The 72,089-nt window shown below is 46.3% G+C and overlaps 1 protein-coding gene across 1 annotated transcript; it reads right to left on the reverse strand.

The window, feature by feature from the left end:
• Positions 1–13,901: 13,901 nt before the first annotated feature.
• Positions 13,902–44,140, reverse strand: LOC138303665 (epidermal differentiation-specific protein-like). Its single transcript, XM_069242974.1, has 5 exons — positions 44,120–44,140; positions 40,084–40,185; positions 26,338–26,389; positions 24,509–24,603; positions 13,902–17,842 (listed from the first exon to the last, which is right to left on the reverse strand). The coding sequence occupies exon 5, from the start codon at positions 17,796–17,798 to the stop codon at positions 16,785–16,787; it is 1,014 nt and encodes a 337-aa protein (XP_069099075.1). The 5' UTR covers positions 17,799–17,842; positions 24,509–24,603; positions 26,338–26,389; positions 40,084–40,185; positions 44,120–44,140; the 3' UTR covers positions 13,902–16,784.
• Positions 44,141–72,089: the final 27,949 nt, after the last annotated feature.

Below are 72,089 nucleotides of genomic sequence, written 5' to 3' on the forward strand. Positions count from 1 at the left end.
ACGGTCTATTATATATATTTATTAAATGTATAGTTTCTTTCCCTCTTGTATCAATTTTAAGGCCTAGTAGGTCCGGAGAGGGAATGGATAACTGGGTGACATCTATTTCTAGAGTCACTTTAACCCAGATAACCAGTCCCCCTGAGGCTCTGCCTCTAGTTGATGGAATAGCACAAGAACAGTATGTTTTATACCCCAACCTATGGGGGGTTTCTACCATCCAAGTTTCCTGTAGGTATATGATATCGTAATTCTCAATATAGGAACACCATACCACATCCTCAAGGTTCCTGGCTAAGCCAGCTATATTCCAAGATATCAGTCTAATATTTGTTTTCCCTTTTACACAGGGTAAATCTAATACTATAGGTAAGTTGTCTTTTTCTGTAACATCCTCTAGTTCAACTAAAGGATTTGATTCTTTTTTCTAGATTATAGTCTTTACTAACGTCATTACCCTCCATAGTCACTGTGAGGCACTTGTCAGGTACGCCCAAACTAATTGCCTCACTAAAAATAGAGTAAGGGGATTTAACGCTGCTTACCAATTTTACTGTCCATGGATTCCTGGGGCTCAAAGGTACTATAAGTTTTGGTTCTAAATATTCTATACTCTGTTTTTGTTCTCACGTCTGGGTATATACCAACATTTCTGTGATAGAATCCCCTGCTCGTGGGAGTCAATCATTTTCATCCAAAGTACTCAGTACCGAAAATCTATTTTCAACTGGAGTATAAAAATGTGTGTTTCTTCTATTAGTCAAGAGTCTGTGTTTTTTTAAAAGTTCTGATGTACTGGCTAAATGTCTATAAAAATAACCCAGAGGGTGCACACCCACGTCAGACTCCTCTATATCCAAAGAAGCTGCTCTAAGAAGAACAGTCGCAACATGTTGAGGGTGCCTAAAATTAACAATTACACAATCCCCCTTACATTTTTTCCTCGCATTTCCGATCCATGGTATCCGTCTAGTAGACAGTATATGATCGGATAGATGTGGGGGGAAACCACAATTTTTATTTAACCAAGCAACTGATTTCCGTTTGAGAGAATCATGTGATTCCTCACGGAAATTCATTGCTATTGGGTCTAAGGGAGGAACGTTCGAAAGGACTATGACATATGGTTCACAATCAGGTGGAAGATTAATATGATTTGGTCTGTTCACTGGAGTAGTGTACCTCACGATATTAGATGCAGCTGCTTTCATATGAGAGGTACTATCCACCATACGTGGTGGCTCTCTAGATTCTGGTGAACATGACCTCTGTGCTACAACCAATTGTGCAGAGTTACTGGATTGGACGGGTAGCTCAGACTGTAGCTCAGACTGTTTCATAGTCTGTTCCTTACACATTTTATCTAAAAGACCACCCAACCTAGATACCTCCATAGATAATAATTCAATCTTTTCCATAAGAGGTTTAGTCATATGGTCTAATTTTTCCTCCAATAGCTTAGCGATGTGAACCAAGAGATCACAATTCACACCATCCTTATTAATTGTAATCTCGTTATTAGCTACCTTACTTCTATGACCATATTCTATCGTTGGTTCTATCGTTGGTTTAAAATGTATGTTCCCCCGCTTAGTTTGCGTTTTTCTGCATTTTCTAACAGCTCTCTTAGGAGGAGAGTTAGACAATGCAGACTCACTCGGGGGCTCCAATGGGACTTGAATTGGTGGTTCTAAAACTAAGGGTAAAGTGGCTGAGTTTTCCAAAGGGAAAGCTTCAATATTAAAGGGATCCACCATAATAGAACCACTACCATCGTCTACAGAAGAAAAGATTTCTGAGGTGGACTCCTTCCCTAAGGATTTCCTTCTATCAATGTTTATCTTGTTCACCATTTTAACCAAGTAATTATCCAGGGTGGAAATATTTTTAGCCATTCTACACCACCCTCACAAATATAACAACCACTACTACTATTAATAAGATACTTGATGGACTGTCTAATTTTATAGCCCTGCCCTACACAGAGCTTTTATATCGTAACAAAGTATAGGGCACTTACATATATCAGTAATAACACAAAACAGCAAGTGTATATGACCCAGAAGACACAATGACTCAGTTAAGTGGAGCCCAAGTATACAGCTTACTAGAACGTTATCGGACCCTTCCAGGAGAAGTGACAGGGTCAGCACAAGGCTTTTTAAAAACCAATAGCAGCAGAAAAAGAGACACGAAAATATATATCCAATATTTGAAATGAATTTGGGCAGTCACTCCTTACTGTACACGAAAGAGGGGTGGCCCAGCCCAGCCTCTTTCGGACGATGGACGGGCGCAGGACGGGCCCGCCCTTGGCCCGGGCTTCGCCCGGGCGCCGCCCGCGCGCGTCCCGCGATGCGGGAGGGCTGCCAAATATTTAAAGGGCACCTGCCCTGAATAGAGTTGTTTCCGCCTCCTGCCGCCGCAACCAGTGCTTCCCGCGATGCGGGAGTGCTGCCAAATATTTAAAGGGCACCTGCCCTGAATAGAGTTGTTTCCGCCTCCTGCCGCCGCAACCAGTGCTTCCCGCGATGCGGGAGGGCTGCCAAATATTTAAAGGGCACCTGCCCTGAATAGAGTTGTTTCCGCCTCCTGCCGCCGCAACCAGTGCTTCCCCAATGCACATCACTTTATCACCATGTGCCTAAATGTTTGTAAAATGTATTTGTGTAATCCCCATTTGATGTACATTACCTTGTAGATCATCTCCCAAATCCATCATGTGATGTACATTGCTCTGTTGCTTTACAGTGAGGTTTGCACTACATAAATATCAATACACCTCATAACATGTTTGCATACCATGGTACCATATTACATAGGGAACTAACTCATTACAGAAGAAGGAAGGGTGATGCTGAGTCTGCAAGAAGATTATATATACACCAGAGATATTGGTTCCAATGGTTAGTTACTTTTTCTTCAGATGGATACATTTTACCATAAATTACTTACCTGCCTTTGTGTAGTATAATGTAAAAAACTCCACAGATATCTTCACATTTCTGTAGCTGATTGTTTAGCTTGTATTTCACCCATTCATGAAAAGCTATGCCTGCCATGATTGTAGACCTCTCCTCCAGCTTTGGAGGCAATGGCTGCTTCCAGTGTCAAAGTATACATAGTGTGGCCACTGCTAGGGATGTTTCTAGCCATCGCTTTTGGTGGCCGGTGATATCTTCTACATCGTATGTATCATGGAGCAGTGCAAGCTCAATGGAGAGTTGTAAATGAAGATCTGTGGCGTCTTGCGGTAGTTGCCATGCTGACTCCTAGAATGGCTGGATTTGATACTACGATCATAGTATATGGGCTTTGTCTCCTATAGTGTGACCACAACCCCAGCATTGGGTATTAGGGGTTAGCCTTGCTCTATGTAGTTTATATGGTGACTAATGCCAGTCATGTAGGATTTTGAAGAACCTTAATTTCAGCCTTGGTTTCCGAGACATCTGTCATATGTCACACAGACAGGGCCATCTTGAGGCAAGTGCAACCACTGCGGCCGCACTGGGTGCTGACCTTGACTTGAGGGGAGCAGTGACCTCGGGGGGGGGCACTGTATTTAGCATCAACTTACGATTTAAAAGCACTTGCTGCAGAGTTCCTTGTGTGTCCAGCATTCAGGCAGCAATGAAAACGTTAAGCTAACTCTTGTGATTAATGTTCCTGCTCTAGAGAGAGATCGAAGTTTTGTCTAGAGGCACTTTTGACTCACCAGAAAGTAGAGCAGAGGGCTAATATGCCTACTGCAAAGAACAGGTCTGCATTTTAAGTGGATAGCTGAGTGAATTAATAAAGCTCTCCTTTGCAGCTCTTTAAACAAATGAAATTAATGTGAAAGATGGGCTATGGAGAGATGGGGGTCACGTTTGCTGGGCGGTAGTAAGGGAATCCGAGGATATAAACATGGGGGTGGGAGGGCACCGAAAAAGATTTTGCACCAGGCACCACCAGCGCTAAAGCTGGCTCTGCACCCAGATATGGTTTCCAATTTCGAAAAAGGTAAGTCTGAGTGGGTTTAAAAAGAAACAGAGCTCAATAGCTGGATCTGGTGCTTTTGTGGGTTAATGCATCCACTGCAAAGTTCTGTGTTTGACCTCATTGTCACAGGTTAAAATCTTGGTGGGTCCACGCAGTCTTCCATCCTTCCGAGGTCAATAAAACCAGTACCAATGAGTTAGATAACACGCATCTGTTATTTCAGTGATAAAAAGATCAGGGTGAATAAGTGCTTTTTAAATACACCTTTTCATCCTGCCTCAGAAAGTGATGACACAGAGCTGTATATTGGCACCATCTCTTCATGTCGACATCAAGTTGTTTAAAAATAACTTCTGCAACATCAGATGTGGAGCAACAGATGAATTGGTAATCAGATAGTGTGCAGAAACTAAAGTTGAACCATACAACCCATCAGAAATCCGCTCCATTGAATGGGAAGGATGTGGGTGATTGGGTATCTCCAAGAAATAGTGTTACCAAACATAAGTAACTTGTTCTTCTGGTGGATACTTCTAACTTCAGATTCCTCATCTTTAAAAAAATAAAAGTCAAATAGTACCCACCAAAAGGAGGGTGGGTGACGGGAGTGGACTTTGTACAAAGAAATCCTGCAGGAGCGAACATGTAAAATACTCCTCCTGAAGTAAGTAAGAATTGGTACAATAATGCCTGGTAAAGCTGCAGATAGATGGTCATGATGCAGCCTGAAAGATGTCCAGCAGCAGAACCCTCATGGAAAGCCATAGTTTGGGGCCACTGGCTCTGACAGAATGCGCCAGAAGGCCCATAGGTGACTGATTCTTGGCCAAGGTGCAGCACATGCTCTGATAATCCATACCACTAAGGTTAATTTCTAAACTGCCCTTCTCTTTTATGCAGTGGTGAATCCAATAAAGAGCTTGCCATCCACTCCGTGCTCCTTAGTGAGATCTTTAAAGAAACTAAGGGCACCCTCTTTGGATTCAACCAATTAAGTTTTTCCTCCTACTTAGAGGGAAGTGTCTGAGAGAATAAGGCAGGAAGCAGAAGGGACTATTCCACATGAAATTGCAACAGCACTTTTGAAACAAAGAATAACAAGTCCCGATCACCAGTTTGTCCAGGGAAAAGGCAGTTTATGTAGGCTGCAATGACAGTGCCTGCATCTCACTGATGCAGGCAGCGTAGCATTGTGATTGCTATGAGAAATACAGGGGCAGATGTAAGAGCCCCTTGCACCACTTTAGCGCTGCCTTAGCATCATGTTTTTTATGCTAAGGCGGCGTTAAGGTGGCCTTTTCACCGCGCCATATTTACAGAGAAGAGCAATGCATGCATTGTGCCACTTTGTAACCCTTGAGGCACATTATACGTGCACCAGGTATAATGTACGCAAGGGGGTCATTCCTCCATTAGAAGGCCATGAAAAAATGGTGCAGAGAAATTTTAAAAGATTGCCCTGAGCCATTTTTTCTGTCATTTTTAACGCCTGTTCAGAGCAGGCGTTAAAATGACGCACCCACTTAAATCAATGGGCCTCCTTTCACTTTGCTACACTAGCATCAACATTTTTGATGCTAGTGTAGCAAAGCACCACAATAGCATAAAAAATGTTGACGCTATTGTTTTAACTACTGCCATGGTGCGCAGTATCATAAATACAGTGCACACGTGGTGGCATTAGTGGGGTGCAGGGGAGCAAAAGAAAAGTGGCGCTGCATTGGATGCAGCGCCACTTTCTTAAATTCGGCTCACGTGTTAGGGTCAAATTTGGCCTACAGTCTTTAGGGTCATCAGCCTCAAAGAACAACTGTGCTTGGATTCTAAAGGCCTGCCAATTAGAAATTAAAGGGCCAAATTATGGCAGCATAAGAAAAGGCACAAGTGGAAATACATATGTAGGCCCTTTGAGAAAACATGTCAAAACTGATGAGCTAAACAAGGAGCGCTCACCAGACTCTAAGCCAAATTAATAACTTGTAATTGTGCCCATGGCAAGGCTTTGTGAGGCCAATGACAGAATATATAGAAATACATAAGCAGTGGCGTAACAAAACTGGAGGGGGCCCCTTGCAAACAACATGGAGGGGGGCTCCCTAAGGACTCACTCAGGCCAGGTGATGTGCTGAGAGGCCCCCTAGAGCTAGCTCCCCCCCTCCCACCCTGGCATGGCGGGGGCTGCGGGGTCATTTGTTACACCAGTGTACATAAGAAATATTCATCTGAAGCAGCGCCCAAAATAGAATCATTGACAGGCGATACGTAGCTCAAATCATATCCATCTCTTTCACAGGCAGGTCAAAACCTCTCAGTTGGTTCTGCTCAGTCTCTATGATGGATTTGTGGGTTGTGGAGTTACAGGAGTTGTGGGTTCTGGAGTTACAGGAGTTGTGGAGTTTCGAATGAAGCACCCTGCCCTGTTGCTGGGACAGCAGATCTTAACAAAGAGACAAAAGTTGCAAAAGCACAGGTGCACAGATTAAGCAGTTAGGAGCACCAGCCCAATTCAAGGCTGTCAAGATAAGCTGAGCCCGGTCCGTCCTGACCTTCTTCAGATCTCAGGGAAGCAGGAGCAGAGGGGGAAACATATAAAGAAAACCGGAGTACAATGGAAGGCAGAATATATTATTTTGCAAAAATGTGCTGATTACAGTTGGGGAAGCTACCTTTTGAAGATGACTTGATGTTTACATTAATCCCAGGCTGCCTCAGACACCCCTACCTCACTTAAGTCATTGGTTAGCTATCAACTTGGCACCAGTGCTTAATTCGAGCCAGTAGGCTCCGGTGCGGGGCACCAGCAATTATTTTTGAGGGCCAGCACTTATCTTTCTGCCTCAAGCATTTATTGCAAGCAAAAGCCTCATATGGGAAAGACGAGGACGAGAAAAACGAAAAAACTTCACAAAGGGAGAAAGCACAAAGCTGCAAGAGTGAGCTGAAGGGGCAGGGAGTGGCTGTAAATGGATGAAAGAGGACCCAGATGGCTTCAGGATTACGCTGCCTCGGTATTCAGTGCTCGCACATTTAATTGCAACAGCTGCGTGTTTCAGATGAGGGCTTTGGGCATCAACACGTTTTTATTTCCAAATTAAGCACTGCTTGAGACAAAGAAACATTTTCACACAGTAAGCTAATTTCTGCCTGGAATCTGTCTCCTCCCTCTTCGTACCTGCCCCATTTGACACATCATATTTAGCACTGGCTCTTAAATAAGTACTTCCTATAAAATATTACTTCTCCGACCTGGCTGGTAGGTGGTGCTCTATAGAACCACTGATGTTAAGCACTGAAACCTAAAAGCTGAAAAGCAAAGCTTCTTTACAAGTGTACACAGGGCATTAATTAAGGCAATACACAGAGGCACTCAGAAGCATATTTAAGAGCCCCTAGCGCCTCCTGGTGCCACAATTGCATAATTTTTTTACGCAAATATGGCCCAACGAGGCCTAAAATGCTGTTCCATATTATCAAAGTAGCGAAATGCATGCATTGCGCCACTTTATAACCCATTGCACTACATTATTCCTGCGCCAGGCATAATGTATGCAAAGGGGGCGTTCACCCATTATAGGGAGGGGGGAATAGATTTCCTTGCACCATTTTTTCGGTACTTTTAACACCTGCTCGAAGCAGGTGTTAAAAGGAGGCTTCCATTGCTTACAATGGGACTCTGGGTGCTTTGAGAATTAGCGCCAGAATCTTTGACGCTAATCCTGCAAAGCGGCAGACTAGCGTAAAAAAGTCTAATGCTAATCCCTTAACTACCGCCATGGTGCGCCGTATTTTAAATACGGCACACACATTGTGACGTTAGGGGGCGCTAAGAGATGCAAGAAAAGTGGCGCTGCACTGTGTGCATCGCCATTTTTGTTAAATATGCCCCTCAGTATTATTTTGATCTGGTCTTAGATGCAGAGATCTGTGGTGGCTCTAGTGCCATACTCTCACCTTCAGTGCAGACAGAAACAACTAGAATATAATAGGAATTAATCTTTTCATTAAGAAAGAAATATTACAGAGGCAGAGCTAACTGAATAGTTGACAAACACTGCAGAAAAGCTATGCAACATTTAAATTGCTATTAAGGAGGGCCCTGTTTTCTCAAGAAAAAACATACTGCCCATCAAAGTGTTCCACTTTATCTGCTGATAGTTGAAGAATAGTTTAACTTTGTTTTGTGCTGCTCCCATCATAAGTCCCAAGTGCCAAGGTGGTCGTCAGGTTGTTGGATGATGAAGGTGGCTCAGGCTCTTTGCCTCTCTTGTGCATGCTCTTCCTGTGGTGGCGTCAATGCCCTGGGGTTCAATAACCAATCGGATGAAAAGGCTGTAATAGCATTGAGATGCTGGACATGTTGAAAAGACATGTAACAAAGAGCGGAGCAGCTCCAGCAACTGCTGCAGCTTGACACCAACACTTGTAGGTATTTTTTTATAGGTCATTACCTCCATTATGCTATGCTATGTTCTGTGTATATGTAGAGGTTCAGACATCCAGGGAGGTATCCTGGGGCTTGAGCAGGACAAGCATAGTCAGGTGAAATCTAGGTCCCTCTATCTTTGGGAACCAAGCTTTAGCCTAGGGCGAGTGTCTATGACTCTGTCTCAAGATCATTGCAAAAGGGCCAGAGTATTCCTATTTTGGTTTGGTTTGGTTTGAGCAAAGTCTTGTTGTCGCTGACTTTGTGCAGAATGTTTCAGAACTGAGGTTCTTGTGTTGAGGGGCTAAATTATATATTGAGGGGAGTTAGAGTTGTGAGATCAAGTAGTCAATGGGCTGCTAGTCCCTACAGCTAATCCATCCCTGAGATGATCACATCTGAGGGTGTGGGTCAACTTTCCACCCAGAACCCTCTATTCTACCACTTAAAAATGGCAGAATCCTTATTTGAGTGTGCAGTCCAGGTTGCCCATGCGGTGTGGCTAGCCTTTGGGGGGGAGGGGGGTGTACCTCCTTGACTTTCTAATTTTCCCATCTGCCCAGGTGCAAATGTGCATGGAGTAGGGGGATGGCAGTTTCTTCTGCTGGGAGTGAGCCTTGATGAATATAAGAAGCAGTGTAGCCTTTGAAGTTCATCGCCTTGATGTGCCACTTCACTAGCATTCCTGGGAGGGAGGAGGTGTAACCTCCTTCCTGCCCAGGCCTTTGTTCCTGAACCCTGACAGTGATCACACTGCCTGACAGGAGGTCAAAATTCCATTTTGGCTACAGCAAGTGTGGGCTTGCCAGCCAGAGCACAGAGAAGCTGGGATAACCAGGTGGGCAACCTCTACGGTAACCACGTGGGTGTATGCCACTTAGCCTTAGCCACAAGATTCATGTCAGGGGTGAGAAGGCATGTTGTTTGATACTAAACTCAACATATTTAGGTGATACCATAATAGAGCTAGCGACCCCATGTGTGTCCGGGTGCAAGCCCATGTTATCCTATGGACCACCTATCACTTATAGTGTGCTTCCATTGTAAAGGGCACTATGGGGATATATAACCTTGCACTTACATGCCCACATCCCTAGGGATGACTGACATATATTAAAAGTAGTGCATTTACTTTGCCACATATGGTGAGGGCAAAGTTGAAATGGAGCAGTTTACTCTGCTCCTGCAGTCTTCAATGGCAGGTCTGATATCAGTAGTTTACTTTGGTCACTCAGGGTGGCACAAACAGTGCTCAAAGCCCTGGGGACCCCTTTACCACCGATGCACTGCAATGGGTACCACAGGTACCATATACTAGGAACTTACAAGGGGGGTAAAGTCCTTGTCAGTTGAGTTTACCAATTTACACCTTACAGTTTGAAGGAGAGAGCACAGGCACTGGGGTCTGAGCAGCAGACTTGAGTGCACGACCAGAGTCATAACCATTAACTTTGGAGCAAAAAGTGGGGGAGATGACCATACAAACAAGCATTTGCAATGCTATGAGTCTCGCATTTGCTTGAATCAGAGCTATTGGCGTTGTAAATTCATAACTTGACATTTCAGGCCACATACGTTGGTCAGCCCTGCCTCATAATTTGGTCTTTTCCTGCCACATAATTCCAGTGCCCCGCCCTGCATATAACTAAAACACTTTGGGGGTGATTCCAAGCTTGGCGGGTGGCCGGAGCCGCCCGCCAAGCGGGAACCGCCACAAGACCGTACCAGGGGCCCCACGACACCCCATACCGCCATCCTGTTCCTGGCGGCCGAAACCGCCAGGAACAGGATGGCGGTATGGGGGTCGGAATCCCCATACCAAGCTGCGCCGCCATGGAGGATTCCCCTGGGCAGCAGAAAGCCGGCGGTACACCGCCGACTTTCCGTTTCTGGCCGCGGCTGTTCCGCCGCGGTCAGAATGCCCAAAGGAGCCCCGCCAGCCTGTTGGCGGTGCTCCCGCGGTCCCCGGCCCTGGCGGTCAATGACCGCCAGGGTCAGAATGACCACCTTAATTCCAATAGAATACCACTTTCACCACCCCACCATCAGAGTTACTGGCTGGGTAACAAAATTCCCCAAAAAAGACACAAGACAGCCACGGAGGAGTAATGAGAGAAATAAACTAGAAAGGTCACCCAAAGATATCAAGAATGTTCAGACAGTCATAGTGTAACAAAGATGTTAAGTTGGCCTGAATCATGGTCATAATTGCAATATGGAGAGATTATAAAACATTCAAATATCACATAAACCCAATAAAAACTTTTATCACAAACAAACCTTTGGCATTAGACTGTAATGTTCAAAACAGCAACTAAAGAACACCACAACAAAAATATCATTTGTAAGAAACAGTCATGTAACCACATAGTCAGCCCCTAGAGACCATATGAAGACAGAATGGCAGAAAGTAACACAGTGCAACCATATATTTAGCCCCTAGGGAGCATAGTGACTTTCTCATTTTCAGACCAAGCAGGTCTAGTACAATACTAAAGCCCTTAAAACATAAGCTACTCCAACAAACAAAAGCTCCCACCATATAAGAGCAGAAAAAGGTACTGAATGGTGGAAGGGGTAATTATTTTGGTGTCCCTACTAACCTAGTGGGGGGACCCAGAGATGACCTAAACAGAAAGAATGTGTTGTGCTGAATGTTTTGATGGTGGTCCCATTGTCCTAGGACCACCACAGGCTGGATTATGGGCAAAAATGTTTTGAAAATCAATGCTTGCAAAGCATTATGGGGCGCGTTTTCCCCAGCGCAGTGAATATTGTAGTATCAGCACTCCCGCTGTGCCAGAAGAGGTGCTTTGCGGATTTCTGTGCTTTTTTAGTGAAGCATTTATCAATTACAAGTGTTTTTAGGAAAGCTATGGAGCGCAAAAAGGAGAGCCAAAAGAAATTGCTCTGATTAAGTAACAGTGTGAACAATGTGACCAGCGCTCCAATACTGCCGATGGAGTTCCCGCTGTGAGCCCCATGGCTGCCATGGAGCACGATGGGGAGAGACAAAGAAAAAAGTAGTTTGTCCGCGCTGAAGTATATCGGAAATCATGCAATTATCCATGTTACATGGTCACTCTGCAAGGGGGTAACAAAACCGCCCCAAGTCAGGACAAATGTAAAGCATTTACTAATTACTTCAAGGGATTTTTGAAAGGCAGGCCCACGAACAAGTGAAAGTGATGGGCAGGAGATGGGCATGGTTAAACCCCCACAGATAACAACAGGCCGGAAAGCTTTTGCACGCTCAACCTAAAAAGGGCACTTTCCTACATGACACATTAAACCCCCCCCACCACCGGTGTGCCATGTATTTCACATTTGCTTGGCAACTTGTTATGCTGATTAGGACTAATTTACCAGACTTTTGTTTGCTAATTTTATGCAGACGGTTTCATAAAATGCTTTGAACCACTTGTCTTTGTTTTAGGTTGATTCCCACTTGCAGGGTTTGACTGCCCAGCTACACTCGATGTAAGTTTATCTCTTTGCCCTGATTACCATGTTTCTGATCTGCAAACACTGGTCCTCTTTTTTCTCTCTTTATTGATTTCTTTAGATATTTTGGATTCCTCTGAATCTTTCTGTGACTTGGTCTTGGTGGTTATCCCGTATTCCTTGAGGGATTGAAGTGTTGCATCATTTGGGCAAATGGCAAAATAAATGAAGTAATACTCCCTCAATGTGATTCCTTAATGAACAGGACTGCTGTTTGTGTGTGCCCACCTTCCCTTACTTTCTATAAGGATGAATGTATTCACTCCATTACCCCACCGTGGGATCACAGGAGCACTGAGCACTTATACCTTATTATTATAATACCCTATTCCAGTTTTTAATGTCACGAATCCCTTGATATCTTAATAACGAATTGTAATATTTTTATTTTGCAATATTTCTGTCACAGGGTTATCTTTTTTCGTTTGTTTCATTTTGATGTATGATGGCAAATTTTTGTCACTTAATTCATTGCATTTGTTTGTTGTTGATATCTAAACTACATAATGTGCCGCATTGCACTGTATGTCATGATATTTTCGCTGCTCAATGTTTCTGACTCAGTGTTTTGACATGCACCATCGAATGAATTCATGCATGGTAGAGACTTCTTGAGGGGAAGCTTAGCATTTCAATCACTAAGCACAACTTTGATTAAAGAAAATCCAAAGGAGGCAACTCAGTTTGTGGGGTGCACTTTATAATGTTCAAATGTATTTCATGTATGTGTAACACTAAATCACTATAAACATCTAGATGCTTTGCTGTGACTCGATTCTAAACTATCCAGTCATCAAACTAAGCCTGATGTCACTAAAATAGACACTGGGGTTTCCTGTCACACACTCATGTTACATGTAGATGCACAGGATGTGCCACCTAGTGTGGGCTGGACAGTTTCACCTCTTGGCAGACACATTTTCCCCAGGGGCTGCACCTATGCAGTCTGTGAGCAAACTGGTTCAGAGACAGGCAAGACCCTGCTCATGTGACCTTATGAGGTTATGACTGTTCAGGTGAAGCAATGTCTGGGAACATGCTGACTGTACTTTAGAGGATGGCTGTACTGCTGGCCAAGGATGCCCTTGTTCTTGGTCTACCATCCAGAGGTGGCTAGCTTGTATTTACAGTGGGAGGGGGGAGGGGTTACAATAATAATAATTTAAAAAAATAATAGCACTTACCTGACAGCATCTTTCTCTCCTCTCGTCGTCCGTCTCTCCTGGAAGCTCCAATGCGGGATCTAAGAAACTGCACTAACCAATCATGGTGCTGCTCTCATGCTGTTAAACACCATGAGAGAAGTATCAGGATTGGAGGGAGTGGCCTCTTTTAGTGTTCACAAGAGCGCTGGAGGCCTGGTCTTTCTCTGGGTTAGAGAAATTTAAAATGCGCATGTCTGGGTGGATGTCGCAGGACGGCTGGCCAAAGGGACATGCGCACTTTAAACTAAAGTGGAGGGAACTCCACTTGCCAATCAGCAGCAATTACTCCTCCCCGCCCTGATACTCAGTTTAGGACGGGGTGCTGAAAAATAAAATGACAAAAAATAAACTTTATTACCATTTTATTTTTCAGTTCAGGGGGCATTTTTTCCTAACGGGGCGACGCTCCTCTACTCTCGTGGTGGGGCCGCCCTGTTATCATCTTTCCACCTCTGACTTACCATGGCAGGACCCTAGTTGATATATGGATGGTATCTTCATTAGAGTTTTATCTGCTGCAGTATCATTAGTCTTTGTTATGCTTGTTTTTATCGCAGCTGTGTTTAATGTTAAGTGGTGTGTCTCCCTCTAATAACATCAGGCTCAAAGGTATAACTTCCGGTGAGGCCACAGGGTCAAACCTCATGTGCGGTCATTACATGTGACGTCATGATGAGGAAGGAAAAAGTATCTGCTGTCACACCTGCTTCCCAGTCACATTGGATCACTGCGATGATACTGAGAATGAAATCTTCCAACGCAAAAAAAAAACAATGACACCAGTGCACGCTTGAACTGCTAAGAAATTGGATTTATTTATTATTGACTAGACAAAAACAAATTCATAGATAAAATGTAAAAACTGATCATTGACTTTTTCGCCTTATTGGAGAAAAGCACACAGCCAAAAGTCACCCTTAATTTATACACAGATATAAAAATTAACTTTGTTAATTTTATCCACTTGGTAGTTGGATTAGAAATAAGTGATTAGGGTATTTTGTTGATATTTGAAAGAAACACACATATATTCTACTTAAACCAGCTTAGATGTAATATAACGAGAAAAAAATGGAAAGGAATTTAAAGTTCAGCACAGACAGTCGAGAAGGTGAAGCTATCAACTGTACAGCAAGTGCAGTGGCACCTGAGGCGAGGGCCATGAGGGGGTCTCTTCATCACAATTATGTCTGTATTTTATCCCTCAAAAGGGGTAAAGGTGGTCCATTGTCAATGCTTGCACTAGGGCCCGAGGTCCCTTGCTATGCCACTGAATCATTAAATGGATGAATATTGAAACATGTCAATGAAGGCAAAAGACACTTGTACAAGCAGTTCGCTCAGTGGACCACAGTTCATGTGTTTTCCTTTAGTGAAAACAAGATGTGTAGCGAGTAAATCTGAGTTTTTTTAGTTTTAAACGCACATGCGCACCGTGTCCGATCACAAAATATAGACAGTTCTGCTGCCTTGCCCCGAATTGATCAGTTATTTTTTTTAAACGTTTGCAATGCAGTGGGTCATATTTTGCACAAAAATGGTTTATGCCCTACAGTTGTGTCAAAGACATCACAAAAACATGCTTGACCTCGTTCAGTCTGAACTGCTTTGGTTCACAGCTCTGCAACAATTATTTCTACCTATTTGGCCATATTCGCAAGTGTGAAATCGGCCATGAATACAGAATTACACCGAAATTTAAATCTGTTACACATCCCAGGAATTCACAAAGTGATGTCTGGCATAAGCCGTTGCAGGGATCTGAGATCTCTGAAGAGGTAAATTCCATTTCCAAAATCCTCTTCCTTCCCCTTTTAGCCTGCAAAGAGAAGGATAACTACTGCTGCCAAGTGGGAAGGGCTATGGATCACCAGCAATTTGAAAGGAAAAATGTATCCGAATATCCACAAGGGGTTCTGTTCCTCAATGTTTATTTCTCCGCAAAGGAGAACTCCGCAGAGAAGGAACGTGATCTTTCTGGGAATGTCACATGACCCTCCAAAGAATACATATTAACACTTTCCCATGCTCCAAGCATATCCCTAGAAATGTTTGAGAATTCCAGAAGGTTGTAAGTCTACAGCTGCATGTGGGTGTAGATCAGCCAGTGGAGCTTTAGAATTTTCTTTGCAGATTGGGTCCAAAGTCTGCAAGACTGAAATTTGAAAATGTATAATGTGACCCCTCTTCTTAGAATGAAAACCAAAGAGAGGGTCATACTCACAGAGTCACATTCTTGGTTTCAATATGTGGCTGAAACTAAAATATTTAGGCCCTGATGTATACAAAAGTGCCACGGGCTGCTGCGCCAAAAATAGCAGCGCTGCTCCACTTTTGAAATGCAAGGATGCACTGTATTTACACGAATACGGCGCACCCTGCGTTTCCCCCTGCGCCAGCTCTGAATTAAGCTGCCTGCGCCAACACAGGCATCCTTGCACCATAGTGCAAGGGTGTCTGCGACGAGGAGATAGATTGTTTATATGCAGGAAGGTGTCTCTTCCTGCACATAAACAATCTATAATGGCGACTTGGCACTTCTATGTGTGCTGCAAAATGCAGCACACACAGAAGTACGGAAGCGTCACTTTGGAATGATAGTTCATGTGCAGGAAGGGACACCTTCCTCCACATAAACAAACATCCATGACATTTTGCTCTTTCTATGTGTGCTGCAGAATGCAGCACACATGGAAAAAGGAAAAAACTAGGAGGAGTAGCACCACAAAAGGTGGCATTGCACCTCCTTGTAAACATGGAGCAGCAGTTAGCGCCACCGGAGCGTCACGAAAAGTGATGGTCCAGTGGCGCTAGGGTCTCTTAAATCTGCCCCTTAGTGAGGCACCTAGTGACCCATCACATTGTGAGATCAACTAAGGCCCTTGGGAGAGAAGTTAGATGTCAGAGCAGCAGTAAGACCCATTCAGCATATGTGACACTGATTTGTACACGTTTTCAGAGAGCGCTCTTTTCATGAGAGGTGCTTTAGGTATATTTAAAGTGTGGAATTATCTTATGTTGTGTATGAGACAGACATTGCAGCTGCAGGGTCACAAAGTGGCCAGAGTAAGGTCTTTGCAGCGTTTGTGCTTGGAGCAGACATAAACTGATGCCGCAGTGATCCTCAATAGCCAGGGAGGGCACAGCAATGGCTGAGGCAAGGCCACATGCAGATGCCAGTGATTCATTGCTGCTCAGCACCTACAGAGAGGAGTCAGCTGGAGGTGCAGTGTACATGAACTCTGGCCAGTCACAGGATGGCACTAGGTCAGGTTATGGAACAACCTGTCCTACATTGGCTCCTCAGTGACACCCATTAAGTGTTCAGAGCACGGCCTTGGCTCGCTGACTCCTGCAAACAGTATTACTGCTATGGAGCAGTACCAGTCAGTACCGCAGGCCAAATGAGGCATTAGTTGAAATTCTGGTAAGGAGTCATAGTTCCTTGCTACCATGCTGGAAACCCAATTTTTGGCATGGATTATTCATTGTGTCACAAGAAGAATACGTTCTAGTTAAATATGTTTTTTGAGTTATAACGTAGGAACAATGGAAACCATAGAATTATTCTGCTCAAATTTCTCAATTTTAGGAAAAAAACATTAACCTAAAGAATAGAAAAACAATGTTGAGGCTTGGCCCCTAAGAAGAATAAAGTGTGGCTCAAATTAACATGTACCAATTGCCTGGGACTGCATATCAATGTAGGTATCTGTGCCAGACTCACAACAGTATGTTCCCCTTTCAGTCACCGTCTCATTGCCTTGGACGATTGTCAGCTCTACTGGTACTGAGACCGTGACCTCTTTGCACATGAAATTCACAGTCAGTTTTGTACGTGGCGGGGCCTTCACAGGTATGCTCAACTCTGCCTTTTTCTTTGTGGTGACTGACTCAGACTCTCCCTTCTTCACTGTGAAGGTGTTGGACACCTCTACCCCAATATTGACCACTCCAAACAACGTAAAGGAGACACCAGCCTTGACTGATGTCTCATTGCTAAATTCAAAGCTATGGGAGACATATTTCTCAAACTCTTTGGTAGAAGTAGCAGTGAATCCCTGCTCGACGTCTGTGTTATTAGTGTAAAAATATTGATCTATCTGAATGTTTCTTTCACTGTCAGTCTGTTTCTTGTCCCACAGTATCTTAGCTGTCACAGAGCATTTACCAGGACGCAGAGGATATACATGCGAGACTTTATCATTGAAACCATTATTCCAGTAATTAGGCAAATTTTCACCAGCCTTGGCAAGAATGGACCATCCACCTCTGTTTGGATGCTCATACAGAAGCCATGCCCCACTCTGGACCTTGTGTGAGGATATTTTATCATTCATGGTTCCAAATGTTAGATTACTCTCTTCAGTCAGAACCATTGCTTGCCCACAGTAATCAGGATGTTCATACACTGTGATCTTTGGATTGCTCAGATCTTCGGTGATCAGCATGAGAGAAGAACCCATATCATTCATATGAGTCTGTGAATGTTCTCCCTCCTCTAGGGGAGTACACCATCCCCTATAGTCTGGATGCTCGTACATTAGCCATGGCTGCCCCACCACTTTTGCAGATGAGATGCAGTCTTCGAAGCTCTCATTTCCCAGAGATGGCACATCTGCAGAAAATGTCTTATGGAGTCCTTGGAAGTTGGGATGTTCATAGAGAGTGATTGTGTTCATGGTTGTCAGGTATGTTCTTTCCAATGTGTTTCCTGTAATTGACCCTGTGATACAAAACAACAGGAACTCACTCAATTGAGGAACATCATGCAGGGTTGTTTAAAAGTTGACAGCACTGATTCCTCTCTTTTAATAGAAAATAAGATTACATTCCTTGTCATTGTTTAGAAAATTATTTGACAAAAGAAGGCCAGTAATTATTGGTAATTGACATAGGGCAGTGCTGCAAGTCTTCTTCTGTGCACTGCCCTATGCCAGTATGAAAGGGCAGGAATGCACCGTATTTATGAAATATGGTGCAATCATGTCCTTCTCCCTGTGCTAGTGCACAATTGGCTGCCTAGTACCAACATTAGCACCCTTGCATAATGGTGCAACAGGGCCTCCGTTGCATGCCCGATTGTTTTTGTGCAGGAAGGCGCACCTTCCTGCACAAAAAAACAATCCCAATCCCAAGAGGCATTTTTCTCTTCCTATGTGTGCTGCAGAATGCAAAACACATAGAAAGAGGAAATAATTAGGAGAAATGAAGAATTTCTCTTGTTACGCCTGCTCTGGCAGGAACGTAAGGTTTTGGTGCTGCCCCAGGTTTACATGATTAAGTAAATCCACCACAATGCCCATGGAACACCTTCCTAGTGCAGAGTAAGGTAACACAGTTACTTGCACTTCATTGTCTTACTCCATATATATGAGGCCATGCAAAGTGGCTTTGTGGGGCCTCATAGATATGGCTGAGAGGTTTGTGCCACCGGAGCGTCAAAAAAAGTGGTGCTCCAGCGGTGCATGTCTCTCATAAATATGCCCCTGAGATTTCAATCTCCTATTAATATGAAGCATAGATACACAAAGCACTTAGCTCCTGCAGGCGAACCAGTTGGCTCTGAGTTTGGCATAAGTGTAGGTTGCAGGGAACCCCTAAGGTTCACTCTATGGAACTCACAGGATTGGCCAGAGTACTTAGGTGGAATAACATAAAAGTAGTCCAAAATAATCAGGGAAACCTTTTATTAGTGGTGAATTCCCAGGTAGTAACTGTATCTTTACTAACTCCAAAAGAATAAAACTTTTTTAATTACAAATGCAATATAAACGTTTTCTACTTTCTCACTTACCAAACAACCACATACAAACTGAGTTTAGAGCATCATCAAAGTGAAGTGCATTTTACTAAAAAAACTGAGTGAAATGGAAAGATAACACGTATGACTTTGAAAGGTACATACAGCAAAGCAGACTCAGGATGGCAAAGACAAAGACATATATTGGGAAAGAAATAGCTGGAAGACCATCAGCAGATCAAGGACACTTGTTGGTTAGAACACAGTCAAACCCAAGAGCAAAGACATAACTTGTTTCCAACGTGTTAATGAAATGCTACCTAGCATTTAGCCTTAACTATAATTATGTTTTTAAAGCTGAGGAAATAGCCACAAATCTCTCGAAGAATGTGCAAGGCCGAACTCACTAGGCCTGTACCATTGTGCTAACCTACTCCTGATTTCATCAGGTTTTTCCAACTCTTTATTGACTTTTAATTAATTATTTATTATTGATTTGAGTATATTGCTCCTCTGCAGGGTACTTGAGTCTACTGGAGATGGAGGTTCTCTCAAAGTGGAATAATTTAGTCAAGAGAGACTACCATCCCCTGTGCCAGACCATGATACCACTGTGGTTTGTGGCAGCTGACTGCAGTGGGAGTGCTCAGTCCTTCTCTCCCAGTGACTTTTCCTACTGAAAGCTTGTGCAATATTTAAGGTGACATATGAGTATATCTCCTGGGTCGTCCTCTCCCTTTGTCTCATCTCTCCAGTGTGTGTCTGCCCTGCCCCAGACCATGATCCTCACTAACTCTCATTGGCCTTTTCTATTGAATCAACTACTCTAAGTGTAAGGAGGCAATTTTCCACCCATATCTCTCATTATCTCTGCTTCAAATATCTACAGGCCATTCCTGCCTCTTGCACTATCTAATGAACAACACCCCAGAAAATGAAGATGCTTCTCCACTCCACCCCTCTCTTCCACGCTGACATCTCTATGAACCTCGTGCCTTGTAGCACCAAGTATTGTCAATTTATAAAGCATAAGATTACCAAGAAAGCACAGTAGTGATGAAGAATTTGAGGAGGAGCAAATATGATCCTACAGACTGAATAGCTGGGTCTGGAGAGCTTTACGCGGTTGTAGGTAATTGACAATTGCTCAAATGTGACTTGAGAAAGAGTTCCAAGGTTTGCAGGTTCGATATGTTCGATATATGAAGGCTCCACCTCCATGCCTTGTTTTTTTTCTTTTACTAACCGTTAATGCCAGTGGTGGCTGCCGCGAATCTCAAGGGGAGGGGCGGGCAGGGGGAAAGAGGGGACGAGGGAAATAAAATATTAATAATAAAAAATTACCTTTACTGCTTCCGCTGCCACTGTCACTAGCCACCTCGCTCCTCTTCCGGTGATAGTGTTGGTGTCCCAGCAGTCCCTGGGACACCAGCATAGGCTACCCATGCAATCCGGGCACTGCTGTCATGCTATACCTAGTATGACAGCAACACTAGGATCGGTCTGAATGGCTTGGTCTTTCACTCAGACACTGTATGAGAGTCTGTGCAGTTTCTCCAACCCGACTGTCAACACAGCTGGGTTGGAGAAACCTAAGTGCGCATGTCAGTTTGGCCAGCCTAAGTAGGCCAGCCAAACTGACATGTGCTCTTAGTGCACTCCACTCCTTCTTCCCCTCCTCCCTCCATGGCCCATCCCCACCCCTCCCTGACCGTGCTGGCTGAGCCAGCAGCTGAAAAATAAAACAATAGTAAAATATCGTTTTATCTTTCAGCTGCTGCCTCAGCCAGTGGGGCGACGCTCCTTCACCAGTGCAAAGGAGTTGGTAGAATGAAGCAAACTGGCTAGTTGATAACGGAGAAAGATCCCAGTAAGAAATGTGGGCATGCTGTAGTGTTTTATGGCAATGCAAGGGCTTCTGCATCATGCTGTCTTTCCTACTGGAAGCCAGTGCAACTTCAAGTGAGAGGAAATATGAGTCTGATGAAGCAGATTTAACAGGAAAGGAGAAGCAGACTTCTCTAGCATCTAGAGGTGACAAATCATGCACCTGACTCTCTCAAGTAGATTTTGTTACAGTAATCCAGTGTAAAGCCCACAGCTCATCGTTTGGAAACTGGAAATCAAAATCGGAGGCACTTTTTCCCTATTGATTTACATCGAAGCTGAGGCAATTTTCACGGGAAGAGCTAAAAGAATGCCAGTTTGGGCTTTAAAACTCTATAGTCTGCTGTCTGAATTGGGTCTATTGGCATATGTGATACAGTGACCTGTATGAGGGCAGAGCACAAATCCTGAGGTAGAAATGGAAGGATTTTCCTCCAAATGTTTAACAATAAAATCAGTAGAATGTGGTTTTGAAATTAGTATAAGAAAGAGAGAATTTCACTGCTGGGGTGGGCGTGCCCTCTGAAAAAATCATGTTAAAATGTCCTTCACTTGACATTTTTAACTCATTAAGTTTCGGCATGTTTGATGTACTAACATTTACCTCTAGGGATTGGGCTTCAGAACACCAATAACTGGGAGTGGTATACTTAAACATTTCATTGTGTTTCCTCTGTTAATAGGCAGCTGTACTGGGGCTGCAATTCACTGGGCCTCTCCTGAGTGTCCTACTGTGCATGCCTGGCATGCCCGAAATTAACCCTCAAACTTTCAGCTTGTAGACTGTATCATGTCTGTCTCCTTCCTCACACCATCTCCCTTTGACTATCTCTCCACTTACTGCTACATCTTAGAATAGATACCCACACTCTATGTCAACTTCCTCTACCTCACCTCGCTATCAGTATACATCTATGCTCTTTACCTCCCTCATGATTTTGCTTCTGGTTCTGTACCATTTTTTTAATCTAACTCTCAATTTCGAACTCAACTCTGTCCCTCTTACCCTTCACTCTAAACCTCTGTGCTCTGTTCCTATCTCCCCTCACTATGGGTAAGATTTACAAGGCCCTAGCCTTTCCTTGCACCACAGTGCGTCCCTTTGTTTTACGGTAATGTGGCTCAAGAAGGCAATTTTCACCACGCCATATTTACAAAGTGGGGCAATGCATGCATTGAGCCACTCTGCGACCCCTTGTGCCACATTGTGGCTGTGTGAGGCATAATGTATGCAACGGGGACATTCTGGAGTTAGGAGACCTGCAAAAATCATCCAGTAAAACCAAAAAGATTTCACTGCACCATTTTTGGCATCATTTTTAATGCCTGTTGAGAACAGACATTCAAATGACACACCCATATTAACCTATGGGCCTTCTTGCACTTTGCTTCACTAGCATCAACAATTTTGATGCTTGTAGAGCAAAGCGCCACAATAGGGTCAAGGATTCTGTGCATGGTGCACCGTATTATAAATACAGCACACAAATGGTGTCTTGCGGTGATGCAAGAAAACTGGTGCATCAGTACTGATGCACCAGTTTCTTGTACATCTGGCCCAATATATCTTTTCAATGTACTTCTCCTTTCTCTCATCCTTTTAACGCTCTTTACCTCATCTTGCTATATGTCTTTTCATACCGCTATACCTTTCTTCTCTTTAACCCTCTGTCAGGTCTCTCTCTATCTCACCACCCTCTTTCTCACTTTTTCATTTGTCTTTCAACCACTCTCTCATACTACATAGCGCCTGAATTTCACCTCACCTTTTGTTTACTAGCTCACCATTCCACCTTCTATCAACCTCTTTCCTTCTACCGTACCTCTCTCAGTATCGCATTCCCTTTTCACTATTATTTCTTTACTGATAACTATTTATCTGTCATTAAATCTCTCTCACACTCATCTCTCTACCTCTTTATTTGTTTGAACTCACACCTTCTACCTAACCTAAATGTCTCTAACTCCTTCTTTACACGTATCTCTACCTCATCCATGTCTCTATCAGTCACAGCTCATAGCATGCAGAAGGGGAGTCACGACGCGCAGGGGGAGATTAAATTAAAAACACTTACCGTCGTCGCCGCCGCCACTGCACCGCTTCATCCGCTCCTTTGCTGCAGACCCAGGCTCCCAGCCTGCCCTGCGCCCAATCCTGATGCTGCTCAAAGCTGGATTGGCTGGGAGTGTCCAGCCAGGGTGCTCCCAGGCAGACTGGGAGCCTGTGCATGCTCTCTCCAGTCCAGCAACTGTGTTGCTGGTCTGGAGAGAGCCTACTGCGCACGTGTGTTTAGCCCGAGACTGCCGGCCAAACATACATGCGCACTGAGGAGGAGTGCTGTGCACTCCTCCTCAGTGCTAGTCACAGCCTGTAGCCCCACCCCTTTAACCAAAAACAATAGTAAACATAGTTTATTACTGTTTTTTTGGTAAAAGGTTTGCAGCTGCTGGCGGGGGGGCGATGCTCATCTGCCCTAATGGAGGAGCCGCCCCTGGTCTCCATCTCTGGCTGTATATCACAATTATCTGTCTACCTCACCCACATCTTACTCTTCTTCTCTATCAACCCCACCTCTCTTTCTCTGTTTCACCTATGGCATTGTTTTACCTCTTTTTGTGCACCTCCTCTCTTCCTCACAGCAACATTTACTTGATTTATCTTTCAATACCTCTTCGTATTTAAGTTTCTCACACTACCTCAAAATTCTCTTCCTGCCAACTAGTTCCTCTTCTTTCTATATTGTCTCTCTCTCGCTCTTTTATCACCCTTCTGCCTAACTGTAGCTCTGTCTACCTCTCTACCGCACTCTGAAACATTAGTTATCTCTGTTTCTCTCAATCTCTATCTATCATTTGTTCTTTCTGTCTCTTGGAATCTTTCTTTCAGGCTACCTCATCTTTCTATCTTTACCTTAAGTCTCTCTTTATACCTCCTAAGTCTTTCTGTGCCACCTCTCCCTCCCTGTACCCTTTGCCTTTCAGTCCTTCTCCTGTCTCCAGGCCCTCCCTTTGCTAGTACTCAGTAAGGTGCGCAAAAAGAACAGTTGATGGACGGATGCAGAACAAATCAAATGTTCACAGATCTGGGTTCAATCCATCAGTTTTTTTGCATGCCATGCCATTCCAGTTTGGACCCAGCCATATGCAAATCAGTCTTGACCCTAGTACTCAGTAAGGCAGTGGTTCCCAACCTGTGGTCCGGGGACCCCTGGGGGTCCACAAAGCCTTCTCAGGGGGTCCACGAGAGCCTAGAAAATTAAACAATATTAACAAATATTGACAAATTAGGTCCCCAGCTTCCAGTAATGATGATTCAGTGGGGGTCCCTGGGTTCCATTATTGTTAAAGTGGGGGTCTACAGGAATCAAAAGGGTGGGAACCACTGCAGTAAGGTATCTGTCAAGCCAGAGGTTTGTACAAATGGAAAGGGGAGAAGATGGTCAAGTCACCAGAAGATAAATAAGAAAACAATTATCACCTTTCACCCAGTGGAATGGTGAAGCAGTGATTTAAAGTTAACACAAGTAGTGAGGAGAGATGTATTTGTGGTTATGAATATATGTTAACAAATCCGCAATTTCTAGTGCTGTGTGCTTAGGTTTTATTTTAATATTATGCACTAGACCACTAAATATCCATGAGGTCACCATTTGTGTGTTCTTCCTAAAATTGTCAGAGCAGGCTGGCTAGACACTGAATTCCTTGTAAAATATTGTTGTTACAAGTCAAAACAAATCTTAATCCACGCACAAAATTAAATACCTTTGTCAGTGGTCGCTCAAGTCTTCTTCTGGAGCTTTCTGACTGGTGGACAACAACCAGCTTGAGCGTTGGACGGTTTTTGAGTGACTTCCTTTCTGAAATGTAGAAGATAATTTAATATTGTTTGGCATCACAAAGGTTTGGATTAGTTGAAAATAGGTAGAAAACTCAAAAGTTGTTTCAGACAAAGAGTCCGAAATCATGTCTTGCCCGGGGCCACAAAAATCTTTACAATGTCTCTTCATTCTGGGTCACAATAACAACTCTGTTCAGATGTTGAATTCTGACACCTAAGGAACTTTAAGCTGCTCTCAAGGTTCCATCATTCAAATGTCAATTAAATAAAGTGCCTATCAACATCCCTTTGGCGGATTGAATGTTTGCTAAACAGAAGGTTCACTCCATCCAAATGTAGGACTAAAAATCAGCACTGTGCTCCTGAAAAGGTTCACATGTTATTATTTGACCATATTCCCTAGCTTCTCCTACCACACATATAAATATAAATACATATTATGCATATAAACATAAAACATATAAATACAAGGAATGCCGAAGTGCATGTGGGTTTGCTCCCCTTCCTACAAAAATTAGAAGCACAAGGACTTTTATTTGTCCACCATCTCTTTTCCTCCTCATCTCCTCAACAGTTTTTTGATTTTGAGTGCATGTGACCCTCCAAAGAGATGGTCACACAATAAACAAGGCAGATTTAGCCTGGTGTAAGTATCTTTAACGTTTGGTTTACAAACTTTCCCATTCGTCTTTCTTAAAATATGTATTCCCGCGAGACCAATCTGAGTTGATATATAGGACTGAAAATACACCATTTTGGATTAATTTGACATTAATTTGTACACATTTTCTAAAAAATTAGGAACTGCACATTCAACTTTGTATCACAATGTAAGTTCCAGGAGTATTTTTGACTTACATCCCGGAAGTATTCTGAAGTAGGCCTAGTCAGAATTTAGATTACGCCGGACTATTCCAAGTCATTTTGGTAATTCCACATTACCCTTGATGGTGGAGTTACTGACAATTATGCATTGACCCCTGCTCACATAATTCAGAGGAATTTGGGGGGAAAATCCTAGTGCAAGAGCACATTTCACAAGCAAGAGCGTCTGCTCGCGAGAGTGGCTGTTCGTGCCTACTATTCTTGTTCTGTTGCAATTAGAGCTGTTTTTAAACTCAAAATGCATCCTTGCTTCCATTTTAGATGCGAGGGGGCATTTTTGTACTAAAAAATAGCACTAAACACAACTTCAAGTGTAATGTTCTAGAATTCTTGTGTAATTCTGCTTGAATTATGCAAGTTACGCTGACCCGATTTCTGAAGATGGACCTGCTGCTGTTAAGCCCACTGTTTCAAGAATAAGCCTTCCACTCCCAATGCTTGGGTCGAGATATGCCCTGTGTACCTATGCATTTGCTAGTCTGTTTGTTTGTGTGTGTTGTGTGTGTGTATCTGTGTACATGTGTAAATTAGTGAGTGTGTACACAGAGTTTGTGCATTATGCAACATATAATGTTGAAAGTTTCCCTACAAGCAACTTCTCATTAATGTTTTTTTGCTCTATATGTAAATAACAGAAAAGACAATAGACATTGATGCAGTGGCCCAAAATGCCAGAAAGCGGTAAACATGCAGCCTTTAAGTACTCACAACAACAATTACAGAACCACAGCCATGTTTTCAAAGATATATTTACAAATATATGTAGATTTACCCATGAGTAAAGTTGCTACTACACCTAAAAGTAAGTTTCAAATGTTTTGCTATTCACCATTTCTGAGTGTAAATTTACTACATGGTGTAGACTTACATGTCTCCAGCAACTCAAAACAGGGTGTGGTGCCTCCAGAGTGTGGCGCCTCCTAGAACAGAATATACAAGTGAAAAGTTACCACTTGTTAATTTTCACTTGTGCATACAACCTCCTGTCTTGGCATGGTGTTCAGTGCCCACCCATGTGTTAGCCCTTTGCCAAACCCACAACAAGTGGCCAATAGCTACTGAGCTCAGCCTATGTCCTGCGTACTGCCAGTTGGCCATAAGGTCTGCTTCCCCAGCTCCTCACACCTGCTGAATGTTCCCAGCTTGCTCCCCCTGTCATTTACATCTACCCTTCTTTGACAGTTTACTGCTTCTTCCACTCCCACCTGCTCTCAGTGGTCCATGTGCTCCACTACCCCTCCTAACAACCCTCCGTGGTCCTTTGTGCTGCCACCACTCATACCTGCTCTGCGTGATCCTTTCTGCTGCCCGTGCACCTCCCACTCTTGCAGCCCCTGCCACAATGGCTTGCTCTCTGTGGCCCTTTGAGGTCAGATTGCAGCGCCTGCAAATCTGGCTTGCTTTCTGTGGTCTGGTGTGCTGACCCTCCTACCTGCCCTCTGTGGTCTGTGATGGGGTTCCCGGCTTTCCCTACTGCCCTACAAGGTCAGCTTGATAATCTTTCGCCCCCGGCATTCCCTCTGTGGTCTGTGCGCTTCCCCTTCTCCCTTCCGCATGCTCTTCATGGTCCATTGTGCTGTCCCTGGCATTCCCTGCTGCCCTTCAAGGACAGTTTGCTGTCCCTGGCTCCCCCAACTGACCTCTGTGCTCAGTGTGCTGCTTGTTCTCCCTCCCAATTGTCTTCCATGATCCATTCTGTTGCCCTTGCCCCTCTGAAGTCAGGTTGCTGCCCCGGTCCCCCAACCTGCCGTCTGTGGCCCATGTGCAGCCCCTGCCCCTCTTGTCAGCTTTCTGAAGTCAGCCTGCTGGCCCGTACCCCAGACCTTCTCTCTGTGCTATGTTTGTTGCTAGCGCCACTCCACCTATAATATATTGTACATTGTGAATTCACTCCCTGCTTCCCTCCAAGCAGAGCTTGCTGCACCTTGCCCCCAGGTCTGCCCGCCCTGGACCATGTGCTGCTGCTGCCACCTCCATCCTGCCCTCCATGGTCTGTTGGCTGCCTCAACACCTTCCTTCTGCCCTCTGAGGTCAGATTGCCGCACATGACCCATGGCCTTGCCCTCTGTTGGGTGTATGCTGCCCCTGACCCCCTCCACCAGCCCTCTGCGGTCAGCTGTGCTGCCCTGCCCCTCTCTGTTGCCGTTCCAGCTCATCTTCCTCCCTCTGGTCCTGCTAGCCTGCTCTCTGTGGTCTGTGTGCTACCACTGGCCATTTCCAGCTGTCTCCTTAATTATGATATCCAGCGCCTGCCCTTTGAGGCTGCCTAACTAGGACAGTTTGTTGTTTCAGACCCCCTTCTGCCCTCCATTGTCCATGTGCCTCTGCTCCTCCCTACTTTCATCCAAGGTCAACTTGCTGCCTCCGGTCCCCAACCTGCCCTTTGTGGTCTGTGTGCTGCCCTACTACCTCCCGACTGCCCTCTGCAGTCTGTTTCCCTGCCCCTCCTTGCTGCTGTCATAGATCGGCTTGCAGTCCCTGCGCCCCCGGCCCACCCTCTTTAATCTCTGTGCTGCTTATGACCCCTCCCAGCTTCAATTCGTGGTCTGATGTGCTGCCCCTGCCCCCCCATACTGCCCTCGTAGGTCATCTTGCTGCCCCTGGCTTGCCCACTGTGGTCTGAATGCACTTCCTGTTCCAATACAAATGCCCATGTTTGTCTATGGTATTGCCCCCACCCCTATCGCTGCCCTCTGAGGTCAGCTTGCTGCCTCTGGCCTTTCTACCTGCCTTCAATGTCTGTGTACTGTCCTGCCCCTTCCAACCTGCTCAAACCGGTGTAGTCTGATGTGCTGCCCCTGCCCCTCCCTACTACCGTACCATGTCAGCAAGCTGTCCCTGAACCCACGTCTCCTCTATGTGGTCAGTGTGCTGCCCCAGCCCCCTCCCATCTTCCCTGCATGGTCCGTTGTGCTGCTCCTGCTCCTCCCTGTTCCCCCCTGAAGTCAGCTGCCTGCCTCTGGCCCTCCCCTGGCCTGCCCTCTTTGGTCCATGTTCTGTCCCCACCCCCTTCCATCTATGGTCATTAGTGAGGTACCTTTCCCTCCCTGCTGCCGTCGGATGTCAACTGGATGTCCTTGGCCTCCTAGATTGACTTCTGTGATCTGAATGCTGCTCATACCCTGCTCCTGCCTTCCCTCTGTGGCCCGTTGTGCTACCCGTTCCTTTTCCTGCTGCTCACTGATGTCAGCTTGGTGCCTCTTGTCCCCCAGACTGCCCTCCATGGTCTATGCATTGCCATGCCCTCTCCCGCCTGCCCTCCGTGCCTTGTTGTGCTACACTTGCTTCTGAGGTCAGCTTGTGCCTCTGGCACCCAAGTCTGTGCTCTGTGCTCTCTGTGCTGCTGCAGCCCCCTTCTGCCCACCTTAAGTGGTCCATTGTGCTGCCTCTATCCTTCCCTCTGACAGCGCACTTCAGCTTGTTGCCTCTGACGCTCAGACTGACCACTGTGGTCTCTGTGCTACCCTGCCCCCTTCTGCCCACCCTCTATAGTCTGTTGTGCAGCTTTTGCCACTCCCTGCTGTCCTCTGAGGTCACCTTGCTGCCTCAGGCTCATTGGCTTGCCCTCCATGGTCCATGTGCTGCCATCTCCTGCTTGCCCTGCGTGGTCCATTGTGCTGCTCCCGCCTCCTCGCTGCTGCACTCTGAGGTCAGCTTAGTTAACCTGGCCCCCAGACTGTCTGTCCGGGTGCTGCACATGACACCTTCCTCCCAACTTCCATGGTCCATTGTAATGCCCCACCCATCTGTGCTTGGCCCTTTGTTCAACCTGCCACTCCTGGACTCCCTGACTGTCTTCCATGGTATGTTGTGCTGCCTTTCCCCCTCCCTGCTGCCCTTTGAGGTCAGCTTGCTCTCCCAGGCCTCCCAGCTTGTCCTCTGTGTTCCAGGTGCTGCCACTTTCCCTCCCGCCTGTCCTCTGAGGTCTGTTTGCTTCTGCTAGTTCCCCAGCCTGTTCACTGTGGTCCATGAGCTACTCTGACTCCTTCCCTAGTACCCTGCTGGTTCCCTGTGCTGCCTCTGACTGTCCCTGCTGCAATCAGACTTAAGATTTAAAGCCCCTGCCCTCCATTGTCCGTGTGCTGCCCCTTCTCTCTCTGCTGAGCTCCAAAGTTAGCTTTTTACCCCCTGTCCCCCTCGCTCCCCACTGTAGTCTTATGCAGCCCCTGACCCCTTCTCCTTGCTATCCATGGTCTGTTATGCTTCCCCTAACCCCCCACCATTTGATGTCAATTTGCTGCTACTTTCTTCCCAATCTGACAGCTATGGTCCATCTGCTACCCATGACTCTTTCCTCCTCTGTCCTCCTTGGTCACTTGTGCTACCTCTGCCTCTCCATGCTGCCCTCTGAGGTCAGATTAAAATCCCTGCCTCTCCCCCAGCAAATTGAAGAACTCAATAAGGTCTTTCATAGGCCCAGGTAACCTAAAGAACATCTTTCTCTCTGCCTCTTTGGCCTTCCCTACCAGTCAATAAAGTATACAAAAAGTGATCGATGGAATGTGTGGTTTAATCTCAGCCACTGGTAATTACTCAGGGTTGCATCCCAGTCCATCATTATTTTGCAAACCCTGCCATCTCAGTTTGAGCCCAGCCATAAACAAATTAGTCTTGACAATGCTCCAGAGGGAACAGTCCATCCTGAATTGCCAGGCCAAGTCTTTCCTGACCTGGAACACAAGCAGCTCAGGACTGGTTTTGCCCTAATTAAGGGTAATCAGGTATAGCTTGGCTCCAGTGACACAGTGTGCAAGTGACCCACCACTAGGCATATTGGTCCCACTTAGGGCGACACACTAAAGATTACAAAAAGTGATGGCTGGAATACTTGTGCTCTTGTTCAGGGCAGAACACACACAAAATCAGGATGATCATCAACTTTGCACACTAGTTGCAAAACAACCTCATCATATATTTCTTTGACCACTTCGTCCTTTATTCTCTGAATTTACAGCTGCTTGCCAGTTTCCAAAGAGCTGTTACGTAATACACTGACTCTTCTTGTCTTCTTTTTCTTAATTAATAACTTTGCAAAATGGTACTTATATTAAGTACATAGTGTATTTAAGTTTTTATACACATCTTAAATTCATTTAATCCTCTTTCTTTATCCCGAGATAGGTTAGGTAGATGCTCCAACACCTCTGCCCTTCTGCACCCAGAAAATGCAATAAAAGTGACCATTTTCTTTAGGCGTCTAGGGTCAAACAGCATGCTCTTGCATAGTTCGGAAATGCTTCTTTTTTTTGCTTTGAACACTTCCTGGGTGGTTCTCGATGTAAACTAAAGAAAAGCAGAGTGGGGTCATGTTTTGCATCCTTAAAATATAAAATCCAATCAAAAAGGAAATTTTTGCTAAAACATCAGCCAGCTAGCCTGACTAGATAGAAAACCAGTGGAGACTGTCGCAAATCTCAAGCGCGGGGGGGGTGAAGGGGGGGGTGTTGACGTGGATGAGGGAAATAAATAATAATAACATTTTTTTTTTAAACTTACAGTTCCCAATGCTGTCGCCTCGCTCCTCTTCTCTTCTGGTGCCTCAGCGTTCCCTGGGACACCAGCACAGGCTCCCCAGCAACCCTGGCGCTGCTCTCATGATAAAACCTAGCATGAGAGCAGCACCAGGAATAATCTGAGGAGCTTGGTCTGCTGCCCAGACTGCCCACTGGAGCCTGTGCAGTTTCTCCAACCTGGCTGTGTAGCAGAGCCGGGTTGGAGAAACCTAAGCGCATGTTTGTTTGGCTGGTCTGAGATGGCTGGTCAAACACACATGCACACTTAGTGCACTCCACTCCCCTTCCCCTCTCCCCCCTCCACTGGCCCAGCCCTGACCCTCCCTGAACATGCTTCTGACTGTGACAGCAGATGAAAAATAAAACAATAATGAAATATGCTTCTAAGGTTTATTATACAGTGTCTGCGTTGCTAGTTTGGAGAGAGCCTAGTGCACGTGTCGTGCTCTCCCCTTCCTTGCTCGTCACAGCCGGTGGCCTCGCCCCTTTTTCAAGAAAAAGATAATAAACATAGTTTACTATTGTTTTCTTGTAAAGGTTTTGCAGTTGCAGCTGCTGCAGTTGCAGCTGCTGCTGCTGGCGGGGGGTGACTCTCCTCCGTCATGGTGGAGGAGCCGCCCTTACTTTAGTGCCATAAGACTGACAATGCATGCACATTCAAGGGATTCCACAGTGTGTGTGGTAGGCGACCTGGTTAAAGCATGCTTAGAGTACAGTGAATGATGTGCACAAGAACGCAAATTACTGAAAAACAATAATAATTTGTAGAACTCAACTCTAGTTATTTTGTATGTTGTTTTTTAAACAACCTGCCAAAGTGTGCAGATCACTGAAGTAGGCTGAGTAAAACTTGAATAAAGAATTAAATATGTCCCGATTAGGTGGCGATGTTGCAACAGAAACTAAGGCAACCAAATAGAAAGCAATCACAGGCAGTGCCAATTGGTCTCTGCAATCCGAGAGCTTTAGGCATTGTCAATTGCAATGTATTTTAGCTATGTTTTATGGAGTGGAGTGGATGTATGTGGTGTGGAATTATGTGGGTTGGATTGGAATTGTTTGTTGTGGAATTGTGCAGCGTGGAATTGTTTGGTGTTTAGTGGAGTTGTGTTTGATGGAATTATGTGGCATGGTGTGCATTGGAAATAGGTGGATACCAATTAAGTGATATTGAGTGTACTGCGGTTATATGGAGTGGGATTGTGTGTCATTGAGTGTAATTATGTGGATCAGTATCTTCGGTTGGGAGTGGTGTGTAGTTGAGTTTAATTATGGGGTGTGCTGTTTTTTGTGGCATGGTTTGGAATTCTTTGGTGTGGATTGGGTGTATGCGGTGTGCTGTGTAATTTTGCTGTTGAGTGGAATTATGTGGTTTGTTGAAATACATGCACCCTTATCAGATGAGTGACTTATCGGTGTGGATAGAAGCCCTGTTATCCGAGCCAGAGGCTGCCCAAAAAAATAAACCAAGACCAAGTGTTACTTTGACTAGTTTTACATTGACTTAATGACTTAAATGCACCTGCGAACTGCAGCAATTTGTGTCCAAAGAATCATGTGTGGCCACTTACTGTAAATCTAGGTACAGCAGTCATGCATTAGCTGAAATGACATGTTCTGATGTCGTCATTTTTGTTGCATTCATCAGTTAGAGATAAAGTCTGGGAGCCCGATTCACAAAGGTAAACTTAGACCAAAAGTCTGATTTTAGACCTAAAGTCTAACTTTACTCGTAATAAAGTTAGACTTTTGGTCTACTTTTAGACCAAAAGTCTAAACTTAGACCAAAGGTCTAACTTTTCTATTAGTAAGACTAGACTTCAGGTCTAACCTTAGACCTTTCATCTAAACTTTGACTTTTGGTCTAAGTTTAACTTTGTGATTCAGGCCCTTGCTTTGCAGAATTAACAGGCAGATAAGGGTGGGACAATAGCCACCCCAGTTAATGGATTGACACATATCACACTGCTTTGGAGTCTATGGCCTCAAAACCTGAAAGGCACATTTGGGCAGGGTTGAATTTAGGCACTGAAGAAAGGACTTGCCACGTTTTAGCACAGAATTCCAGAGAATTTGAAAAATGAAAAGTTAATATTCTCTGAAGAATCGACAAGCCTGCTCCTCAGGTATTGCTCAATATAACCATCTTCCACTGCATAGCACAAAATGTTATTCCAGGGAACTAACGAGAAGTCCAATATATAAATATCAAAATAAGCACAATAGTGTAACTATCAAATGAATGTAATATATATCTGTAAGTATATCTCTGGCATGTGCTATTTCAAAAATGGATTTTCTATCCATGATGTTGTAAACATTGTACCAATGTACCAGTGAACCATTGACTTAGTACCGAGAAACATATTGTAATGACATCCATGTGCAGAAGGAAGAAAATGAGTAAAATGACTGATATAAAGGACGACAAGTTGCAAATGCAAAGAAAGAAGCTTAGGCTGGATAAACCACTTTCACATTCGGGGCTGAAGTTTTAGAGCTCTAGTATGAAAGCTACAGGTGAAATATCTGCAACCTTGAAAGATGGATTCACCCTTTAGCTGCCTGGAGCCGATAAAACGAGCACCACAGAGAATCTAGCACATCACAAGGGTTCAAAGCTGCAAAAATAAGCTGGCACAGCAAAGGCGTCATGATAACATACTAGCATTATTTGCAGGAAAGCTGGGCCACCATAAGCAGCTCCCACCAGGGTTGCAATATTTTCTTTTTATGCATTTACTACCTGCTCGCCTGCTGCTCCTTCCTTGTATGGGGGCAGCCCACTCCACTTGGTTACAAAGACCAGGACACACAAAGCTTGGCCTCCCGGCAGCTCCCTGCACAGCTGTGGTTTATTGCAGGAGATCCATGGGTGGCGGGATACACCCGTACTAGGCCACATCCCAGGATACAATAGGTAATGGCAGCTGATGACTACTGCAGGTTGTATGTGGTAAGCCTAAAGCTGGCAGTCGGTCAAGGAAACAATAAGGGCACTTACCTAGATAGACGGGAAATGTGCTGGGGAGGGGGAGAGTTGGCCTTTGCTAAAGAAACACCCCATGTGAAACTAAATAGGGCACCCGCTCCCTCTTGGCTTGTTTAATTGCCTATGTATCAAGATGTTGGGAGGAGTAGGAGGAAGGCGACAGGGCCAAGATTAATGACCACCAAGAAAGGAAACAAGCATTTGCAATGGGTCTCGCATTTGCTCGAGTTAGAGCTGTTAGGGTTTTAAACTCCTAACCGGACTTTTATTGCTACATAAACTGATAATGAAAAGTAAAACAGTTTCACAAATGCAAGCCGATGGTCACCATGATCGTGAAGGAGACACAGAAAAGAAAATAGGACTTTGTTTGCAGTGGAATGTATGGGCAAAAGTGCAATCATCCATATAACCGGCAAAAGTAGAATTATCCATGTAACCAGCAAAAGTAGAATTATCCATGTAACAAGGTCAATGACATGGAAAGAATTTGACTACTGCCCAGCAAGATTGCGCTGCGTAGGAAAGAAAAATAAAAAGTAGTCCAGAAACCATACAGAAAACATAGAACCTCATATGTTTTCAATAGTTTACCGGTGCTGTCAAGGAGGGCTTAAAACTGGAAAAGGCATGACGTATGCATGCCTTTCACTGATGAAATCAAGTGACTTTTAAAAGGCAAGCCCATGAGCCAACCAAACTGATGGGCAAAACATGGGCGTGGTTAAAAGCCCACAGAGAGATTACAACAGGGGCCAGAGCGCTTGCGTGCACTCATCCCTAAAAATATTAACAACAAAAGCACTGTGGGGCCAGCAGCCTTCAGAAATGCTGTTTAAACACACTTTTCAATGATCCTGGTCCGAGGGCATGGGGCCAGTTTGCACACGCTAAAGGTCGGCCGTGGGAAGGCATAAGTACCGGGGGCAAACTGTTTGCTGTCTGCTGCTCAGGAATCCTTTTTTTTTTTTAACAAATCATTTTTGTCAGATGTGCTAGACTTATTGGTTCAATTGCACCCAACAAGACTTCCGCTCCCAGAATGCAATCATTTTTAAAATATTCAGCCAGAATCCCAGAATTAAAACATAATGTGGCTGCCCAGATACAGCCGTTTTGCATCCCTCGGCACAAGGGTTTAGGCACTGTAAATTGAAGTACGTTATGGCTGAGGCTCAGAACTGAGCATATCTTGGGTAACCACAGTGAACCATAGCCAGTACAGGCCAGCACAGGTTTTATGTCACCCTCCGTACTATGTTTTTTTCTAAATGAAGCATTAATTAGAAAAACGGGGAAAATGAATCAAGGATGACTCGTGTAGATCGTTCTCCAAGAAAAACATAGGGAGAAAAGTACACCGTAACCGGCACTCATGAAATGCGCTCTCAAAGGAAAAAGTAGTGCAGAAACAATGCACTAAAATGGTCGTGCGCATTGGTACGAAGAACTTAGGAGGTGCACACGGAGAGAGTTTTAAACTTCAGAAAAGGCATGACGTAAACATCCCCCTACTAAATGCGAAGGTAGAGAAATGGAGCAACGATGGTACCAGCCAATGGGAGGCCTGTGGGCAGGCTGAAGCCCACAACAGTATATACGCAGAACCGAGACATAAAAATGATCAAAAGAGAGTGTTGACTCTTCTTATTAAAGGTCATTAAAGGAGTAGGGGAAATATGTAAATAATTTCCTTGAGCGCTGACAAAGTTTAAACCACTTGAAGAAAAGCAGGATGGAAGCGCAGGGGCAGCTGGTTCTAACTGAGTCATTGCGCATTAGCACCACAGGCCGTATTACTGAAGTGCCCCAGCTGTGCAACAGGCGTTTGCGTCTGCTTTGTGTATCCTCAGAGCTCTTTGGTATTACAGAAAAGGCCGCAAACACTTGTGCATCCCTTTTGGTAATACAGATAGCACTGGTGCACATGTAGCGCCAGCGATATCTCAAGAGGGTGTTGAGAAATCTCTGTCCCTCATCTCTTGCGCCCTATTACTGATGCAGGCATAAAGGCAAACATGCCCTTAGGAGGCCCACTGAAAGTGCGCCATAAAAAGGTGCCACACCTTCAGTGCTCCTCCTAAAGGCAGACCTCTAGAGATATGAAAGGGGTTCCCATTAACCCCCCAGACACACCCTTGCAAACGGGTCATTCGTTGCACCCACTTGCAAGGGGATCCCTAATCGTTCTTATAAGTGCAAGCGGGTTGCACAGAGAAACCCAGAACAGATTTTAAACAGCTGCTCCATATTTCTCTATAATGCCCTGCTCTATGGGCAGCACAAGTTTGGGGTTGCCAAGAGAGCAGCACATTTTACATGATAGGGCACACTTTTCATGTTTGCATTTGGCACACCTAGTTAAAGGTGTACCATGGTGCAAACAGGGAAAGTGTGCCATATCTGTATTAGGGGACCAGAAACACATGCAAGGCCCAGTACACAAGGGGGCATATTTACAAAATAATTGCACAGCAATATGGTGCATCCCTGTGGTTTCCACAGTGCTGGTGCACAATTGACTGGCTAGTGCCAATGCAGGCACTCTTCCACCATAGTGCAAGGATGCCTGCGTTAAACAAATGATTGTGTTTGTGCAGGAAGAGACACCTTCCTGCACAGAAACAATCATTGATGGAGTTTTCCCCCCTCTCTGTGTGCTGCAGAATGCATCACACACGGAAAGAGCAAAAAACGAGGATAAATAAAGGTATTTCTCCTTGTTGAGCCACTTTTACGCCTCCCCTGGGGTGGCGTTGGCTTTTGACACATTCTCAGTTTTATAAATCCTTGTAAATCTGAGACTGCAGCAAAATCCATGAGTGCTGCATGAGAACCCCCACCGTAACAACCATGGAACGCCCATAGAATGCCCCTTTCACACAGAGTAAGGCATCTTCTTACTCCATATTTACAAGGCCATTAAAAAAGCCACGCAGGGTGCCATTGTTTGGCCTTGTAAATATGGGCCACACACTGCACCTCCGGAGCACCACATAAGTGGTGTAAATGTGCCGCAAGGGCCTTGTAAATATGCCCTTAGGTGAGGCACATGTGACTGTTCAATAGGTTGTATGGTGTTGAAGGAACCAGTAATATTGCTGAAAGATCATGAAAGGTTGTTTATAGATAACATGCTCATTTAAAATACTCACAGACTGTTGAAAAAAGATGTAGGAAAAACATTCATACGATCTCGAATGATCTTTTCAGCAGTAATCAGTTTTCTTCCATCTCAGTAAGTGGATGTCACTCCTTGTCCGCATCTGCAGATCTTTTATGCCTGGCCTGTTGAGGTGACACTTTGCCTTCTAAATCGTTGCCAGTGTAATAAAGGAATTCCAGTCAGAGCAGCAATTCAGTTTAATGGCACCTCAGCCACCACTGCCTCCTCTCTTCGGATAATGTGGTGCAGATAGAGAGAGGCTGAATGTGTGGGACATTCTAAAACACATTGTGCCAGATTTACAAAGGTTAACTCAGACCAAAAGTTTAAGTTGAGACCAAAAGTCTAAGTTGAGACCAAAAGTCTAAACTTAGACCAAAAGGCTATCTTTTAGACCAAAAGTGTAACTCTATTACGAGTAAAGTTACACTTTTGGTCTAATTTCAGACTTGTGGTCTAAATGTAGACCAAAAGTCCAAACTTGGAGGTCTAAACTTAGGTCTAAGTCTACCTTTGTGAATCAGGCCCACGCTGAAGTGCGTTGCTTAATTTTGATCAATCAGGTTTAGCCGTGGGTCAACCCTGGAAACCATGAATGTTCCAGGGCTTTCTTGAGGTGCTTGTGGTACTTGCACTTGTGAGTGGACTGATTGTGTAGCGGTCAGTCATTTGTAAATTTTAAATGGAAGAATAGCTGTGTGTAAAAATTAAGTCTAGCAGCAATACAATGTCACTGCAATATGAAAGTGGGCAAAAAGTGATGTTCAGTTGACTTGGTGTGGGTGTGGACATGGTGGCAATAGAAAGACCTGGGAACTGACAGCGCAGATTCCTAGCCTTCAACTTACACAGAACTCCTACCAGTTTGCATCCCTATAGTCTGGGCCCAGGAAAAGAGCCTAGAGCATGCTTTTGAGCCTAGAATATGCTGTAACATCAGGTACAGTAGCGCTAGGCATCCAAAATGCATAAATGGGGAAAGCACTGTAATATCAGTGCTGAATGCTTTTCTCCTGGTTAGTTCATTCACAATATGAAGCAAAGCTATGCAGCTACTAGGCTGCCCATACATGCAACACCAAGCAGAAAACAATGCCCTTGGCACACAAAAAAAAACATACTGTGACAAAGCACTCAAAACCAATGGATATTCCTTCAGTACATCAATGTCCTCTCACTTAAGATCTGGCAGACCCCACATGGAAACAAGGCAGTAGGTGCTGGTGTCACGGCAAAGTAGTGGGGCAGCACAGGAGAGGGGGTCAGAAGCAAAAAAGAAAAAAGAACTTACGTGCCGCTTTTCTGATCAGGTTGTATGATGGAACCACTCATGCATTTACCACACACGCATTTACAACACGGTCACTACAGCGCATGGTCATTACCACGCATGCGTTTACAACAAAAGTTTTAACTACACATATGCCTTTACCACATATGTCCTACCACGAAATTTGTGTTGTATAGGCATGATTGGTAAAGTCATGTGTGTGGTAAAAAGTAAAGGGGGAGAATATCCTATATATATATATATATATATATATATATATATATATATATATATATATATATATATATATATATGTGTGTGTGTGTGTGTGTGTGTGTGTATATATATATATATATATATACACATGCTAAAATCCATACCTACCAAAAAACCTAACACTACCCTTTACAACCCAAAAACCCATACCCACCCTAAAACCTAAAAAACCCTTACCACCCAAAAAAAACATACTCACCCTAAAACCTAAAAAAAAACCTTACCACCCAAAAACCCATACCCACCATAAAACCTAAAAATGTTGTTACACTTAAAAACCCATACCACCCTAAAATCTAAAAATGCCCTTACCACCCAAAAACCCTACCCACCATAAAAATGCCCTTACTACCCCAAAACCCACACCCACCCTAAATCTCATACCCACCCTAAAACCTAAAAATGCCCTTACCACCCAAAAAACCATTTCTACCCTAAAACCTAAAAATGCCTTTACCACCCAAAAACCTATATTCAGCCTAAACCTTAGAAATGTCCCTACAACCCAAACACCTGTACCCACCCAAAGCTCTAAAACCCTATATGTATATATATATATATATATATATATATATATATATGTATAAAAGACTTAAGGCAATAAATACTTACCTGTACTGATATGCAGAACCTGTACCACGCAAGCACCTTTACCATTCATGACTTTACAAAATTTTAAAAAAAATATTTACCTTTAAAACCTTTACCACTTATATGCCTTTACCAGTCATGCCTTTACAACAAAATTAGATGAAAAAGCAAGTCTTGGTAAAGGTTTATTCATTGTAAAGGCATGTGTGGTAGAGGCATGTGTGGTAAAGGTATATGCTTGGTAATGTCTGCGTGTTAATGGTAATGATGGCGTTGTAATGGCTGTTTTCCTTCTGCTCAGCACTCTTCTGCTCCTTTGGGCACAGTCTAATGTTTGCAGACTCCCCTGCGGCCAATCCAGATGCTGCTGTCATCGTGGCAATACCTATGGGAGCAGCATCAGGTATGGGTGGAGTGGGCTGGTTTTGTGCTCCATCTGGGTCTGGGAGCCTGTGCCTGCTGTTGTTCTCCCCCCAGCAATGCAGCTAGGGTTGGAGAGATGTCAGTGCACATGTTGGTTTGGCGGTCCTAAAACGGCCAGCCAAATCGACATGCGCACTGAAAACAGTGCCCACCACTCCTCCTCCATGCTGCATGGCCCCACCCCAAGACTCAGCTATTGCTGACAAATAAAATGATTAAAAAACTGTTTTATTATCATTTTATTTTGCCCGCTGTTTGGCTCTGCGGGCAGGAGGAAGATGCTCCTCCATCAGAGTGAAGGAACCGCCACTGAAACCACTGGGCCTTTTATACCCACCCTTCTTTGAGCATGTCCTTTCTAATAAGAAAACTTTCACACTTACCTCTCCACAAAGTGATATCCCAACACCTTAGTTGGTTTCTGAAGGCCTCCTTCTGACTCTTAACAACACTTGTAGTGGACAACAAAACACTTCTCACTAGATCTAGAAGAAGAAGCCAAAAACAAGACACACCTGAATCAATGAATTTAATGTAGTTTGTTGAAGTGCATTAAGGAAAACCAACAGCTTCTGGCCAGCTGCACCAGGACCTGCTGCCAGGTGTAGAATATTTATGAGTGGGCAGTAAAATATCTATTGCATTGAGACTAGTGTAACTGACCATACGTGCACGTGAAAGCACTATGGAGCATTTGTGGTACATGTTGCAAAAATGAGATTTTATAAGTTTGTGGTGTCCTGCAAAAGCCGCGGTCCAACATCAAGCCCTAGAGCCCACCATTGTGCATTGTACACATCCCTATGTCCGAGCACTGAAGCGTAGGTGAATAAATGGGTAAGGTGTATTCAAGCACCAGTTTAGTCAGTGGCCACAGAATCAGTCATCTCTAACTTGTGCAGTGTGACAAGTGGCAATATAGCCTGGTGTGCTCACTTACTGGATGCAGTCACATGAAACAAAGTGCAACTGATGAATCCCTCAAGATAAACAAGTAAACAAGAACCTCATTGTGAGCTAAAGATGGGGAATGATGAGGCCATGACTGACATAAATGTGGTGTGACTCTTGCTGCAGCCACCTCATGACCTCTACCCCATACAGTGATCTTGCCTCATACTTTGAATGTAGTTGTCTGATGTTGGTTATTCTTGGTGTAAGGTGACAACAAGGGTGGGACACAGCCGAAGTTTCTGACTGTTGCAAACATATTTGCTTGTTGCCTATAGTCGCTTCCTGATGTGGAGGCAGACAGTAAGTAATCAAAAAGACCTCATTCACATTGCCTACAAATGTCTGAAGGTGTCATCAAACTAACGCTTTTTTAAAGAGATAAGTAGGACAAAGATTGGAAAAGTCAACAGGTCTGGCTATATTGTGCTACTACAAGAGGTCTGCGTTTGTGGACGCCTGTGCTTGCATATCATAGCACACTAAAATGGCAATTGATTTTAGCATGATCCTGAGGCCATACAAAGTACGAAAGGCCATACTAAATTAAAAGCATTATTTATCTCTACAAGCTTCTCAGAGATTTTCAAAAGTTTGTGTGTTCTTGTTTTTTCTGAAATGTGGACTGCTGAGTTGCTGTACTATGGATAATTTTAAAGCATTATATAACAGATATAAATTAATGAAAGTGCTTAACATATTTGTAAAAAACATCACTTAGTAAATACATCCTCTAGGCATCCTAGAGGCACCTTTTGTTAGTACTTGTAAGAAAGAGACCTGCTACAGATTTATTGTTTTGTCATCAACTTTATATCAAGCTTTAAATCTCAGAGGGCCACAGAATCCAGGCTTCTAAATATTAAGGAAGCGCTTATCAACTCGCTATGTTAAGGTATACCCTGTGCTTTTCTCCTTCTGGGCCTCTCAGTTGCATTTAGTACCGTTAACCATCATGCACTGTCCAGTGCGTTGAATCTCTCAGCCAGCATCAATGGAATTGCACTACCATAGTGTTCCTCCTTCCTCCTAAACTGGACTAAGGTCAAATCGAGCCCGTTCCTCTCCAGATCTGCTATAATCATCTGCGGAGTCCAGCTAGGTTCAGTTTTGTCGCACATCCTGTTCAACATTTGCATAACCCCTCTCATTGGGATCTTTGACCCTTAAAACAAAGGGGTCTGCAACATTTTCTGTAGCGAGAGCTACTTTTGATCAGTGAAAGGCGATGGTGTCCGTGAAGCCTACTCAGGGGGTCCGGGACTGCTTCGAAAATTAAATAAGGTTAACAGATTAATTAAAGTGTATTTCAATAAAGAAGTAAAATGGAAAGTTGAAAATGCTAAAACGTTCTGTAAACGCGAAGGAATTTTAAAATGGAGGCTTAAAATTAAGTTAGAATCTTCCGATTGGTTTGCACCTAATATATTATGAACGATGGCGGCCTCAATGGAATTTGAAAAATCTCCAAACCTCCCATTAAAATTATGATTTGATGTTTTATATTTGTCAATTAAATGAAATATTTCATTATTTGTGTCATGTTTGATGAATTCTTGCTTCTGTATTTTTTGTGTATTGTTTTGCAGTTCAAATTATCAAAAATGCTTAGGCCTTGTTCCCCAGCTTCCAGTGATGACTGAGTGGGGCTCCCCGGATTGCAATAATTATTAAGTGGAGTCCCCGGATTTCACTAATGATAAAGTGGGGCTTCACAGAAGACAAAAGGTTAAGAACCACTGCTCAAAGACCTTGGTGTTTGATTAGAATTGTTGGGATATGGTGGTTTAGGATTACTGTTACCCTACTCACATAGATCCATTTCGTACCTAAACCAAAAGTGGCTTGAAGCTTCGTTGGTGGCTTGCAGTGCTTTACAAAAAGCATGCATCGCAGCAACAAAATGTCTTTCTCAGAGTAGTTTTAAAGAAAAGTGGACACAATTTTAGGTCTTATTAGATTCAGCAGTTGACTTTGGGTAAGTAGGTGATGGAGAACAAAATTAAAAGAAGACGTTCCTTTGCTCACATGCACACGCATCACCTGTGTGCCTCCGACAGACAGAACAGATCCGCAAACATTGGGATTGTTACTGCTGCTTCCTAATAACACAATGCCACAATCTACTGAGGTTAATTGCAGAGAATGAATTACACAGAAGTAACGTGCTCACGTCTTTTTTTCATGTTGAGCAGTGATAAATTGCATATTCGTGCTTGGAAATGCATGTGTGTGTTACTCCACGTTATGCAGGATCAGGGGTGGCTCCTCCATAAGGGCGGAGGAGGGTCACCCCCCCGCACCCCGCCACCCCGCAACCAGCAGTGGCAGCTGCACAACCTTTCAAAGAAAACATTAATAAACTATGTTTATTATCAATTTCTTTGAAAGCGGCTGGGTCACAGGGGTGACGTCCACTGAGGGGGACTGCACATCACTCCCCCTCTCTGTGCATGTATGTTTGGCCGGCCATCTCGGGGCAGCCAAACACACATGGCCACAGGGCTCTCTCCAGTAGGGCTGGAGAGAGCCTCCACAGGCTCCTAGTCTGCCTGGGAGCGCCATGGCTGGGTGTTCCCAGCCAATCCTGACACTGCTCTGAGCAGCGTCAGGATTGGCCGCAGGGCCGGCTGAGAGCAAGTGCCTGCACCAAGAAGAAGATGGAGGAGCGGAGCGGCAGAATGGTGAGGAGGTACGTTTAAAAAAAAAAAAAATTTACATTTTATCCCCCCCTCCTCGGGCCACCCCACCCTTTCTGCGCCCCGCGAACCGCCACTGTGCAGGATTGATGTGCATCAGTCACCTATGTCATCCACGGTTTCTATGCCCATTATTCTATCTTGCTGGCTCACAAAAGTCAACATGTTAAAGAATGGCTGGGCTACTTCTGCCCAAGGACCCAGTCTCTGTTCTGCAGACTGTGGTAGGTGGTGTAGCTTGATTAGATTCATAGCCTGAATATTGTTCTTTGTACTTGCTATAATCCTGGCTCGTGTTGTTTTTTCCCAGGTTCAATACACTTGTGCCCTGCCCCCATAGCGTGATTATACAAAGTGGTTCTGCTTTCAAGGGCAAGGTGTGTAGATGTAGGTTTGTTTGTGTTTGCGTATATACCATTGTGATGTATGTGGGTACACGTGTTTGTGTTTACATAATTAATGTGTCTTTATGGATCTGTGTACGTTTTTGCATGTGTATGCATTTTTGTGTAAAGTGTGAGCATGTTTATGGGCATTCCTGAGTTGTTGGTGCTTACCTATTTATTTAAAGTGTATGTGTCTCGTATATGGATGTGATGTGTGCAAGGTGTGTGTGAGTAAGAGGGCTGATGCATGCACAGGGCCTGAGAATCACCAAAGCAACGACATTTGGAATCTATTTGCACTCTAATTTCTACTGTAAAATATCCCCCTCTGAGAATTTCATAGTTAGTAAATCATACTGCAATCAAACATATTCGGTACTCACCAGAGATGACTTTCACTCCTCACATTTACCTGTCAGGCAGCCGGGTTATATAAGACTGGATCAAATCCCTCCCAGCCCCTCTGGGCAATACACTCTCTCTTCAATCATCCCACCTCTTGAGTGCACAGGTCTCTGGAAATTCTTGAAAAATGTCTATTTCATTGGTAAAGACATAATTGCACTTAAACCCTCGGGCACAGTTGCAGACAATGCACTTTTTGTTGAATGAAGGTGGTGAAAACTTGCTGGACGTGGCTGAGCAGGAACTGGTAGGGTAACATTCCTTTCACCTGTAACTACACAGACTAATGCTGACAACTGTTGCAGGTTGTTCCAAGTAATATGTGAAATGACTGACCTGCTCACCACTACTCAGGTGGTGTTGCTATATGCCCTCATATTGGACTAATATATATGCATGTATGCATGCATGTATGTTTTAGTATTTCTAAAACGAGAACCCAGTTGGGTAGCAACTGAGTGTTGTAATAGTTGGAAATTTAAGTTTGGATGACACATAGAGGTTGATTTAGAACCTGGCAGATGTGGGACACTGGCTAAAATGTAGCAGATGTGTGTGCCACCCTATGAAGAGTTCATACAGATGCAATAAATTTAAATAAGGAGGCTGGGAAATCCACTGTTTTTAGGGGGGATGTGCTTCACAGAGGCGAAGCTTAGTCAGTAATGTTAGATGGTGTGAGTCTGAGGTATCCCAGCAAGCAAAGAGGTGATCCCAACTAAAAAGGACAGGGAAGACTGGGGCCAATGAATAGTGGTATAGGAGAGGGTTAGGGGCATTTGTTTTTAGTTATTTGGAAAAGTAAGCCCATTCAGTGTAGGTCCTCTGTGTAATAGTCTGAACTGTGTAATTCATTTTAGTCCATTTCACCAGTAACGTAGGGCAGAGCTGCCAGGGAGACAGGAGAGCAGGCTAACTTAAGCTTGCACCTAATATACAGCTTGAATCTCTCAGCTCAATGGAACTGCACTATCATAGTATTCCTCCTTCCTCCTAAACTGCACGTTCCTCCAGATCTCCTTTAGTCACCTGTGGAGCCCTGCCAGGCTCAGTTCTATCATCTATACTGTTCAACATTGGCATGAGCCCTATCATCATGATCCTTGACTCCTAAAACATAGAACATTTTGGCCCTCATTACAACCCTGGCGGTCGGTGATAAAGCAGCGGTAATACTGCCAACAGGCCGGCGGTAATAAAAATGGAATTATGACCACGGCAGAAACCGCCAACACATACAGCCACTTTCACACTCAAACACCGCAGCGGTAACTGCCAACAGCCAGGCAGAAGACAATGTACTGCCCACAGTATTACAACAGGGCAATTCACCAGCTTTTCCGAGGCTGTACCAATGCCATCAAAAGCACGGCGGAAACAGTACACAGAAGGGAAACAACTAACCTCTCAACACTCAAGGAAGAACCACAACGCCATGGAGCCTGAACTGCAGATCTTCCCCATGCTAGTATACCTCCTCCTACACCAGGAGCACGAACGCCGGCGCAGACGACTACAGTGAGTACCGCACCTAGCAGGGAGGGGGGAGGAAAAAGAGAGTGACACACACACGCAACACGCAAAACCCCCACCCCCAACACCATACACGCAAACAGATGCAACAACATCACATATACACCCTGTACCCTTCAGGAATAACGTAAGGACAAAAGGAATTGATTAAATTGAGTGTAATATTACAAATTTAGATAAATACGTCCTCAAAGCAATAAACAGTATGTACAATATATACAAATGGAGGGACAATGCCCACCCCAAAATGTCCGTGGCCCACGGGGCCATAACACGTAGGCCAAGGCCACACTTGACTCCTGCCTCAATATGGAGAGAACACTGCAGGGGCATCAGGTCGAAAACACACAGGCACCTCAGGGGGACAGGGAATGGGGGGGGCACCTCAGCCGGAAGATGGTACAATCACCCCCTGCTCCTGGAGGGGGCCACATGCCCTCTGCGATGTCCTGGGGAGTGCAAGGCCACAGTCTCTCAAGTGGGTGATTTGCCCACTGCTTGGTCCTGGGGAGTGCAAAGCCAGAGTCTCTCAAGTGGGTGGTTTGCCCACTGGTGGTCCTCAGGAGTGTAAAGCCACAGTCTCTCAAGTGGGTGATTTGCCCACTGCTTGGTCCTGGGGAGTGCAAAGCCACAGTCTCTCAAGTGGGTGGTTTGCCCACTGGTGGTCCTCGGGAGTGTAAAGCCACAGTCTCTCAAGTGGGTGGTTTGCCCACTGCTTGGTCCTGGGGAGTGCAAAGCCACAGTCTCTCAAGTGGGTGGTTTGCCCACTGCTTGGTCCTGGGGAGTGCAAGGCCACAGTCTCTCAAGTGGGTGGTTTGCCCACTGCTTGGTCCTGGGGAGTGCAAAGCCACAGTCTCTCAAGTGGGTGGTTTGTCCACTGGTTCTGGAGGGAGCCTTGTGCCCAGTGTGCTTCATCCTGGCAGTGAGGGGGTGAGTGGATGCCTTCTTCCACTGGTTCTGGAGGGGGCCTTGTACCCAGTGTGCTTCATCCTGGATGGTGCAAGGTCACAGTCTCTCACCTCGGTGTCACACCTACAGGTGTTGCAGGGGCCAGGACGCACTACAGCCCATGTAGTCACGACTACCCACTGCTCGCCGGGGGTGACGGCTGCTCAGTGGATGGTAGTTGCAGGGCTGACAGCGGTGTTGTCTGTGGCGGGGGGAGGCTCCAGCCCTTCCCCCGCAGCCTCCGACGGCTGCCCACTGGGGCTGTTGCTGCTGGCGGCGGTGCAGGTGGCAGTGCTGTCAGTGGTGGGGGGAGGCTCCAGCCCTTCCCCTGCAGCCTGGGATGGCTGAAGTGCCATGGCTGTTGTTGTCTGCCCAGATGCCGCTCCATCCCGAGGCACCAGATCCATCCTGCCTGCGTCAGTTCCTTTCACATTGGCCTTGGAAGCTGTTGTCCCCTTCCTGCCCTTGGCAGATGGTGGTGCCTCCTTGCTTCTGCCAGCTGGTGTTCCCTTCCTCCCCTTGCTCGCTGGTGGTGCCTCCTTCCCCTTGCTGGCTGGTGTCCCCTCCTTGCCCTTGCTAGCTGGCGGCCCCTTCTTGCCTTTGGCAGGTGGTGCAGGCACACTGGCTGTGCTGACGGGTGCCTCCTTGGAGCCTCTCACACCTGCAGTAGGTGCAGAAACTGCAGTGGCCGTGGACTGGGTGGCTGAAGTGCTGGGCTGGGTTCTGGCCACCCTGGCCGGAAGTGAAGGACGGGGGGGAGGGGCAGGGAATAGGTCAAGGGTGGCGAGGAAAAGCTTCTTAGGGACACTGGGGCGGGAAGAGGCTGAAGGTTTGGGAGTGGAGGAAGAGGGAGTGGTTGTAGGAGGTGTCTGTCTGCAGTGTTTGGGTGCAGGAGCATGGGCTGGATGCTGTTGTGAGGTGGATGGCTGTTGGGTGTCTGAGTGCTTGCGTTTGTGTACTTTGGAAGGAGGGGGCACAGACACACTGGGGGTGGGCACAGGGGACGTGTGCATGGATGTGGGGGTGGTGACTGCCAGTGAGGGGCGTGTTGTGATAGGTGTGCTGGTGATGGAGGTAGTGAATGAGAATTTAGTACATGCAGGTGTGAGTGTAGACACTACTGGGAGGGAGGTGGACGATGAGGAGGAGGGGGACACAGTGGAGGCAATGGATGTTGGTGTGTCTGCATCTGGATGGTGCTTTTGTGAGTGCCTGTGGGATGAAGTGTGGTGCTTGTGTTTGCCTGAGCCACTTCTGTGTGTTGATTTGGGAGCAGGCAGGTTGGAAGGTGTGCTTGGGATAGGCTGGGGTTTAGGGGATTGGGACTGGGTAGAGAAAGTTGGAGTGGGGAGGTTGGAGACAGGGACAATGGCTGCCATCAGTGAGTTGGCCAGAGCCTGGAATGCTTTCCGTTGGGCCGCCACACCAGAGTGAATGCCTTCCAGGTATGCATTTGTTTGTTGCAAATGCCCTGCTAGACCCTGGATGGCATTCAGTATGGTTGACTGCCCAACAGAGGGATCTCAGGAGGTCAATAGCCTCCTCAATGAAGGTAGCAGGGCTGACTGGGGCAGGGCCTGAGCTGCCTGGGGCGAAGGCAATGCCCACCCTCCTGGGTGAGCGGGCATGGGAAACTCGCTGAGGGGCTGCTGGGAGGGAGGTGCTGGTACGGGGTGGCAGATGTACCTATAGTTGGGGTGGGCACAGAGGTGTTTGCCAGCCCAGGGAGCTTCCATCGGAAGAGGTGTCGCTGTTGGTACTGTCCCCTCCTGTCTCTGTCGTGGTGCTCCCCTCGCCCTCTGTCCCAGTGGTGCCCTCTCCGTCAGTGGATTCGGCCTCCAGGGCCATGTGGGATGCAGCTCCCTCTGTCGCCGGTGCCTCTGCTCCTCCGCCAGATTATGCTGATGCAAGCAAGGACAGGGTGACAAAACAAAAAGGGGGGGAAGAGACAGAGGATACACTTGGTCACTGCCAGCAACAACACTACCGTTGGCGTACACAACTCACAGGGAACAACCCTATGCACTAGGCCATGCACTACCAGTTACAATGCTAGTCACCAGGCCATGGGCTACAATGCCTAACTCCATTAGCTGCACACCTGAAACCCACGGGACCCTGCCCAGCAGTAGATGCCCACTAACATTATTGGGGTTTGAGTGCATCTGAGCTTGCCCATCATGGAACCTACCCTGCCATGTTCGCCCTGGCCTATGGGCACCGACAGCCCACATCCCCCACCCAAGTAACACCTTAATGCGCACAAAAGTCATGATTCTGAATCTGTTCTCACCCCCTTGTGGCTGCTGTGATGCCTTTAAGCGCCCATCCAACTCCAGATAGGCCACCGCCAGGATGCGGAACATCAGGGGGGTCAGAGTAGGATGGGCACCCCTTCCTCGTTGGGAGGCAAGCCCCAGCTGGGCCTCTGCCATGTTCCTTGTCCAGCGGCGCAGGTCTTTCCACCGTTTGCGGCAGTGGGTGCTCCGCCTGTCAAAGACCCCCAGGGTCCACACCTCCTTGGCAATGGCACACCAAATACCCTTTTTCTGATGGGTGCTGACCTGCAGAAAAAGATACATCAGAAAAGGTATTATAAATACCGTCCGGACTGTTATACTCATGGCCCAACATATCCCTCCCATCCCCTTACCCACATACATTGACCACCATACATGCAGCACTCTGCCCAGGACCAATCAGCCCCCCCCTACACGAGGCTTACACACACAGCACTCCATACATTCATGCCCCATGCATCGTGCTCACAGTGTACTCACCTGTTGGTCTGGAGGACCATAAAGTAAACGTACTGGGGTAGGACCCCATCCACCAGTCTCTCCAACTCCTCCGAAGTGAAGGCATGGGCCCTTTCCCCAGACACTCGAGCCATGGTCGCTTCCAGACACAGGTCACAGCAGCACTTGCAGTGTAGGTCCTCTCCTGTTGAAGGACAGGTAAGAAGTGAGTGAACAGATAGAAAATGGTGGTCACGTCCACGGCGGTGTGTACTGTCACCGCCGGCGTACATCACCATTGGCTCCTGGAACCCATAGGCCCCAAAGATAACCAATGCGGTGTTGCACGGCGGTCATCGACCACCTCCCGCAACGGCCCACATCGCCAGGGGAATTACCTTATTTCCACTTGTCCCTCCTAACAGGTCAGGCGGCTGCCATTTCAAGGTGGCACAGTCCATGGCACCTAACTGCGTCACAGCAGACATAGGCACATCAACGGACCTACACGTTCACATACTGTTTCTGTAAAAAACAAAAAGCATATTAATCTGAGTATATGTTGGAATATGACCATCTGCTCACCGTTTTTCACCCTAGAGTTCAACCGTTGAGGATGAATAGGAGATGGAAAAAAAACCTGTGTACAGACCCCTGGTGGACCTGGCAACAATGGAGGACAGGCACATTATCCTAAACTACAGACTTGATAGGGCCACAATCCAAGAGCTGTGTGCCCAATTGGAGCCAGACCTGATTTCAGCTATCCGCCACCCCACAGGTATCCTCCCTCTAGTGCAGGTCCTGCCAGTGCTCCATTTCTTGGCAAGTGGTTCCTTCCTTGAGAAATAGCAGCATTCCATATGTGATGTCTCTACTCCAGAGGCACAGGGTGTGGCCAATAGGTAAGCCCATAGTCCCCACACAGTTGATGTAGGTATATGGGTGTGGGGTTGGCCCTAAGGGTGAGTGTCTGGCTAACAGGTATCCCTCGATATTTGCAGGTGACTCTGGTTACCCCAACCTTTCGTGGCTACTGACCCCAGTGAGGAATGCCAGGACAAGGGCAGAGGAACGTTACAATGAGGCACATGGGCGAACAAGGAGGATCATTGAGCGCACCTTTGGCCTCCTGAAGGCCAGATTCCGGTGCCTCCATCTGACAGGTGGATCCCTGTACTACTCACCCAAGAAGGTGAGCCAGATCATCGTTGCATGTTGCGTGTTGCATGTTCCACAACCTGGCCTTGAGACGCCAGGTGCCTTTTCTGCAGAAGGATGAGGCTGGAGATGGTCATGTGGCAGAGGTGGAGCCTGTGGACAGTGACAAAGAGGAGGCAGATGAAGGGGATGTGGACAACAGAACTACTACAATTCAACAGTACTTCTATTGACACACAGGTAAGACATTGTAACTTCACATTCCTTTGCAGTTTTGTGTTGGACATTGTACATGGCAGCGTGATTTTCCTATTTCTATGGCCACTTACTGTACCCTTTGGCATCTCTATTTTCAGATATCTGTGCCCCACTCTGGCCCTGGTGTGTTTACTGCTGCCCACTACAGGTCATAACTATGTATATGTAACTGTACATTTGAATTGCATTGTTTACAGCTTGTTAAACTAATACATATTTCAACCAATTGACAGACTCCATACTTGTATTAGTTCCAAGGGTGTTTATTTCTGTGATAATAAGTGTAGGTGGTATTGCAATGGTCTGGGTTGATGGTGGAGGAATGTCCAGGATAGAGTACAGTGTATTTGTATCAGAGGTGCATTGTCCAAGGGGGCATAGGAAGTAGAGCAATGGCAGTTCAAGGTGGACAGGGTGACAGAGTGGGACACAAGGGTGACTGACATTCAGGGGAGTCTTATTTCCTGGCGGGGGTCTTGGCAATGTTCTCTGGCGTCTGCCTGGATCGTAGGGACCTTTTGCGTGGTGGTTCTCCTCCTGCAGGTGGTGGGGTGCTGGTGGCCTGTTGTTCCAGTTGCGGGGCCTCCTGTCCACTAGCGTCAGTGGAGGGCTGTTCATTAGTGTGGCTAGTGTCAGGGGCCCGTTAGTGTGTCACTGCCTCCCTCATGATGTTGGCCATGTATGCCAGCACCCCTGCAATGGTGACCAGGGTGGTGTGGATGTCTCTCAGGTCCTCCCTGATCCCCAGGTACTGTCCTTCCTGCAGTCGCTGGGTCTCCTGCAGCTTTGCCAGTATCTGGCCCATGGTCTCCTGGTAATGGTGTTATGCTCCCAGGATGTTTGTGAGTGCCTCGTGGAGAGTCGGTTCCCTCGGTCTGTCCTCCCCCTGTCGCACAGCAGTCCTCCCAGCTTCCATGTTGTCCTGTGCCTCTGTCCCCTGAACCGTGTGCCCACTGCCACTGACCCCAGGTCCCTGATTGTCCTGTATTTGTGGGGTAACCTGGGGTCCCTGTAGTGAAGGACACTCTGCTGATTGATGTGTCCTGGGGACAGTGGGATGGGTCTGCTGGGTGAGTTCTGTGGTGGTGTTTCCTGAGTGGGGAGGCTCTGTGGTGGTTTGGGAATGTGGCTGGGTCACCGACTGTCCAGAGGTCCCCGAAGGGCCAGGTTGGTCATCCTCATCCAGGCGTGCAGAGCTGCTGTCATCACTGTGGGCCTCTTCTGGGGGGGGTGGAGGCTGGATGTTGCTGGCACTTCCTCTCCAGTGACGTTGTGTGGGGGTCCTGTGGGGATGTAAATGCAGTGTTATTGTTTCTGCGTGTGACATCTTGTGCATGGGTATGTTTCCCTCTATGGTTGTTATTACCAAGGCAGCTTTGGCTTGTGTGAGTTGTGATTTGGTTGACTAAGTGATTGTCACTAGTGTGCATGCTGTGGTGATGGGTGTCCATGTAGGTCTGTGATGGGGGTCCATGCATTGGTGTTGCATGCAGGGCTTGGTATTGGGATGGGTGGGTTGTGATGGTGGGGTAAATGTAAGGTGGCGGAGTGATGGTGGTGAGGGTAGGGGTAGGAGTTTGTGATGGCATGCAGGTGGGGGGGATAAAGTAGTAAAGATTTGACTTACCAGAGTCCAGTCCTCCTGCTACTCCTGCCAGGCCCTCAGGATGCATGATCACCAAGACTTACTCCTCCCATTTTATTAGTTGTGGGGGAGGAGGTGGGGGTCCACCGCCAGTCCTCTGTACAGCTATCTGGTGTCTTGCTACCACGGAACGCACCTTCCCCCGTAGGTTGTTCCACCTCTTCCTGATGTCATCCCTTGTTTTGGGTGCTGTCCCATGGCGTTGACCCTGTCCACGACTCTCCGCCATAGCTCCATCTTCCTAGCAATGGACGTATGCTGCACCTGTGATCCGAATAGCTGTGGCTCTACCCGGATGATTTCCTCCACCATGACCCTTAGCTCCTCCTCTGAGAACCTGGGGTGTCTCTGTGATGCCATGGATGTAGTATGAGTGGTGTGTGTGAGGGTGTGTGGGGTGATGTGTTGGGGTGTGTGCTGTGAGGTGCGTGGATGGTGTATGGGCGATGGTGTTTTGTGGCTCTGATTAAGTGGGTGCTCCTGGCTTGTCTTTCTCTCAGTTGTCAATTTTTTTTTTTTTGTAAAGGGTTGTGGGAAGTGTCTGTGTGTGTTTTATATTGGTCTGGGTGTGGTGTGTGTATGTGTGTGTCAGGTGTGTGTATTTTGAATTGTCCAAAGTGGTGTTGTTTTGTATGTGTGTGTGTATTTTGAGCTGGGCGGTCTGTACCACCAATGGTTAACCGCGGTTAAATGTCCGCCAAGGTGATTTGTGGGCCATGATGCTGTGGGCGTATTTCTGTTGGCATAACGGTGTGGGTTTTGGTACCGCAATTTTATCACTGACCTTTGGGCTGGGGGACTTGTGTGTGTGTGGGCACTTACCGCCAATGTCATAATGAGGGCCTTAATGTATGCTGATGATACGCAGTTGTATAAAACAGCAACTCTTAGAACTCATTAAAAGTCTTCAGATGCAGAAAATCTGTCCTTGTCTCAGTGCTGAGAAGTCCTAAATACTTCTGAAACCCATATCTCTGAGCCATCTTCCTTTGCACTGCCCTAAGTCCTTTAATACCTACCACCAGCCAATGAAAAAAGTGTGCAACTCAGGGCCTCATTTACGAGGCCCTAGGAGGATACTGCGCCATCTGAGCATTATTTTTCTTGACGCTCTGGTGGTGTAGTGTGCAACCCTATATTTACAAGGCCACCTTGCATGGCTTTTCATGGCCTTGTTTATATGGTACCCTTTCAACCATAACACCCATGGAACCCAAAGGAATCTGGCTCATTCCCTGATTTACAAGTCTGGGAATGCGTCAGATTCCTATGCCACCTCAGGTGTGGCATAGGAATGATCCAAAGGGGAGAAATACCTTTATTTCTCCCCTTTTTTTTCTCTTTCTATGTGTGCTGCAAAATGCAGCATACATAGCGAAAAGAAAACACCTCTTGTGATTGTTTTTGTGCAGGAAGGTGTCCCTTCCTGCACAAAAACAATCATCCCGCTAAACAGGCATCTTTGGCCATGGTGCAAGGGTGCCTGCATTGGCGATAGGCAGCAATTTTTGCACCAGCACAGGGGGAGAGGACACAAATGTGCCATATCTTGTAGATACGCTGCATTTCTTCCCTTTTCTGGTGGTGCAGGGAGGCACAGCTCCACAGGCCTTGTAAATGAGGCCCTAAGTGTGCTGTTTTACAGCAGTCTTACTTTCGATCCCTATATAAGAGCTCTGACTAAAGCTGCATTCCTCAATTTGCGTCTACTTCAAGATGTCCTTCCTCTCCTTTACCTATCTCAGAAAATCACTATCAATCAATCAATCAATCAAGGATTTATAGAGCGCACTAATCACCCGTTAGGGTCTCAAGGCGCTGGGGGGGAGCTACTGGTCGTAGAGCTATGTCTTGAGGCGTTTCCTAAATGTCAAGAGGTCTTGGGTCTGGCGAAGGTGGAGCGGTAGGGAGTTCCAGGTCTTGGCGACTAGGTGAGAGAAGGATCTTCCTCCGGTGGTGGTGTGGCGGATGCGGGGATGGAGGCGAGGGCGAGGCTGGCGGAGCGAAGATTGCGGGTGGGGGTGTGGAAGGTGAGTCTGTCGTTGAGGTAGGCTGGGCCTGTGTTTTGGAGGGCCTTGTGTGCGTGGATGAGGAGTTTGAAGGTGATCCTCTTTGATACTGGTAGCCAGTGAAGGTCTCTGAGGTGGGGGGAAATGTGGTCACGGCGTGGGATGTCCAGAATGAGGCGGGAGGATGCGTTCTGGATTCTTTGCAGTTTTGTTAGGAGTTTGGTTGTTATTCCTGCATATAGGGTGTTTCCGTAGTGGTGATTTCCTGCATCGACCCTTGTAGCAGCCTCACCCTTGGTCTCCATTATAAATCTATATCCCACCTCCAACGTGTCCAGAATCGTGATGCCAGTCTCCTGTTTGGCCTGAATTGCTATGTCCACATCTCACACTAGAAACGCTAATTCAAATAACTTTGCTTCATTCGCAAAGCATTGCATCGCTGACACCAGCCAAGTAGTATAAGCCAGTTGTTCCGAACCTTTTGACTTCTGTGGACCCCCACTTTAACATTACAAGAACCTGGGGACCCCCACTGAATCATTAGTGGAATCCCGGGATACCCCAATGAGTCATTACTGGAAGCCAGGGACCCCGGCCTAAACATTGTCAATGAGTTGAATTGCAAAACAACACACAAAAAAACATACAGAAACAAGCAGTCATCAAACACATATACAAACGATAGCACATTTTATTTAATTTCCAAACATAAATACAAAAAAATAAACAAATTAATTTTATTAGGAAGGTTGGAGCTTTTTTATTTTTTTTTAATTTGCCTCACCTTGTCCATGCCATACTTTGTTTGATGCACCAGCACTGCTCCCACGAAACAATCTGAGGACACTAATATAATTTTTAGCCTCCAATTTCAAATACTTGACATTTACAGCCTGTTTTAAAATGTTCACTTGTATGTTAGGCCACTTTGGTTATATACACTTTATTAATCTGTTAATATTATTTAATTTTCTGTGCAGTCACCGACCACCTGAGGAGGCTTTGTCAACCCCAGGGGACCCTGGACCACAGTTTGGGAACCACTGGCATAAGCTATTCCTTATCTATCAACCATCAGTAGCCTACGATCTGTCAACCAACGTTTCTGTTGATGCAAGAAGTTTGGAGTCAGGACTCTTCATACACACACACACACATATCATCACTATGAATCTCCCTCCTGAAGCACCTAAATCGCGAACACGACATCAGCAGATTCAGAAAACATCTAAAAATCTACCTATCTGAGCACACAAATGCTTGCTTATCCCCATCTGCTGCCTGTGCTTGCACCTGACTCGTACTGGGTAGACGCCTACATCCAGCTTTCCCTCATAACAGGGTCATCTTCTAAGGCTTTAGTGTTTGATTACCTCTATTGGGCTATCGTGGTTTAGGATTACTGTCACCCTACCCAGTAGGCCCATTTCTAATCTTGTACCTAAACCAAAGAACTCTGAAGCTCCCTTGGTGGCTTACAGCACTTTAAATAAAACATACAAGCATGCCACTCACAAGCATGGCAGCAACAAAAGAGTTTTGAAGAAACGTTGTGCTTACAGTTGACTGCCAAAACCTCTGCTCCTATTAGCTTCAACAACTGACTTTAAGAAAGTAGGTGAGGGAGAGCAAAATGAAAAGAGAGCGTTAATTTACATACGTACACAAATACTTTTTAAAAACGTATTATTGTAACCCAAAGCACTCTCATTATCAACACGCCCTGGCAAAGGCAATAAGTCTGCAAGTGTATATGTTATTTGCAAAATACAAAATATCTTGACCAACATATAAAAAATATGAATTTAAAATAGTGACCAATGTACACCAGTCTTGGCACGGAGGTGCATTCCTTTTCAGGTAGCTGTGCACTGTCACTCACAATTCAAGACAGCCATAGTTTGAGGCAGCGGATCCTTTGTCTCTTGTGTGTGTAGACATATATCCTGACAGGGCCCAAAGTATTCTCTATTGTTGCTCTTGTCACACAGAAAGACACAGAGGAAGATCAGCTACCCTCTCCAAGGCCTAAGAGGTCACACCATACAGAAGAGAATCCACTGAGCATGAGGACAGCTATTGACAGTAATTTGCTTTTTCTGTGAGAATGTTGCCAATCATAGTAAATGACAGGAGCCTGACACCAGTTGCAAGATGGCAACAGTGCAACTGGTCTTGAATCAGATGTTTGTCCTACACTGTCTGTCACGTGCTCTCACCAACACAGTGAGCTATTTTCGGTCAGGATTTCATACACAGTGATTTATAAATCTTCATCGGGTGATGAAGGCGCTTGAACATATATACAGACAAGCATAACAGACTCCACAAGAACTTGATCACAGTCAATGTTACCAGATAAAATGAGCATTCTAATAACATATATTGATTGATATGAGCGAATGCTGGAGAGTAGCTGGAAGTCATCTTGGGCCTTTAATAGGATCCGGTGACCAGTAGCCTGGAATGTCCACACCTGTACTCTGAAGTCCTCAGAACAGACGCATGATCTGCCAAAGGCTTGACTTCATTGTCTTGAAACGAGGATGGGACAATGCAAGACATTTGCCAAAAAGCCTGTGTCATCAGTGGTATTATTGCCAAGCACTTGGTGTATATTTAGTTCATCTAGCACATCTTTCACCTAACCTATTGACGTATGTATGTTTGGTATTTCTTTTTAAGTTTGAAAGATAAAGGGGGTCATTACGACCCTGGCGGTCATGGACCGCCAGGGCCGGGGACCGCGGATGCACCGCCAACAGGCTGGCGGTGCATCCAGGCCAATTCTGAGCCACGGTCAGAAAAGGGAAACCGGCGGTTTCCCGCCGGTTTTCCCCTGTCCTGAGGAATCCTCCATGGCGGCGCTGCAGGCAGCGCCGCCATGGGGATTCCGACCCCCTTACCGCCAGCCTGGTTCTGGCGGTTTTGACCGCCAGAACCTGGCTGGCGGTAACGGGCGTCGTGGGGCCCCCTAACAGGGCCCCACCAAGATTTTCAGTGTCTGCATAGCAGACACTGAAAATCGCGACGGGTGCAACTGCACCCATCACACCCTTTCCACTCCGCCGGCTCCATTCGGAGCCGGCATCCTCGTGGAAGGGGGTTTCCCGCTGGACGGGCGGGCGGCCTTCTGGCGGTCGCCCGCCCGCCCAGCGGGAAACTCAGAATTACCGCGGCGGTCTTTTGACCGCGCAGCGGTATTCTGATGGCGGAACTTTGGCGGGCGGCCTCTGCCGCCCGCCAAAGTCAGAATGAGGCCCAAAGTGTATTAGCATTTGATACGGTTTAATTAATGAATTTCAACAAGTTAAACATTGCAATCAGACACTGCGATTAATAGAAAACAAGAATAGAACAAGCATTTGCAATGCAATAGATCTCACATTTGCGAGAGTTACAAGTATTGTCATTGTAAATGACAATGTCTTTTATTTATGTGTTTTGGTTTGGAGTGTAGGGGATGTATGTATTGTGGAGTGGAAATTTCTGATTTGTATTTTAATTGTTACTTATGGAATTGTGCAGTGTTGAATTGTGTGGTATGAGGTGTACTTGTGTAGTGGAATTATGTGGCATGGTGAATATATATGGGTGAGAGCTGCATAGAATAGATGGAAAGGACGATAGAGAGAGATAGGTAGTTTATTTAGGAACTGGTGCAAGCTTCCCTCACACAGAAGGTACAATGCAAGCTTCCCTCACACAGAAGGTACAATGCAAGCTTCCCTCACAGGAAAGGTGCAATGCAAACGTCCCTCACAGAGAAGGTAGAATGCAAGCTTCCCTCACACACAGTAGATACAGCACAGCAGCAGTTCTAGCTTCCCTCACAAACAGCACAGATACAGCACCGCAGCAGTGCAAGCTTCTCTCTCACACAGCAGATACAGCACAGGCAGCAGCAGTGCAAGCTTCCCTTACACACAGCAGATGCAGCACAGCAGCAGTGCAAACTTCCGTCTCAGAGAATGTACAATGAAAGCTTTCCTTACACGAAGAACAGATACAGGGCAGGCAGCAGTGCAATGTTCTCCCACACAGCAGATACCACACAGCAGCAGAGAAAGTACAATGCAAGGTTCCCTCACAGAGAAAATACAATGCAAGGTTCCCTCACAGAGAAAGTACAATGCAAGCTTCCCTCACACGAAAGGTACAGTGGAAGCTTCCCTCACAGAGAATATACAATGCAAGCTTCCCTCACATGTACCAGCTATTAAAAAAATTACAAATTGTGAAAGACTCAGCACTGTGTGTGTACTGTGGGGCTGGAGCGGAGAGTGAGCAGATGCTTTACCCATACTGCCATGAGGAGGCAGCATTATGACACTGTGGCTCTCTCAGTCAATCCTTCTCCTGCAGAGTATCCACTATAGCTTTATTATGCTTATTGGTAATATGCTTGTGCAGCATATTAAAGACAGTATGCTTGTGACTTTGTTGCTTTGTGTTTATATTGCAAATGTTGCATTCTGATGAGATGGTTAGATAAATATGTCCAAAATGTTCCATATGTGTTATTGTGTATGCAATTTGTTTCTATTATAAATCATTTTTTGAAGTTGGAAAGCGATTGTGTAGGCACATTGGTTGGGTCAATTGTTTTTCATTGGGGAAGAGAAACAGGCTGTCAGCATGCAGGCTGTTTGGTAAGCGCTGACACATTATTGTATTGGCAGTGAGAGGGTGTGACAAGGAGGGAGGGGTGGTGGAGGAGAGCTGAAAAGGTTCTGGTTCAGTTGTGAAAGCAGACACATAGCTATAAAGATTACTATCACTCTCCGCATACAGGTTTTATTTGGGAATGTAAACCTTTACTGTATTGTCCGCAATTACAGGATGGGAAACTTCCCACTGAGCTAAGTTTGGTGAAGCTAATAAACCACATCTGGTGTATGTATATTTTAGTCTTTGTAAAGTAAATAGTTAAGTGTTTCTTGGAGGGAAACGTCCTTTAAGAGTATGAATAAAACTGCTTCTGTTTTCGTTTTTTTTGTTTTGTTTTGCAAATTAGAAGGAAAAGATAGACTACCTTTTAGATGCCCCTAAAGCATATTACCTTACAAACATTTTTAAAAGAAACACACAACCTTTTAAATCGCATAAATGCACTCATCATTGTGTAAAACCTAATACATTTGCACAAACTTTGTAGTAAAGCATAAACATCATGTTGAATGAAAATACTGCAGCAGTTTAGCTAACGAGGGAAAGAGATGCTGCCTTTCTATTTGCACACACTTTGTGAATTAAAACGCAGGGTGTCTCTCGTGTTTGCTAAACTGCAACCATATTTTAATGTTATGTCGTGTTTGCACTTAATAAAACATAAAAACATCACTTTGAAGGAAAACACGTTTCTCAAATATCGGAGTGTAAATGCTCTTGCTGATTTAAAAAAAAAAAAAGCAAAACAAAGCAGGAAAGTGATAAATTAAAAAAATAGCCACTGACAAAAGAGACACGCCGCTGATAGGTACCTTTGTGTGATTTCAAGGGGGGTGGCAGGTTTGGAACACGAGCAGCAAACTAACCAACCTGAACCAAGCAGTGGTATGGATCGCACTTCGGAAAACAAGCAGGAAAGTAATTAAACAGAAAATTAGCTCTGGTAGGGAAAGAAAACAGTCAGCTTGGCTGACAGACTTGAAGCGGAGTTCTGAAAATGAAAATTCAAGTAAAAGCAACACACTGCCATTTTGGAAACAGACACAGAGCCATTTATCATTACCTTTCTGATATTGGAAAGTGGAAGGCAGCGAGATGCAGTTCAGGGCTGTTTCAAAATCCCGTGTAAGTGTCAGAGCGAGAATGCTCTTCACAGTAAAAGAAAAGTGACATGTTGATAGAGTCCCAATCACAGAGCCAAACTCGAAAAACAAGCTGGAAATTAATAACACGAGCAGGAAATGAACTGAAACGAGAAACGCTAGCTTTTAAAATTTTTGATAATGTGCATTTGGGGCATTTTAAAGGCAGCGTGTACGTTCTTATCTATACTTTTAAATTGCAAGTGTTACGTATGCCTACATACGCAATGTTTTCAATTTAAAAACATCACTTTGAAGGAAACACGCTCAGCCAGGGAAACACGAGTTGGAATAAAAAAAAAAGTTCCTGAACAGAAAGTTAAGTAGGGGAAAGCGGAAGCCAGCAAGTCCTGGGGCGATACTCCAGGGGTGTGAACCTCTTGCAAAAAGGACGGTCCGGAAAGGCAAATGAACCCCTGACAAGCAAGGATTTTTAAAAGACAAACGAGTAGACAAATCCAAGCTGATGGGAGGAGTTAAACTCCGCATAGTACATACAATAGATCATCACCTGAAAGCGCAAGCGCTGTCTAGGCTCGACTTAAAAAGGAGAAGTAGAATACATAAATAAATATCCCATAAGTAATAATTTGAACACAATATCATTGATAAAAATGTAAACTTTAAAATACAGAAAAAACAACCTACATAACCATTGAAAATATTAGTGAATATAAATTCATGGAGTATCGGGCACCTCTTCTATACAAGGATGATGTGTAGTAGCTGATTGTCCAGATGAGTCTTGAAAGGTTGTCACAGGTAACCAAAGAATGCCTCTCTTAAAGCAAAAGATATTGGATTCACCTATGCTCTGTCAAGTCTGTGATTATAGCAGATACTATACCACCATGCTCGAAATGATAAAATAGTATTTTTTTGTCCCTAGACTCTTAACCAAAATTGATGTGTATAAGCATATTCAAAAAGCATGTGTTTACACAATAAGGTTTTACTAGTATTAGCTGCTCTTGAGAATTTCCATAATTTAAGCCAGATCTTCTTCCATAAGGGAATTGAGAAAGATGCACTCAAGTCACGTTCCCATTGCAATTCTACATCTGTCTTGTTTCCATTGTCCGGGTAACCATTAGGTTTATTTAAAATGTGTGATGCTGAGGAAAAGGACAGTAAGGACGTTGCTAGATGGGAAAAGGTTTGATCTAGTTGGTTGGTCCTTTTTTTTTTCTATGCTTTCCTCATTTGGATTTGGTCCTAAATGTATTAATTTCGTTTCTTTACTATATTCCTCCCCCATGGCTTCTTTCACTGTAGATGGTCCTATATCTTCATTATTTTCTCTTCATCGGGGTGTTTGACAAGGCTGCCTTCTGTCCCCACTTTTTCTTTTGTTTGGTATTTCTAAGTGCGCGACTAGCAGGCTAGGAAGAGTGCAATGGCCAAGGAGCAAGTCCCAGGGAAGATACATTGGGTGGAAGGGTAGAGAGGGAGGAGGTAGAGCTAGAGGAAGAGGTGAGACGTCAGCCTATCTGAGGTAGCGTTCCATGAAGTGACATTTTTCAGCTTTCGGAATTGTAGGATAGTTCATGCTGATGAAGGGTTTGGGGGGTAACGGCACATCCCTGTACAAAGTCTGTCTTTTTAATGAGAAGAATGGCTAAGGATCCTCTTTTAAGGCTGTGATTGTTCTGTTGGGGATGCCTCACCCCTTTATCTTCCTGTTGAGCAGTGACACACTGCATATTAGTGCTTGGAAATACACGAGTGTTGCTACATGGTATGCAGAAGTGCTGTGCATCAGTCACCTATGTCATCCACAGTTGCTGTGGCCATTAGTATGTCTTGCTGTTTCACAAAAGTCAACATGTTAAGGGGGGGGCTGAACTATTTCTACCCATGGACCACGTCTCTGTTCTGCAGCAGAGCTTTCACTGCAACAAGACTGTGGTAACTGGTGTAGCCTGATTAGATTCATAGCCTACATCATAAAGTTATTTCACATGTTTGTCAGTCTTTGGTGCTCCTCTTACGTCTGTCCTGGAGGTATACTGCAACTAGTGATCCATAAAAAAATTCATATTTCACAGCTTTCCTAGATACAGGTATTTCATGTTCTTTATACTTGTGATAGTCCTGCCTCACACTGATGTTGCCCCTGTTCTAATTGACTTGTGCCCACCTTCATAGCTTAAAGTATTCCAAGTGGTTCTGCTTGCAGGGGCGAGGTTTGTGAGCATATGTGTGCATTTGTTTGTCTTTACATATAGCTTTGTGATATGTGTGTGTGGATGTGTTCGTGTCTGACTAATGTATGTGTCTTTATGGATCCGTGTATGTCTTTTGCATGTGTATGCATCTTTGTGTAAGGTGTGAATATGTTTGTGGATACATCTCAGTTATTGGTGCTTATCTGTTTCAGGTGTATGTTTTCAATGTTTATGGATGATATGTGTATAAGGTGTGTGTGTGTGTGTGTGTGTGTGCCGAAGCAAGCACAGAACCTGCGAGTCTCCATAGCTATGCTAATTGGAATCTATTTGTACTTCAACTTTCCCTGTAAAATATCTTCCTCTGAGAATATCATAGTTAGTAAAATAAACTGCAATCAATCCTGTGCAGTGCTCACCAGGAGATGACCCACGTCCTTTTCACCCTTTTTTTTTTTTTTTCTTTTTCAAATATATTTTTATTTAACTGTTTGCTGTTTTACATTTGTAGGTCATTTTACAGTAACGTTTTGTCATTATTATACACATCTCTTAAGTTGTCCGCACCACTGTTTTGCTTTGTTTGAATTGTGTTTCACAATTACTTGCTCAATTCAGTAGTTTAATAATACTTGTGTAATATTGCTCCCATCACTTAATCAATCCGACTTTATGGAGACAGTACTTACAGTGCCCCTCGTTACTTTTAATATTGGTGACCTGATAACAGACTTAACTCCACTTCAAACTGTATATAGGCTTAATGGCTCATGTGGGTGTGGCTGCTTAACTTCAAAGAGGGGGGGGTTGACATAGAGTTTCATACTATGTAGGAGCGGTCTATCTACTATTCCCCTCCCTCCTTCGTTCTTTTAGTTATTGCGTCCTGTCCTCTGTACTCGCTCCCTCTGCGCCCGGGCCAGCGGGGCTCCTGATGTTCCTCCCATCCTGTTTTCTGGAACTTTCGCTTACAAGCACATCAGGTGACCCTCTCAAGTGGTTCCACCCATCCCCTCAGGTACCATTGGTCCCTTCGTTAGGCCCTCCCACCTTATCACTAGGTTTTCCCACTCCGGGGCGATGGGTGTCTGGCGGACTCCCCTGGCCTCCTCGGCCTTAAGGACCTGCAGTTCAGCTCTGGACCATCTTGTGACATCGCCTCTCCATTCTGTCAATGAAGGGGGTGCATTCGATTTCCAACCCTTCGTAATCAGCCTTTTGTAAAGGGCCAGGGACAGGTCAAGGAAACGACTCTCTACCCTGCTCCATTTGGCACTAGCTCTGAGGCCCAATAGACAAATGTCGGGGGTTGGCCGGAGTTCCGTACCGAACAGCTCCATGAGATTAGTCGTCATCGCCGTCCATCCCCTCTGGAGCATCGTGCATCCCCACATCATATGATCAAAGTCGGGTTCCCCGTCTCCACATCTGGGGCAAGTCCTGGGCTCCCCCCCGTGTATGCGGTGCAGCCGTTGAGGAGTAAGGTATGTTCTGTGTAGATAGTTGTATTGTATGTATCTCAGCCTAGTGTTGCGTGAGATCACCCCAGGGTAAGCAAGTGCTCTAGTCCACTCTGACTCGGTCAGGTCCCGCCCAATTGTCTTCACCCATTTTTCTCTTAGGGATCGCAGGGGATCCACTGCTACCTCTATCTGGGCCCTGTATATTTTTGCTATTAGGTGAGTTTCCTCTCCCTCTGTCAGCAGGAGGTGCAACACCCCATGGGGAGCGGGTTCTGCATTGACCGTGGTCCAATGCTCCTTCAGGGTATGCACCAGCCTTCCAAAGAGTAAAAACTGTCCTATTGGGACCCCCCCTCTACTACATCAGCAAAGCTCCTCAGCACCCCCTCCCTGAATAGCTCCCCCACTGTCTCTATCCCTGCTCTCGTCCAAGGCCCCAAACCCAGTACCCTGGCCCCTCCGCCCTCACGTCCAGAGCGACGGCCGCCAGCGGCAGAGCGGGAGAGTATGGTGGCCCCACACCCATTGTAACTGAGATGCCAGGTAATAGCCTACGAAATCTGGGGCGCCCAGGCCTCCCAACCGCGTCGGCCTACAGATGGTCGAGAGCGCAGTTCTTCTGCGACCCTCATCCCATATTAGTTCTCTGAGCAAGGCGTTCAACTCTCGGAACCATGCCGCGGGGATCTGTAGTGGTAAGTTAGCAAAATAGTAGAGGAGGCGTGGTAGCATGACCATTTTTGAGAGCGCCACTCTGGCCATGATTGTTAGTTTTAATGATCTCCAAAACCCCACCGAGGAGCGCAATGATCTAAGCGTCCTGCCGAGGTTACCGTCCCTAAGATCGTTTAATTCGTGAAATATCTGTATGCCCAAGTATTTAAATGTCCACGGGCCCAATTTACGTCAGCTGGGCACGCATCTCGGCGTGCACTGTCTGACATCACGGGGAATACATATGTTTTCCTCCGATTAAGTCGGAGTCCCGATAGGCCCCCGAAGTCTTCCAGTATTCCCAATGCCCACGTGAGTCCTCTTGACGCGTCCCTCATGTAAATAAGTATATCATCTGCATACAGGGAGACTATATGTTCGGACGGACCCCAAATAATTCCCTTGCCCACGCCTTCACATCGCAGCTGCGATGCCAGGGGTTCGATTGCCAGGGCAAACAGTAGCGGGGACAAGGGGCAGCCCTGCCTAGTTCCCCTGTATACTGGGTATGCACTGGAGATCATCCTTCCGGTTTTAACTCTTGCTAACGGGGATGAGTACAGCAAGTCCACCCATTTTACCCAGTTCTCCCCCAGCCCCATTTTAAGCATCACAGTCCTTAAATAGTCCCATCTGATGGAATCGAAGGCCTTCTCGAAATCCACCGCGAGTAAGGCTCCCTCTGGCGGTCTCTGATCCCTGGGCATGTGCAAGATCGTAAACACCCTTCTCAGGTTCAGGGAGGTACTACGGCCGGGGACAAAACCATTCTGGTCAGCGTGCACTAACTTTGTCATGAGAGGGAGCAACCGGGCAGCCATTATCTTACTAAGTATTTTGAAGTCGCTGTTTAACATAGATAAAGGCCTAAAGTCCGTCACCGGAGCTTCCCTGTCTTTTGTCTTGGGGAGCGGTACCACCAAAGCCTCCCGCATTGTGTGTGGTAGTTCTCCATATTGCAGCGCCTCCGCGTACAACCCTGTCAATTGGGGGGCCAGCAGCAATTTGTATTTTTTATAGAAATCCATGGGGAGACCGTCTGTCCCTGGGGTCTTTCCGGGTGCTAACTGTTCTATAGCTTCATTTACTTCCTCTATTGTTACTGGTCCCCCCAGGCTGTCTCTCTCATCTGCGCTCAGTGTTGGTAGTGGGATTTGCTGTAGGTATCTATTGAAAGATTCCATCTGCAATTCGCTGGGTTTCCCGTACAACTGCGAGTAATACTCTCTGAACGCATCATTTATGGGGCCCGGCCTGAATCTGCGAGACCCCTCCCCGTCTATTACACATGTGATGGGCTCACCCTGCTCTCCCGGGCGGACCAGCCACGCCAGTAGTCTCCCCGATCTACCCTCTTCCGCATGTAGGGATGCTAGATATTTTTGCCTGTCGTGGCACCGGAGTTGCTCTTCAATGCGGGAGTGTTCCCTACAAGCTCGGTTATATTCTTCATTCTCCTGCGCTGTCTTCCCTTGTCCCAACTCCCTCTCGTGCATATCCTTCTCCAGGTCATTCAATTCTTTTTCAAGTGTACGCCTCACCCCCACCGACTGCCCCAGGCAGAAGCCCCTTGTCACTACCTTAAGCGCCTCCCATTCTAAGGCCCTAGAGGGAGTAGACCCCTTATTCGTCTCAATATATTCTACCAAGTGGCCGCGTAGGGCCTCTCTGTACGCCTGGTCCTCAAGTGCCGAGGGAGAAAGCCTCCATGATGGTATAAGGGGTCTATCCTCCGACATCCTTATCGTTCTTAACAAGGGATTATGATCAGACAAAGTGCGGGCTAAGTATTCTGAGCGTGTCTGTAGTGCTTTCCTCTTATCTAGTTTCTAAGCACTAACATAACACAACAGAAATGCACTTCTGAGGTCTAAGAAGACTTTTATTGTTGTTAATTCTTCCCCAACCACAATATTTTATGTATGACGAATTAGTAGCTTTCAAGTCCGCGTTAATCAAACAAAATATATCAGTTTGCAATATACACAGCAGGTTATATTTATAAGATATTGAATGCAAAGCAAAACAAATACTTCACCGTGTGGGAATTAACTACAGCTTCATCTTTCTAAGGTCTGCAAGCTGATGACCCCTGTCAGCCGCGAGAAAGAGAGATTCATCTACCCACACGGGATTGCTGGCAGCTGGCGCCAAGCTCCAGCACGAGGTCCGGCAGATTCGAATCTGACCCTCTGCAGCCTGTTACATTCGTTACAAAGGTGTGCCCCCTCCTCTCAGACCTGGGAAACTGAGCAAGCCTTTTGGAGACTGGCCAGGTCTCCAAGACTACTCCTGTTCCCAAGCTCAAGCGAAGAGAAAACAACACCCATGTACTCTCTCTTATCATGTCTAGTCTACTGTGAGAAAAACATCTTGGTTCATCTTGTGCAAAAACACAGCTTGGAAAAATACAGCTTGGATTCTCAACTGCAATGTCTAACTCCACGTTAAAGGCAATGGGCAGCTAACCTAAGTATCAAATGCAATGTCTAGTGTCATGTCAAAGCCAATAAGCATCTAAGCTGAATACAAAATGCAATGTCTTATATCATGTCAAAGCCCATAGGCAGCTGAGCTGAATACAAAATGCAATGTATAATATCATGTCAAAGTCAATAGGCAGCGGAGCTGAATATAAAATGCAATGTATAATATCATGTCAAAGCCAATAGGCAGTTAAGCTGAATACAAAATGCAATATATAATATCATGTCAAAGCCCATAGGCAGCATATCTAATAGCATGTCAAAGTCAATAGGCAGCTAAATTGAATACATCATGTCAAAGCCAATAGGAATGCAATGTCAAAGCCAATAGGCGGCTAGACTGGATACAGCATGTCAAAGCCAATAGGCAGAATACAGAATGTAATGGCTAATGCAATGTCAAAGCCCATAGGCGGCTCAACTGAATACAGAAAGTAATGGCTAATGCCATGTCAAAGCCAATAGGCAGAATACAGAATGTAATGACTAATGCAATGTCAAAGCCCATAGGCGGCTCAACTGAATACAGAAAGTAATGGCTAATGCCATGTCAAAGCCAATAGGCGGCTAAACTGAACAAAACATACAATGTGCTACTGGTGAACATTGAGCAACTAATATGCGCAGTAGTGAAACACAAAGTCATTGGTCAAAACAAAATTTAACAAATGGCAGTACAGTGTCATATTACTTATCAGGCCTGCTGTGCAGACTACTCTGTCAATTCTGGTATGCACTCGGTGGAGACCCGAGTAGTATGAATATTCACTAGACGTTGGGTGGTGCATTCGCCAGACGTCCGACAACCCCCACGTGTCCAGCCACTCACTCAGCCTTCTGGCTGTTTTGATTGTCGCTGCCCCACGCAGAGGCGGGGTGGACCTGTCCAGATTTTTGTCCAGTACTGCATTGAAGTCCCCCCCTACTAATAGCTCCCCAGCGCTTTGGCGTGTGAGGTGTCTCGATAGGCTCGTCATAAAGGGGACCTGGTCTTGGTTGGGGGCGTATATGCAGCTTAAGACTATCGGGATACCTTGTAGCTTCCCTTCCAATATCACAAATCTTCCCTCCCGGTCTATATTGGAAGAGGTCAATATGAAGGGGACCCCCGCTCTGATCCATACTAAAGCGCCCCTTGCATAAGCTGAGTATTCTGTTGCAAACACCTGCCCCCTCCACCTGCGCCTTAGCTTCTCTCCCTCTCCAGACGCCAGGTGTGTTTCCTGTAGTAATGCCAACTGTACCCCCCTTCTCTTTAAGTAAGAGAGTATTTTGTGCCTTTTAGCTGGAATGCCCATCCCCCTAACGTTCCAGGTCAATAAATTATAGTCCGCCATTTCATGATTTCATTCTGGTGACAATACCCCAGCTTCTCCCCAGTCGCGAGGATATTTACCCACATCATCATGTCTTTGCAGCAGTCAAATTCCGCCATCCACATTGCCATATTAACTTGTAACTGTGTATTCCAACTCCCCATCCCCAGGGCACCTCCTAACCTGTAGGCTGCCCAGTAAACTATTCAACCGTGCAACTTGTTCAACTTTTGATCAGCAGTACTCGCCATTTTGAATGGGCGAGGTTCTGTTCCGGGGGGTGGCCAAGTCCGGAGGGGCCGCCATTACGCTTGACATGCCCAGTCCCCGGCGCCTTCCGCAGGCCCTGGCTAGCCAAGTTCGTCAGCTGTTTGTAGGGTCACCTTCGGGGCTCGGGCCGAATGCTCCAGGTCTTCCGCAGAGGACACCAACGTGTCGTCCGTTTCATTCCCAGAACCTTCCTGAGGGGATGCCTCCCCACCCATGCGTGCTGCCGCTTCCAGTGCTTCCTTCCTGCCTTTCTCTTTCTGTGTTTGTGTGGGCGCCAGTCGTCTGCGGTCTCTGGTCTTCCTTCCCTTCAGGGCTCGGCGAGCATTGCCACCGGTCGGGCCCTCTCCAACGGGACCCCCCGCCTGAGGGCCACGTGACTCAAGCCATTCCCATGCCTCCTCAGGGGATTGGAGGAATGTTGTCTTCCCTTCCAGCATCACTCTCAATCTGGCTGGGTAGAGTAGCGAATACTGGATTCCCTCCTCTCTTAGGGCTCTCTTAACTGCCAGAAACGAAGACCGCTTGTTTTGCACTTCCAGGGTAAAGTCCGGGAACAGTGTCACCTCCCCATTTGCGACTTTAAATGGGCCCGTCTCCCTGGCCCTTTGCAGGAGGGAGTCCCTGTCTCTGTAGTTTAAGAGTTTAGCTATCACGGCCCGGGGGGGTCTCCCCGGGGCAAGGGGCCTCGCCGGCACCTGATGTGCTCGTTCCAGCGTGTAGAATGGGGTCAAGCGCCCCGGCGCCACTGCCGTACTGAACCATTTCTCCAGAAATTCAACAATGTTCTCCCCCTCAGCCCCCTCCGGGAGGCCCACCACGCGCACATTGTTCCTTCTGTTCCTCCCCTCCGCATCTTCAGCTCTTTTTTCGAGTCGCGCCACTCTGTCGGCCAGGGAGGTCACTTCAGCCCTCAGGTCTTTCTGCTTTGGTGCTATCTCGGCCAGTACAGTTTCTGTCTCTTTGACTCTGTCTGCCAGTTTATGGTGGTCCGCTCTCAGTAGGCTCACCTCCACAGCTACTTGACTGATCTCCCGTTGCAACGTTGTTTTGGTGTCTTCGATCGCCCTGAGTATTTTATCTAAAGTATCCTGGACTTTGATCTGCATGTGGCCCTGTGGGTCCGAGTCATCGCTCCCGGACTGAGCTGCAGCAGCCACGGTTCTGTTCTTGTGGCGGCTCCTGGGGGGCATCTGATCAACAGCGGACCTCGCCCCGGGCCCCCGACACCTGCCCCAGCTGTTTCAGTTGTTCCGCTTCGGAATGCCTCTCCCCAGGCGCTCTACGTTTAAGCGCTATCCATTTCAGCTCCGGGTCCTTTAGCCCGTCATGGACTCTCAACTGTCACTCTTCATCGTGGCACTAAATTTCCTCCCGCTTGTCTCCCTTGTTGCACCAGGGACACTTCTGTGCTCAGTCCTACTCCTTTATGGATCTCCAGTACTCCAATGCGCCCGGGGGAGTCCACGGTTCTACCTTTTAGGCAATCCACCCCTCGCTCGCCCCCGGGGGCGCGATCCGCCATCCGCCAGCTTCATCAGTCGGCCCTTTTTCCTCGCTTGCTTGATCCTTTCTTCTGGGTTCCTCGGCCCCGGGTACTCATTCAACCCCCTTGGGTCACGGGCCACCTCCGTCCGGGGCCACCCCGATCCGGGCCCCGGCTCGGTCAAACCAGCCACCCTGCATCTAGCTCACCGGTGTCTGCAGGGGTCCACCAGGTCCCGTTATCCCTCGTACTCTCCGCTTCTTCGGTGTGTACCAGGGCCCAAAGGCCCACCTCAGGTCAAGCGGCCCCGCAGTTTGACCCCGGGTCACGTCGCTACCTCGAAATCGTTCCACACTGCCTCTCTCTCGCTCTTGGCCTCGCTTCGTCCCCAATCCTTCCTAGGGGCCTCGTCCGTGGCCCAGAGTAGCACCACTTCACCACCCGTCAGAGTGCGTCTTCCGCTGGGCCACCAGAACCCAAATGGCATCTCCACCCCAGCTCGTAGTCTCCGCCGGCAACCTCCGCTTTCTTCAGCCTCCGGGTCTCCTCAACCTGCAGCCCTGCCCGTGGCCGTGGCACCGATCTCGGGCCTGCCCCCTGTGTTCTTCTGGGGTCGCCCGTATCCAGTGTCTCAGTCTCCGTGCGCCTCCACAGTGCGCGATCTCACCTGGGCCCCCCCAGGTCCCCGCCAGCACCTCTGCCGCCGCCGGAGAGCCCGCTTGGTGCATCCCGCTGTTCTGTGCCGTCCGCGCACTCACCACCTCAATTCGCGGCACCACGCAAGGCCGCGGCCTCTGCTGCGTGCCCAGACCCACGGACTCCGAAGTCCCCGATGGGCAGATTTGGCACCCCCGGGGTCGCCGCAGGGGCCCACACACGCTCGGCCCTCTCCTCTGGTCCACGCAAGGCCTCCGGGCCGCCTCAACCTACGGCCCCGCCCAAGGCCGCGACCTCGATCCCGTTCCTGCCCCCTGTGTTATTCCGGGGCCACCCGCTTCCAGTGGCACAGTCTCCGTGCGCTTCAGCTGTGCGCGATCTCACCTGGGCCCCCTGGCCCCCGCCAGCACCTCCGCCGCTGCCGGAGAGCCTGCTCGGCGCCTCCCGCTGTTCTGTGCCGTCCGTGCACTCACCACTTCGGCTCTCGGCACCACGCAAGGCCGCGGCCTCTGCCACGTGCTCAGACCCGCAGACTCCGAAGTCCCCGACGGGCAGATTCGGCACCCCCGGGGTCGCCGCAGGGGCCCACACATGCTCGGCCCCCTCCTCTGGTCTCGCCCCGCAGCCTGGACCTCATTCGGCCCGGGGAAGGCACGATTTTGACTTTCTATTCGCCGGCCCCTCCGGAGCTAAGAGTTCAGGCGTGCGCCATCTCCGGGTCCTTGGCCACGCCCCCACGTCCTTTTCACCCTTCACATTTACCTGGACAGGCACCCGGTTTATATAATACTAGCTCCAGCCCCTCCCAGGCCCCCAGGGCAATACACCTCCTCTGCAATCATCGCACCTGCAGAGTGATTAACAGTTCTCTAGAAGACCTTGAAAACATTTTAGTTCCTCGGAAAAGACTAGGTGGTCGAATGTAGACGGTTAAAAGCTGCTGCACAGACGTGGCTCAGCAGGAACTGGTAGGTTAACAACCCTTTCACCTGCAACTAGACAGGCTCCCACGCAGACCACTGTTGCAGGTTGTTCCAAGTAATAAGTGAAATGACTGACCTGTTCACCACAACTCAGGTGGTGGTGCAGTATCGTTTGCCTGTGGACATTAATATGCTCTCTTGTTAGGCTAATACTTGCATGTATGTATGTATGTATGTATGCATGTACGTTTTAGTATTTCTAAAGTGAGAAGCTAGAGTGCTAGCATCTGAGTGTTCTACAGGAGACAATCGCCAGTGGTGATGCATACGGGGAGTTTGAAACCAATAATAGTTGGAACT

The sequence above is a fragment of the Pleurodeles waltl genome, chromosome 7 (genome assembly GCF_031143425.1).
Source record: "Pleurodeles waltl isolate 20211129_DDA chromosome 7, aPleWal1.hap1.20221129, whole genome shotgun sequence".
NCBI lineage: Eukaryota > Metazoa > Chordata > Amphibia > Caudata > Salamandridae > Pleurodeles > Pleurodeles waltl.

Excerpts from the sequence above, each read along its gene's own strand:
- LOC138303665 (XM_069242974.1), bottom strand. The coding sequence starts at position 17,798 with ATGAACACAATCACTCTCTATGAACATCCCAACTTCCAAGGACTCCAT.